This window comes from Ursus americanus, chromosome 9 (genome assembly GCF_024610735.1).
Source record: "Ursus americanus isolate L20-20 chromosome 9, mUrsAme1.1.p, whole genome shotgun sequence".
Taxonomy (NCBI): domain Eukaryota; kingdom Metazoa; phylum Chordata; class Mammalia; order Carnivora; family Ursidae; genus Ursus; species Ursus americanus.
This window is the reverse complement of record NC_142135.1, coordinates 26,857,649-26,929,737: the sequence shown is the minus strand read 5'-3', so window position 1 is coordinate 26,929,737 and position 72,089 is coordinate 26,857,649. Positions and strand designations below refer to the sequence as shown.

General features: G+C 33.9%; 1 pseudogene; it reads left to right on the top strand.

Annotated features, from left to right (window-relative positions):
* The first annotated feature begins 39,906 nt into the window (after positions 1-39,906).
* LOC123797964 (large ribosomal subunit protein eL27 pseudogene) lies at positions 39,907-51,001 on the top strand (annotated as a pseudogene).
* Positions 51,002-72,089: the final 21,088 nt, after the last annotated feature.

Sequence of the window (72,089 nt, the reverse complement as noted above, 5' to 3'; positions counted from 1 at the left end):
GGAAATACATAGCCATCCAAGCCTCACTCAAAAGAATAGAAAAATCTAAAATGCAGTTTTTATATTCTCACCTCAAGAAGCTGGAACAGCAACAGAGGGATAGGCCTAATCCACGCACGAGGAAGCAGTTGACAAAGATGAGAGCAGAAATCAATGAATTAGAAACCAGGAGTACAGTAGAGCAGATCAACAGAACTCGAAGCTGGTTCTTTGAGAGAATCAATAAAATTGACAGATCACTGGCAAGACTTATCCAAAAGAATAGAGAAAGGACCCAAATTAATAAAATTATGAATGAAAAAGGAGAGGTCACAACCAACACCAATGAAATTGGAAGGATTATTAGAAGCTTTTATCAACAGCTTTATGCCAATAAATTAAGCAATCTGGAAGAGATGGAGGCCTTCCTGGAAACCTATATAAACTACCAAGACTGAAAGAGGAAGAAATTAATTTTTTAAACAGGCCAATTAATTATGAAGAGATTGAGTCAGTGATAAACAACCTTCCAAATAACAAAACTCCAGGCCTGGATGGTTTTCCTGGGGAATTCTACCAAACATTCAAAGAAGAAATAATACCTATTCTCCTAAAGCTATTTCAAAAAATGGAAACAGAAGGAAAGCTACCAAACTCATTCTATGGGGCCAATATTACCTTGATCCCCAAACCAGGCAAAGACCCCATCAAAAAGGAGAATTACAGACCGATTTCCCTAATGAATATGGATGCCAAAATCCTCAACAAGATCCTGGCTAATAGAATCCAACAGTACATTAAAAGGATTATCCATCATGACCAAGTGGGATTCATCCCTGGGATGCAAGCGTGGTTCAACATTCACAAATCGATCAGCGTGATACATCATATCAACAAGAAAAGACTCAGGAACCATATGATCCTCTCAATTTATGTAGAAAAATCATTTGACAAAATACAGCATCCTTTCCTGATTAAAACACTTTAGAGTGTAGGGATAGAGGGTACATTCCTCAATCTCATAAAAACCATCTATGAAAAGCCTATAGCAAATATCATTCTCAATGGGGAAAAGCTGGAAGCCTTTCCCTTAAGATCAGGAACACGACAAGGATGCCCACTCTCGCCACTGTTATTCAACATAGTACTAGAAGTCCTTGCAACAGCAATCAGACAACAAAAAGGGATAAAAGGTATTCAAATCGGCAAAGAAGAAGTCAAAATGTCTCTCTTCGCAGATGACATGATACTCTATATGGAAAACCCAAAAGAAGCCACTCCCAAACTATAAAAAGTTATAGAGCAATTCAGTAATGTGGCGGGATACAAAATCAATACTCAGAAATCAGTTGCATTTCTATACATGAATAATGAGACTGGGAGAAAGAGAAGTTAGGGCATCCATCCCATTTAAAATAGCACCAAAAACCATACGTTACCTTGGAATTAACTTAACCAGAGACGTAAAGGACCTATATTCTAGAAACTATAAATCACTCTTGAAAGACATTGAGGAAGACACAAAAAGATGGAAAAATATTCCATGCTCATGGATTGGAAGAATTAACATAGTTAAAATGTCCATGCTACCCAGAGCAATCTACACTTTCAATGCTATCCCAATCAAAATACTGATGACATTTTTCAAAGAACTGGAACAAATAGTCTTTAAATTTGTATGGAACTAGAAAAGGCCCCGAATCGCCAAGGAACTGTTGAAAAGGAAAAACAAAGCTGGGGGCATCTCAATGCTGGATTTCGAGCTGTACTACAAAGCTATGATCACAAAGACAGCATGGTACTGGCACAAAAACAGACACATAGACCAATGGAACAGAATAGAGAACTGGACCCTCGGCTCTTTGGGCAACTAATCTTTGATAAAGCAGGAAAAAACATCCAGTGGAAAAAAGACAGTCTCTTCAATAAATGGTGCTGGGAAAATTGGGCAGCTACACGCAAAAGAATGAAACTTGACCACTCTCTCACACCATGCACGAAGATAAACTCCAGATGGATGAAAGACCTCGATGTGAGACAGGAATCCATCAAAATCCTAGAGAAGAACATAGGCAGCAACCTATACGACATGGGCCAAAGCAACCATTTTCATGACACGTCTCCAAAGGCAAGAGAAACAAAATATAAAATGAACTTGTGGGACTTCATCAAGATAAAAAGCTTCTGCACAGCCAAGGAAACAGTCAAAAAAACTAAGAGGCAGCCCACAGAATGGGAGAAGATATTTGTAAATGACACTACAGATAAAAGACGGTATCCAAGATCTACAAAGAACTTCTCAAACTCAATACACGAGAAACAAATAAACAAATCATAAAATGGGCAGAAGATATGAACAGACACTTTTCCAATAGAGACATACAAATGGCTAACAGACACATGAAAAAATGTTCAAAATCATTAGTCATCAGGGAAATTCAAATCAAAACCACACTGAGATACCACCTTACGCCAGTTAGAATGGCAATAATTGACAAGGCAAGAAACAACAATTGCTGGAGAGGATGTGGAGAAAGGGGATCCCTCCTACATTGTGGTGGGAATTCAATTTGGTACAGCCACTCTGGAAAACAGTGTGAATGTCCCTTAAAAAGTTAAAAATTGAGCTACCCTATGACCCAGCCATTGCACTACTGGGTATTTACCCCAAAGACACAGATGTAGTGAAGAGAAGGGCCATATGCACCCCAATGTTCATAGCAGCATTGTCCACAATAGCTAAATCATGGAAGGAACCGAGATGCCCTTCAACAGATGACTGGATTAAGAAGTTGTGGTCCATATATACAATGGAATATTACTCAGCTATCAGAAAGAACGAGTTCTCAACATTTGCCGCAACATGGACGGCACTGGAGGAGATAACGCTAAGTGAAATAAGTCAAGCATAGAAAGACAATTATCATATGGTTTCTCTCATCTATGGAACATGAGAACTAGGATGATCAGTAGGGGAAGAAAGGGATAAAGAAAGGGGGGGTAATCAGAAGGGGGGATGAAGCATGAGAGACTATGGACTCTGAGAAACAAACTGAGGGCTTCAGAGGGGAGGGGGGTGGGGGAAGGGGATAGACTGGTGATGGGTAGTAAGGAGGACACATATTGCATGGTGCACTAGGTGTTATATGCAACTAATGAATCATCGAACTTTACATGAGAAAGCAGGGATGTACTGTATGGTGACTAACAATATAATTAAAAAAACACATTAAAATAAAAAAATTAAAAAAAAAAAGATAAAGTTCTGCAATCCTGGATTTGTACAACAGTGTTTTTGTGTCCTGACAATTTTAACTATATAAAAATGTAAATGCCTGACTTTTTCTTCAAGCCAATAAAAATTCAATTTCTGAGAATGAGGACAATGATCAATTTGTCCTATTATATTAGCATGGATTGGACAACATGGGAATATCTGTGTCAATAAATATTTTGTGTAAGAGAAATGAAATCAGTATAATATAATTTTCACAAGTCATAAATTTTTCCCAATATGAAAACAAATATATCAACTTCAATTTTGCTTTGTTTTTTTACCCTAGGTTCTCTTTGGCAACGGGAAGCCATTACCCTACAACACAAACTACACAACTGGCAATCTTTCTTTTTAATTTTTCCCTGCCATGTCAGAAGTTCATAAATAAAATACTGTATTTCTTGAGGTAGGTAAATTCTTCACAAATAAGCATAACCAGGAGCCAAAATATAACACAATTTCTAAAGGAAATAAGCTGATTCTATATATCAGGAACTGATTTAATATTTTCTTAACTCATTTTGGAAACATTCTTTTGAAGAAGACAATAATGAAAAAATATTTGTTGTGGGTTACTGTCATAATACCTTTTGTGTTAGCATAGATTGGACTCACCTAAAACTGTTGGACTGCCAAAAATTTTCCAGCTTTACGTATGGGCTGAATTAATCTTGATGAGTGATATTAAGAAGGTAATATTACGTTGTTTGGTAACTACTTGCCTTATGCTTATTCCTTTTGAAAGATCAAATTTTTTTTGTCTCCAAATTTTAATCAATAAATATATAGAGAATGGTTATCTTAACAAGATTAAATAGATATACTTTACATAGAGCTTATATTTTAAAATAAGGGGCACTTGGGGGCTTAGTTGGTTAAGCATCGACTCTTGATTTTGGCTGAGGTCATTATTTCAGGGTCCTGAGATTAGCCCTACATCTGCTCCATGCTCAGCATGGAGTCTGTTTGAGATTCTCTCTCTCCCTCTGCCCCTCCCCCTACCACTTGCACACTCTCTCGAAAGAAAGAAAAAGAAAGAAAGAAAGAAAGAAAGAAAGAAAGAAAGAAAGAAAGAAAGAAAATTAATCCTTTCTCGAGCATAGCCTACTTGTTTAAGAATACCCCAATTTTTTCTGTGATATTTAATCAGATTTAGAATTGCCAACAGTTTAATAGTTACTTTCAGCAAGAGTTAAATCTCTAATGTGTATGTTTTATTATAATCCATTTTTTAAATTAAGGCTGTTATCCAATTAACTTCAGTTCATTAAGAGATTTTAAAATTTGTGTTTGTCTTTACCAAATAATAGCCCATGATTAAAACTTAGATATTATTCAGATGTGAAACTGAGTGAACAAGCATAAACACTGATAAATGAGTAGATTAAGTATCAAGTGAAGTGAAACCAATATTAATGAAAATGTAAGTCTTGCATTAATCATAAATAATACTATTATTATCATTTTATCTATTGTTTCTCGGTATATAAAAATAATTATTCTATCATTCTTGTTTAAGCCGTACTTAAAACTGCAGTGGGGAGAAATCATGTGGGTATTACTCCAAAGGAGTGTGGTAAGTGCTGTAACAGAGATGAGTTCCAAGGATTATAGGATAACATTGAGGTTTCAACTATAATAATTTCATGTTATATGACATTACATATAGAAAGGTGGCACAGAATAATGGTTAGCCTGGACCCTGGAGCCAGAATCCCTATATAAAGTCCTGTCTCTGACATGTACTAGATGTGTGACCTTGATCAAATTTCCTCTCTCTCTTGCCTCAGATTCCTCATCTGTAAAATAGAGTCAATACAGGTAACTGTTTCATTGAACTCTTAAAAGATAAAATGAAATACTATTAGTAATTATTTGGAACATTGTCCACAAAATAATTTTAAGTTGTATGCAAATGTTTGTTAGAAATATTCATACTATATTGGTCAAAAGAATCCCAAAGAACTCCATCCCTTCAGCTTTCTCCCAGAAAGATTGGAACTTTGCCTGCCCTCTTAATTAGAGAGTACCTGGCCACAGGACCATTCAACCTTGGTGTTTAAAATTAGATGCCTTTCCTGCAGCTTTTTCAGAGTAAGATTTGGATCCATCAAATGAGAAGTACCAGCTCAGTTTCATAGTTATAAATTGGGTGATAATATCTATTGCTTTTGACATAAAAGTTTAATCAATTTGCATTTATAAAGCATTTCATTTTTATTGACTCTCGCTTTTCAAACAACCCTGACAGAAGGTGTGATATTGTAATGATTATTTTGTGATGTAGAAAATAGAAAAGTAATAATCTCTAACCCATGACAACTGCAGAATAGAACAAAATAAACACTTCTTTATAGTAGATGTGGATATTTTTCACAAATGTATACTTTTTAGCAACCAGTTGCACATGAGAGGGAGGTGACTTAGAGTGTAGTTGGACAGAGTACATGTTCTACAATCAAAATGAAGGCAGATGATTTCATAACTAAACTATTACATAATGTATATATATAAACAAACATATTTGATACATATGTATATACATATACACATGTATATAATATACACATATATTGTATACACACATAATTCACATTAAAACTATAGTTGATTATTGAATATTTTGGAATTTCATCAAATATCTTGAACTTGTTAGTAAATGAAATATTTAATAATTTGCATGTTTGTCATTTGTGATGATCAAAGTTGATCACTATTATTTTATATAATATTACTTAGGTAGGTTTATTATATTTGTCCTACCTTCTTACTAAAATATGTCTTAACATTTGAGTAGCAATCATTTTAATGAACTTATTAATAATCATAATTTCATGGCAGATGACTGTAATTGTTTATTCCCTTTAATCTTGACAATACCTTCATATGTAATAGCAAAAATCAGAAATTTTTATTAATGAAGTCATTTGACATTTCTATAGTATTTTACTGGTAATATGATTCTATTTAGTCTTTTTAATGTGATAGCTACTTTGTAATTCACATTTTAGTCAGTAGTCTTAAAGTTAACACTCAAGTTTTTATATATTTACAGTACTTAGTTTGATTTAAGCAAATAGCTTACTTGAAGTTATCGGCATAAATAAATAGGTAAATAATTTTAAAATGATTAAAAATATTCTGGATTGCTCACTCTATGACACTAATTACATACTATCTTAAATTGGTCCCAATTATTTCTATGTGTGAATCTTTTTTCTCTAACTAGATATGATTCCCTAAAAGAAAGTAAGAAAGGTCATAGCTAATCTTTTATATCATCAAAAATTAGAATAGTTTAGTGGGCTCTAACAAATAAATCATCTTTTTTGTTCTATATCAAATGGCCTTTAACTTATTTTCCTGAATTCAGTCTCACAAAGTTCTTTTTTTTTTCATATTTAATTCAGTATGATTTTGATAAAATGTAAAAACTTTCATGTCATCCATCCATCAAAAATGTCTCTGCGGGTCTTATTTGCTTATAAGATAAAAAAAATCACAGAATGATACAAGCATTTGATGACCCAAAACTTTGACACCTCTACTGCCTTCTAGAATTGGTTATTCTGTGTAGAAGACTGTTTTCCTGACTCTTCAGTAAATTAGTAAATTGCTCCTTCACAGTATCTTCTGCCATTATTTTTCTGATATCAAAGAAGATGACAGTGTTTTTGTCATTATATAATCCAGTACCTCACTTTATAGCACTCACCATATGACACTATATTAGTATGTGTGTTAATATATGCACATGCCCATCACATATTTATAGAGAGGATATAAAGATATCTATCTATCTATGTATCTATGCATCTATATCTATGTATCTATCATCTATCTCTCATCTATTTATCAATCTATCATCTATCCACATCACACACACACACACACACATATGACAGAAATCATGAAATGGTGAGTGCTTCAAAACCAGATTTCTTCATTCACATTTTTAGCAATGGTCTCTGTCTTAATGAACGTTCATTTGTATTAATAGGGAATATGTTAACTTCAATTTTTGATGAGTTTGTGATTCCTTATGCTTTACATTAATCACTTTACAAATATTCATTGAGAGTATACATGTCAGGAACTAAACTGGGTGCAGAGATTTAAATGAGTCAAAGGCCTTTTGAGAAACTTGTAGACCACTGGAATACTAGTGTAAATTAAAAATAAAAATAGTACTACTAGTGTTAATTAAAAATTAAAATAGTACTACCAATAAATATATATAAATATACATGTACTCATATACATATAGATAAAAAGACAAATTTAATATAATTTAATGTTTCCTGTCTCTAAGGAATGTGTATTTCCCCCAATTCTCCACTGTTGATGCACATACTCATTTTTTGTCCTTTTACTTTCTATCAGTCTATCTTTCTGGATTTATTTATTTACATTTATTTAGCTCCATTTCAACACTGTTAATAGGGTTTCCTTCACCTACTAATCATCCTAGTGTTTTTCACTACCACTGACTTTACATTCTTGGTAGATGCGTGAAAGCCTAGTATCATTATCTATTTTCCCATTTTAAAATGATTAAACTTCAAAAAACGTGTATACCAGCAATTACAGATGTATGCTTTCCTGAAGCATTTTATCATTGATTACAGAAATACTTTATTTATCACTGTCATTCTGAAACATTCTTCCTGGTGACTAATCAATACATTCTTTCCTTCCCCCTGCTACGGAGTTGTGTGCTCTGGATCCTAGTCTTATCAATGGCCATGAGTACAAGTTGAATAAAATATTGAGGACAACCAGGAAGTGAACCTTCAGTTGCTTTTATACTCATCTCAAGAGCTGTCTCTAGCATCATATCCTTTTCTACCTCAGTGAAGAGTTGCAACTCTTACATTAACGCTTAATATTTAAAAAATGATTCATGCCCTTGTCTTTTTTTTTTTTTTGGCCTCCATTGATCTGTAATTATTAAACTGAACTAAAATAATCTCAAATCTTTCTTTTAAATAATTTAGTAAATTAAAATATGTTGACTTTTATTCAGAACTATCTTAAATTGAATCAGACTCTTCTTTATTAAGATGAATGTGGTTTTACTTATAGATTTCTACCAAAATCAGTGTGTATTCAGTGACAGAATATATGGGCAATAGAAGATAGAAAGGAACACTGTAGAAAAAAAAAAATCTTCCTTTGTAACTAATTTAGAGTTTGCCTAACTGATATTGCAGCCAGAATGCTTGCATGTGGAATAACCCAGTTCTGATTACCAAACTGTACAGAGGCAACCCAATGTACTTTTGTGGATTTTTCTTCTTCATTGTAGTGAGTCAACACCAGAAGTTTCTAAAAACAGACCATTTGTCAGCATCATAGCTCAGATTAATCTTAAGGTGATTTTGAAGACGTAAACACAAAAATTCTTCTAATTTATATGTTGGGTAATCATTCATGTGAGACTTCTCATGATTCAGATTGGGAGAGGAAATCCAAACTAGAAATGAAAACAATGTTTCTTTCCCAGTGATGAGTTCCAGAAACATGCTAGGTGCATAAAAGAGAAAATGTGAGTTTAGAGTTTCACATGTGGAACACAGTGCTTCTGTGACAATACTTATGACTTTTACAAGATTCTTTCACTACTGCACTTACTGAATTACTGCACATTCATTCACACCTTCTTGCCTTTCAATTATATACCTTTTCTTGAAAAACAGATTTAAATACATTCTAAGGAATAGTCTTATTTATAGTACATAAATTTACAGTACCTAAAATTTCCATGGCAGCTAAAATAATCTGGGGCATTTAGATCCATGGCATCATAATTTGTCAAATATGTCAAATATGTCAAATATATTTGTCTCCAAATATAATGGTCAAGAAATATTTTGTTCTAAAAGATAATCTCCAGTATTACTGGTGACAAGATATTTTAAAGAGACTACTAAGAAAATATTTATTCTCTTCACATATGCATCATGATCCCTTTTAAATTTATATCTAAATTAAGAATAACCTTTCCAACCAAAAGAATACTCTCTCTCACTCTCTCTCTCTCCCTCTTTCCCTCTGCAACTGTTACATGGTGAGAGGACAAATGGTTTTTTTGAAAACCCTCAGAAAACATAAGATAACTTTGTGCATAGTTCACTTGACTGTTTCCTTTCTCTCACCCCTTTGTACTCCACTTTATATTTGGAGACAGGAAGCTGGGACCCTGAAAACTATATTTCCCAGAAGCCCTTCCTAACCTCCAGTAGTTCTGACAGTGGGAGCTATTTGTTAGAGATGGGAAGGCATCAGGGAGTGCTCTTTATCTTCTGGTTTCGGTCAACATGGTATCAGTAACAGAAGGGAGCATCACAGAACCTCTTCCTAGATCCTGGCATCAACACTTTGAAGCTTCTTGGTGGTTCCTCCACCTCTATTGATCTGCTTTCTGTCCTTGATTTCACCATTTTGAGAATGTCATATAAAAGAAATATATAGTAGGAAGCTCTTTCAGACTCGCATCTTTCACTTATCCTAATGGATTTGAAATTCATCCATGCGGTTGCATCTATCAATAGTTTGTTCTTTTTTTGTGACTGAATTCTTTCCCATTGTATAGAGGTGAAACAGTTGTCTTTATTCACTCACTAATTGAAGGATATTTGTTTCCTCTTCTGGGAAAATTATGCATAAAGCTGCTCTAAATATTCACATATATATTTTTGTGTGAACATGCATTTTTCATTATCCTGTGGTAAATAGGAGCAGGATTGCTGGATCATATGGTTAATGTATTTTAAATTTAAAAAAGTGCCGTTTTCCAAAGTGGCTATTCCATTTTGCACTTCTACAAGCAATGTTAGAGGATTACAGTTGCTCCTTACCCTCACTGGAACATTATTTTTTTTATGTTCAGCATTAAAATAGTTTGTAATGACCTAATATCAGTTTGAAAAATACATATATAAATTGAAGAAAAAAATCATATCTTTATTTCATTCTTAAATGATGACAATTACTTATTAATGAGATGTGGTGTTTGTTGGGCACCACACAGCTTCTCAAAATTTGGAATCAGATCAGACACTGTCACTCATGCTTCCTGTTTCACACAGTAGATGTAGGCTTTGTTTAGACTTATACAAAGTATATTTTAGTACTATTTGTAGCAATGCATTGTTAAGGAGTTTTGGTTCCTCCAACATGCTCCTCATAGTGCTTGAAGCCAGGTATCTGTAGCCAGATACTTGGTACCAGAGGTGGTTTCTGCCTCTATTTCCCCTGGAGTATGCCTTGATCTCAAACATAAAAAGGCCGGTACTTCCATAATTCTATTATACCATGGTTTTTCTAGATTCTTTGGCAAAAAACATAGTGGATTACCTGGTGATTTTGAGATTAAAGACAAAAGAAGAAATGTTTAATTGACATACACAGGTTAAGTCAGGCTGTTTTTAAGAAACAACAAAACAATACTTTCCTTACATTATTAAGGAGCCCAGAGAACTTGCTATCTAAATAATAAGCCCAATGTTGTTTAGTTACACAAATAATTTAAAATCTAAAATTTATTTGAAAAATGGCAATTCACCTAGGACAGTCAGTCTTGTATATATTAATGTTTATTCAATTTATTCAAATATCTGTATGGCTATTTGAGTATTAATGTATCATATATATATATATATATATATATATATATATATATATATATATAGACTCATACATTATAAAATTGATCAATTTTAAAACTACTTCATTTTATGAGCACATAAAGTTAACATATTGAGTAAAGTTAGAAAATTAAAATGCATACCCATAAAACTTGGGTTCCAAACTATTTCATATCTCTTGAACGGTCACCATGGAAAAACTGTTGAGTCCTTATGTTCTGATGTCTAAACTTTTTCATATTATTTTCATGATGCTTAAATAAATGTTATATTAAAGTGCTTAGGAGAGTGTCCTGTCCATGGCGACTATCAGCAATTTGGCAAAGCAATATCCTACCAAATATTGTCAATGATTTTTCACTATCTACAAGAAAAATTCCAAATACTTTAGAAATAATTTAATAATTTTTCAAGTTCTGACCTCAATTTATCTTTTCAAGCTTCTTTCTGCAAATACACATCAAACTAAATTTTACCTATTCTCTAAATATTCACAGTATCTTTTGAAATTCTTGTACATTAGTCCCCCTTTATACACGGGGATATATTCCAAAACCCCCGGTGGATGACTGAAACTATAGATAGTACGTACCCCTGTAGGGGGTATAGTATATACTATGTTTTCTATAAGTACATGCATATGATAAAGTTTAATTTATAAATTAGGCACACTAAGAGATTAACAATAATAACTAATAAAAAAAGAAAAATTAAAATGATATACTGTAATAAAAGTTATGTGAATGTGGTCGCTTTCTCAAAATATCTTCCTGTACATACTACCCTTCTTTTTGTGATAGTGTGGAGATGATAAAATGCCTACATGATGTGGGGAGCTACTGTATTGATATGTTTTTTGCCTCTAATCTTTGCAAATTCAAATCTAAAAATCCTAGGCTACATGTCATTTTCTATAAAAGGTGAGTTCAAATATTGTTTCCTCATTTAGAAACCATTTCTTTATTTGGCTCATTACATCGTATCTTTTGTACAACCTATACAAAAGTCCATATCTTTTATACGTCTGTACTATTTTGGGCTTTGAAAACTATATTTTAGTTAAATCTTTAAACATGCCCCTTTTCAGTATACACGTATTTACTAAAATGGGCCAATAAATATTTGTATGTTTGAATAGATTAATCAATTGGCATATAAATGATCATAAGTCATGAATGTTCATCACTTATTTATGGCAACAATGTGTGCCTGGGAAGGAGATAACTCAAGTGACTTCTATTGGACTGGCATCAACCTGGCAGTGGGTAATTATTTTCCACTGTTCTATTAAAATATTAGTAAAAGGGAACAGAAAAGCTTAAGTCACATAAAATTAAAAAGTTGCCCAAGTAATTGATGATCCCTGAGAGGATTTATTTAAAAATAAAGAGCAAAGCTAATGGGTTAGGAAACTATTGAAGCTAAAATCGTGCATTAATCCTTGAAAAAAGGCAACCTTTCTCACAGAGCACCTCCCATGTAGGGCAGGGCAATTCTTCAGAAAAAGACAGTTATATGCTTTCAGGGGCCAATACTTATGACAGCTGAGGGATGGGTATATTGAGCTAAAAAAGGTTAGTGAACAATTCTTGGTGCTTTTCTGAATTCTTTTAAGAATTGACTATTGGGATTTTGATTGCAATTGCAGTGACTACACATTAATTTGAGTAGTATTGAAATATTTATGTTACAGGCATACTTTATTCATGTATGTTGTATTTAACTATTCTATAAACTTTTATATTTTCCCCATAAAAGTCTTGGACATCTTTTGTTAAATGTACTGATTTTTTCCCCCTTGGAACTACACTGATTTCACAGGACTGCATATATGAAAGGACTCTCAAGACCCCATTGAGCATATTTTTGTATAGATTTAATAAAGGTGAAAGACATGGGACAGTAGCAGAAAGAAAACGCAGGCACAGACCCAAGCCCCAGGAAATTTCCAGGTGAAGTTTCACACATTAAATTCTTCCTAAGTCCCACAAAATGTGCTTTGCCTATAGATTAGCAATCACCAAGAAGAATCTGGTTTTATAAGAATTTAGTGATGATTTACACTGGGTCCTTTTATGCTTCACTGGTCATGCAGCCATGCCAGACTGTGTAACCAATTACCACAGGTGTAAACTATCAAACTACAGGTCCCTAAGCTATGTAAGCAAGCTGGCCATGGGAACCAGGGAGTTTCAGAGTTTGAATAACACAAAGAAATTAGTATCTAGGTATTCTTGGCTTAGCTTGGCCACGAATCAGTACTGGACTTCCAAGTATTCCTGAATAAAAACTTGTCCCGGGGCGGCTGGGTGGCACAGCGGTTAAGCGTCTGCCTTCGGCTCAGGGTGTGATCCTGGAGTTATGGGATCGAGCCCCACATCAGGCTCCTCCGCTATGAGCCTGCTTCTTCCTCTCCCACTCCCCCTGCTTGTGTTCCCTCTCTTGCTGGCTGTCTCTATCTCTGTCAAATAAATAAATAAAATCTTAAAAAAAACCCCAAAAAACAAAAACCAAAAAAACTGTCCCAGTTCATCTATAAATTAACCTTGTCTTAAAAAAGGCAACCTTCCTGAGTTTTGTTCAATTTCTAAATCACTCAATATCATTCTCTTTCCTAGATCTTTTCCATTATTTATAATTTAAAAAACATACTAATTACATAGTTTAATATGGGTTAGGTATGACTTTTAGAAATACTTGAGTTTACCATATAATCCAGCACAAATTTATTCATAACCCTGCAAAACCTGACAACTCTTTTGTCTTCTTCCACTACAAAAGTTGAACTTTATAAAATGAATCGATAAATTGAATTGATGTAGGAAGTAACTAGATTTAGTTCTAATTATCTTCCATCAGAAGAATATCTTGTGAGGTTTTAAATGCAGCCTCCCAGGACATTTGATCATTGATATCAGCATTTCTGAAAATTTTGTTAAAATCAATCAAATTAATCATAGCAATTGTACAAGCATTATACCCAATAGAGATATATTGTGAGTTAGACTATGGTCATTACAAACTTGCTAAGTTAAAATTACAATTGTATTTTCTTGACCTTCTCAACAAAAGTGGTCTTGTTCATATAACAAATGTTATCTCTTAATTTATGTCAAGGGCTAAGCCTCAGTTAATTCTGAATTGTAAATCTCTTGTGGATGTAGCCAGATCTTGTATTTGTTTTACATTTCTTTTTTTTTAATAATTTTTATTTTGTTATATTAGTCACCATACAGTACATCCCCAGTTTTTGATGCAATGTTCCATGATTCATTATTTGCATATAACACCCAGTGCACCATGGAATTTTGGAGTAAAAATTATCACACAATTAGTAGCTTAAAACAATATAAACTTACTGTCTTAAAATTCTGTGGTTCAGAAGTCTGATACAAATCTCCCTGAGCTATCACTGAGTTGTTGGGAGGGCTGTATTCCTTTCTGGAAGCTCTATGTAACAGTCCTTTTCCTTGCTCATTTGATTTATTGGTAGAATTCAGCTCCTTGTGGTTGTAGGACTGAGATCTGTGGGGTTTTTTTGCTGGCTATTAGCTGATGGCCGATCCCATTTCTTGAGGCCGCCCATATCCCTTGGCTCCTTTTCCTCTCCTTCCAGCTTGAGAGCCAGCAGTGACAGGTTGTGTCCCTCTCTGGATTCATATTTCTCCTTTTTCTTCAGTCTTATCTCTCTCTGGTCCAGCCAGAAATAGTTTCTGCTTTTATAACTTATGTACTTAGATTGGTTCCACACAGATAATCCAGGATAGCATCCCCATCTCAAAGTCTGAACTCATATTCATATATGCCAAATACCTTTTTTTTTTTTTTCATGTAAGGTAACATAGTCACAGGTTCCAAGGATTGGGAACCACTATTCTCCCAAACAAACAATGTTTCACACTACAAAATTGTACTAGTAAGCGTTCCCAATAACCCGTATCTTTAAGTAATTTTTGCCTTCCTTCAATTAGTATAATTTGAGTCAATTTTAATAGATCACCAATTCCTTGTAACAGCACTATTGGATGCATTTGGGTTTTTTTTTTTTTTTTGTTGTTGTTGTTGTTATTGTTTATATATAGGACCTTGGCATTTAGAAAGCACCTGTGAAAATTACATTATACATTTATGAATTCCCTCCAGCTATGGGATCATTATTCACCCACAAGTTTATTATGCTTCCTCTGACAAATTCCCAGGTCATTGTCCTTAAGACGCCTTTGCTTGCTTCTGAGAAGCATGCTTAACAGACACCCTCAGATCAATGTGTGTTCTCTTTCCCGTATTTGTTTCCTAGTTTTCTTTCTTTCTTCCTTTCCCTTTCTTTCTTTCTTTCTTTCTTTCTTTCTTTCTTTCTTTCTTTCTTTCTTTCTTTCTTTCTTTCTTTCTTTCTTTCTTTCTTCTCTCTTTCTTTCTTTCTTTAAAGATTTTATTTATTTATGTGACTGAGAGACAGCCAGCGAGAGAGGGAACACAGCAGGGGAGTGGGAGAGGAAGAAGCAGGCTCCCAGCGGAGGAGCCCGATGTGGGACTCGATCCGGGAACGCCGGGATCACGCCCTGAGCCGAAGTCAGACGCTTAACGACTGCACTACCCAGGCACCCCTTTCTTTTTTTTTTTTTTTAATAACAGTCCCCCAAAGATGTCCATGTCCTCAATCCCACTGCTTAGGATTATGTTACATCATATGGCAAGGGGGCATTATGGTTACAGAAGGAACTAAGATTTCTTTATTTTTTAAGATTTTATTTATTTATTTGACACAGAGAGAGAGCAAGAGAGGGAGAGACAGCACAAGCAGGGGGAGCAGCAGAGGGAGAGGGAGAAATAGGCTCTCTGCCGAGCAGGGAGACCAGTGAGGGGCTCAATCCCAGGACCCTGGGATCATGACCTGAGCAGAAGGCAGACGCTTAACTGACTGAGCCACCCATGTGCACCTGTTTCCTAGTTTTCTGTCTAAATATCTGTTGAGTTTGTCTTATGCATTTTTCATGCTGTATTGAATATTATAGGGCCAAGGTACTCATCATTTTTTTTCCTTCCTCCCAAAATAACATATCTTCTAAGTGACCAGTACAGGCTAATAAGTAATATGGTTCTTCTTATTAAAAGGCAATTTCAGCTTGTTCTAAGAATCCTAGACCTATGTTAATTTCACCTATGGTTATTTTAGAGTGTTGATCAATGTCAGTTTAACGACCAATGATACTGTTGAACAACGTCCTTTGTTTGCATTCAGGAGACCACAGTTGTCACATTTTACTTTATAAAAGGGTATCTGCAATATATAACTAAGATTAAGATTATTTTTTTGCTCTCAACCTCCCGTAAGTTACAAATGTATACCAGACTTTCATTTTTGCGTTAATTAATTTGTTAACTTCCTTCCCATCAGCAATTACTTCTCCTTTCCATGTGTCAATAATTTTAATCCAGACCTTCCACCTAAGGACAAGACCATCAGGTTCAGCTGGAAGATTTACCCATTGACTCAACAGTAGTATGATACTGCCCAATACTATCACTTCATCCATTGGATAAATATAAGTTTATCCAATGGATGGTCATAACTGGATAAATATAATTGGATAAATATAAGTTTATATTATAATCATTCACTGGTCAGGAAAGAGGAACAGACACAGACACTGCTAACTCAGTTTATACAACTGAGAAAAAGAAACAGCCCATGCTATCATTCCTCAGAAATTCAATATACTATTGAGGATATAGTCATGGTGTCATGGTATCAACTGATCTTTTCTCTCTAAATCACGAATGCAATCTAAGTCCTTTTATCACAGGATCAGGCACAATACAAGAAAAAAAATAGACATAGGGAATAGAGTTATGAAAGTTTCTGTGTCATTCCCCACACTCTTTGCTCTACTTTCCCTACAATATCTCAACAATTTATCAAAAGATGATCACCTTTTACTACCACATGTATTGTTTTACCACACCTTCATTCAAGCATACAAACCAAGATATCCCTTCAATTTTTTATCACCACTCCCCTCCCTCAATTTAGTATGTGGAGTTTGCCCATTCCAATATTCAATCAAGGAACTACAAAAGTCACCACTTTGCAGTGGTAGGGTATATTAATCCATGGTAAATGATGCTTCTTAGCCCATTGGTGCAATATACCTGCCTCATAAATCGGTTTCTTGATCATATGTTATAAAAGGAGGAGATTCAATATAAAATGCTTTCTGTTCTAGATTTTTATTTGTGTTCAAGATGTTTGCTTCAGTTGCTGGATATACATGTACAAAACCAGAATGAGTATCTATCTCAGTTAAGGTCTACCCATAAACACATGGAAAATGGCTAATAGGCCCATGTAATCTACAAACAAGCTATGGGATAGCCCAGACTATCCTGGTAGACACCCATGGCTGCCTTTATTCTCTAATATTCTGGTCGACTATAGAAAAAAATATTAGTCACAATTTAAACTTCTGACAGAGATAATGGGGTATGGTTTTTTTTTTTTTTAATTATTATTATTATTTTTTTTATTTTGGTTCTTGGTTTTTGTTTTTTCCTGCTTGTTGTTGCATTGCTTAAATGCCTCCATGGTGATGGCTTCTCATTCCCTGTACCTAAGTGGACACCATCAAAGAACAAATAGGGACATCTTCTTGTTGACCTCAGTCATCTTAAGAATTTGGATGAATGGTCTTCTGACGTGCATGTGTATGTCCTAACTTTACTCATTCCTTCCTCCAATGTTCACAAAATTTTCCATAATATAGTGTCCCATGGTAGGATTTCCTTTATCTTCCAGTCATCTAAGATCCATTTCTCAGACAGTATTGGCAGTATATTGTGTATGGTCCAAAACCTACAAAAATCCATAATCTATCATGATTGTTATCTAGTTCCTATGGTGCCATGAGGACACATCCCTTATGTGTGCCAACTGAGAAGATTTGTGTTTTCTTCCTTCAGCTAAAGTGCAGTTATCGCCAAGCCACACTGTAGTTGTTTTCTGGACTAAGTGCTGGCTATCTACCTTTAAGCAAGCATCTGCAAACCCTGCTGCTGATTTGGCATCCTCCAGTAACTGATTCTATCTCTAAGCAAGATATATTTTCATTTGTTATGAAAATATTATTTATAAATACCCAAGATCCTAAGAATTCCCCCTTCCAGCCTACCTATCAGAATCTAGTATACCATGAACCTCTCTTTGTTTTTCTTTCATTTATTCATGTCTGTTCTCATCCTTTCCCCTTAAAAATTCCTTTCCCTTAAAATCATGGCTGTTCTTCTCTATCAAGTTGGGAACTAATTTAGGAAAGAGAATGGAGGCAGGATGGGACATTAGCACTGATGCCATCCTGTGGTCACTGGATGAGCTCCTACCTCAAATTTGGTTCAGATAACAATACTGATGAGACCACACATACACCTAGGAGATATTAAGTGTTTTATTACTTACACAATGAGGCATTCTAGGAAGAGCAGGGCATCCCTCCCCAGTTGGTCTGAAAATAGTATGAAAGAGCAAGAAAATGAGACTGACTTAGGTATTGTATTATCTTTAGGTGTTAGTGCCAGGCTGAGAGTTCCCATGTACAATCAGGGTCTTTGATGGTTTGAATTCTCTGGTGGCATCATAGGAGGGAGCACCCAGCCTTTTTTATGTGCTTGCTCAGATGTGGAACAGAAAGAAAGAGGAAGGGTTGAGACTTAAAAGCTGACAGAAGTCAACCTGTAAAAAACGGACTCTGACTCATTATAATGAGAAAACAAGGAGCTAGAAAATATATCAGGCTATTCCTTAGCTTTCTGATATTATTATATTTTTTTTCAGGGAAATAGAAGATTTCTGATTTTTAAACTGTACCAGAAAAGGAAAGATAACCTGGTTGTGGAAGTGTTGTAATGTTAATATGGAAAGTAGGGCTGTTGTGGGTTTCTCAGAGGAGAAAGGAAAAAACAAAACAAAACAAAAACAAAACATTTTCAGAAACTAATTTAAGCTGAGAATCATAAGTTCAGAGAAATTATACTTTTGCTGTTTTTTATAATAATTTTTATTATGTTGTGTTAGTCACCATACAGTATATCCTTAGTTTCTAATGTAGTGTTCCATGATTCATTATTTACTTTTGAAAGAAAAGTTATCATTACTTTAAATTGCTTGAGGCATGGACCACTGAAATAATAATATTTAATACACAGTTTTCTTGGGTCTTAAAATTTGATATCATAGAATACCAGCAACTAGGGTGACACATTTAAGTATTGCAGTTAAGTATATAGGAGGCAAAAATATTATGGAATTTCTAAAGTGTTTCATTATATTAAGTGTTAAATAATTGAGACACTGAGAAATGTGTGCCATATAGTTAATAAGCAGCTTGCTTATTTTTTTATAAGCTAAAATTTAATGGCACAATCTCTCCAAATTGTGAAAGGAAAAAGGACACAGAAATAATCTTAAATCATGTTCCAAATATAATGAGATATATGGAAATCCCATGAAAAGATAATGTTTTAATAAAACAACTTAATTCCCACCTTGAGGCAAAATAAATGAATAATGTGTAGATTTACATTTATTTATTTATTTACTTTTTAATATTTATTTTCTCCAACTTTATTAAGATATAATTGACATATAACATTAAGATGTGCAATGTAGTGATTTTATGTTTGCATATATTATAAATAATTACTGAATAAGATTACTTAACACATCCATCACCTCACATAGCTACAATTAGTTATAATTTTGTATGTGTGTGCAGTGAGAACTTTTAAAATCTATACTCAGTAACTTTCAAATATACAATAGCATTGTTAAGTATAGTAACCATGCTGTTCATTACTTCCCCAGAACTCATTCATCTTACAACTGGAAATCTGTATCCATTAACCACTTTCACCCATTTCTCCCACCCACTCTGTCCTCTGTCAACCACGAATATCTTCTCTGTTTTTTTGGGGGGGGTGGTTGGGTATTTTTTTAGATTTTATTTATTTGAGAGTGAGAGAGTTCACGTGAGAGCACGAGAGAAAGGGATGGGCAAAGGGAGAGGAAGAAGCAGACTTCTTCTCAGCAGGGAGCCAGCCACTGTCTGGATCCCAGGATTCTGGGATCACTACCTGAACCAAAGACAGACATTTAACTAACTGAGCCGCCCAGGTATCCCTGTTCTCTGTTTTTATGAGTTTGTTTTTTTAAGATCCACATAGAAGTAATAAGGGACTTATACAACTCAATAACAAAAAAATGAATAATTTAATTAAAAAAATGGGCAAATAACTTGAATAGATATTTTTCCAAAGAAGATATTCAAATGGCCAACAGGTATATGAAAAAGTGCTCAGCATCACTAATCATCAGGGAAGGGTAAATCAGAACCACAATGACATATCAACTCACACCTGTTAGAATGGCTATCAACAAAAAGACAAGAGATGATAAGCATTGAAAAGAATGTGGAAAAAGAGAAACCCTTGTGCAACACTGGTACAGCTACTATGGAAAACAGTATGCACTTTCCTCAAAAAATTAAAATAGAACTACCAAATGATCCAGGAATTTCTCTTCTGGGTATATATCCAAATGGAATGAAAACAGGATTTTGAGGACACCTACATCACCGTGTTCATTGCAGCATTATTGATAATAGCCAAACTGTAGAAACAACCTAAGTTTTCATCAACAGATGAATGGATAAATAAGATGTAGTATATGTATGTATATATGTACATACGTGTGTGTGTGTATATATATATATATATATATATATGAATATAATATATTAAGAAGACAGTATATGTATACATATATACCTGAATATATATATATATATATATATTATATTACATATATATTAAGAAGATGTAGGATATGTATATGTATACATATACACATGCATATATATCATATATATACACATATATATGAATATAATATATTCAGCCATGAGAAAGAATGAAACTGCCATTTGTGACAATATGGATGGATCCTGACGTCATTATGTTAAGTGAAATACATTCAGATTTAAATATTAGATTCAGATCTAATGGGTCTTAAACCAGCTTTTATGTTAAACTATTGTTGCTTTTCTGTACATGGCCTATGATAGAGCTATTTATTTCTCTTGAGTGATTTTCCCCATTTCCTAAACTAGTCAGATTATAAATTCTCTTCTGCTTTCTGAGGTGTGTGGTTAAAAGCTTTGAGACCATGCTTTATATTCCTATATTTATGCAGATTGGTTTACTTTCATTTTCCTCTTCTGCAAACCATGAAGATATGTTTTCTAAATGCATCTCAACATTAAAACTTCGGCTTTAAGACTTGATAAACTATGTTGTGGTCAATTACCCATATGCTATCATGGTATTAGTTTCTTCTTGCTCTGTCTTATTTCTGATTTCTAAAATGGGGGATTTTTTTCCTTTTTTAATGTTTGTTACATTTTCAGATTTTGTTATCTCTATCTCACATTTTGAAATCTTCCATGAGGACTCATTGGTACTTTTTCCCATAACTTATTTAAGCTGACTGATCATTTGAAGAGAAAAACAGGGAGGAAGGGATTGGGCAGAACTCCAATGTTACTATGAGAATGAACACATGATTTTAGGAACATTTATATTACTCATCTTCTTCCAAATAAATTCTATTCCTCATTCAAGACACTTTCCATAGCTTGTTCTATATACCTCCATGCCATTTACGACTTCCCTTACTAACATTATTTGTTGCACTTCCACACTAGATTGCAAGTTAGATAAGGACAGTTTTTCTATTTGTTTTAACACTGTATCCATACAGCCTACCACAATGTCTGGCAGCCAAGGAATACTTGATAAGCTGAAGGAAATAGCTCACCCTTAGCCCTGCTTCAAGAAATACATATAGGAGCATATACTGAATCTGGGAAAAATGAGAGTCCTGCTGAAGTTTCTATGTGCTGAACCAATTTCTTGACTATTTGTCAAGATTATTTGAATCTGTCATTGACAAATAACCAATAATTCTTGAGTATCCGGCAATTAATGTATGACCTCTATTTGATACAATTATGCTGTAGTAAAGAATAAGTGATAGTCACATAATCCTGATATTAGCCCTTCATGGGACTATATAACAAAATTATTTGTAGTAGGAAGGTTTCCTGATCTGATAACTTTTTTTTTTAAGCACTCAGCTCATTTCTGTGACTATGCAAACGTAATGTGGTATGATTGAGATTATTATTTTGAGATTAAGAACCCTCAACTGGGAATCACAAGACCTCTACCATGTCAGTGCAATGCATGTATACTGCTGGTTTACAGTCCTTTTCAAAGATAGGTAGCCACAATACTAGATGAAACGCATTGTCTCACAAATTTGATTTTCTAAGAGAAACCAAGGTCACTGTTACACTGTCAAGAGCAAAAAGTATTGTATAAATATTTTTGAAAGTATGAATAAAAAAGCATAGAAAAATATGGTTGTGGTTACAAAAATAAGCATAGTAGCTAGTAGTGACTGAATATATACAATTATAAGAACAGATATATCAAACTAATTAGTAGCATTGCCTAAAACATGCATCTGATCTGGTATTTTGTACGGAATTTTGTTACATTTGGTACAGCAAAACATTTAGATTAGCAATGGTTACTGCTAATTGAAACCCTTATATATTTAAAATCTTGTGCTGCAAATTTTTCTGGTAGATTATATTAATTAATGCTCAGATAATCTCCTGCAGGTAGTTACTGCTATTACTGCTTTAAGTGGAAAAAAATATGGCTCAGAATATCCAAGTAAAACAGATTGGAAGTGAAAGAATTAAAATCAAATCAAAGCCTAGTATGACTATACAGACTCTGGATCCTAGAATCATTCTGTAATATCACAGTAGTGTATTATAGGTAATATATTAGTTTTATAATGTATTTTGGTTGTAAGTCCCATTTGTGAATGGATCCCAAAACTGAAAATTTGTCAAAGCATATTAAAGATTACATGATGTCTTTGAAATTTATTTTGATAAAACATAATAAAGTATTGTCTCCACAAAGATTCTTTAAAATGAAATGATCAAGTATTTAATATAATTTAAATTAGATTATAAAACATAACAAACAAAGCAGTTACTTCAATGGGTATACCATAAAACACACAAGTGCATATGCATGCATATATAATTTACTAAAATAAATTTTAGTGTGATATTAACAGAAAGAGTATAATCCTATACTAATGTTAATTTTGTTTACCTTTTCAGAATATATTTTTACCATCTTCTGTCTTTCAATTTTATGAATAATTGAGAGCTGAATGAGTATGGGAAAATGTCATTCTATCTAGATCAATACTAATTTATAATTAAAATGCTGTATTTTTGTTACCACAACTTTGAAATGAGTGATTTTTTTTTTTTACTTTTATTAAACTACACAGGTTTTTAATGAAAATAAGTGCTGCTATAGTGTTAGGGGGAAATCTCTTATTTATTTAAATTCAAATTATTCCATTTTAGGATTTAAGTCAACTTGTTAACATTCATATAATATAGTAAAATTAAGTGAAATAAATATAAGACAGATTAAGTTAAAGTAAAATAATGTTAGCAAATGAAGTGGAACATGTATGGTGACACATAAGGAAGAAAGATTTATAAGAAAATTTGGATTCTCCTTTCATGAGGATAAGGGTTAATAAGTAGGCAGTACTTACTCTATGCTAGGCGCAAGTTTTTTATAACTTATATAAACTAGTATATTAAATCCTCAAAATAATCTCTGAGAAGGGAATTATTCCCATTCTATAAGTGAAGAGACTGAGACAAGATGAAGTTCATAACAAAGTTCACAAGCAAGTGGTGGAATCAGGCTCTGCCCAGGCAGTCTGGCTCCATAGACTCAGTTTGTAATGACTTCAATTTACCTTTCTTGCATTGTATTAGTTTTCCCCTTTATGAACAAGGGAAACATTTCACATAAACTCTACTCAATTCATCAACATGAAAAAGGTAAGCTGTTCCATGAAAGATTGCTTTTCATGATATAATATACTCATGTTCCTTTTGTTTGTTTTAGAGTAGTGTATTCGAAGCCCAGCAGAAGTCCCTGAGATAATTATACATGTTTATCAAGTAGGTTAAGGAGGTTCTGTACTCTACACTAGTTAGCAGGTGACCAGGGTATGCTATCTGTTCAAAATAAAATCTCCGAAAGGTTACTCTATCAAAATAATTGAGAAAATAGTTTCTAATATCTGCCATAGTTACACATAGGTCATGAACTTCTGGGCAGATAAAACAAGAAAATTTGATCAATGGAAATTGCAAAAATGGCAGAAGATGACACTAGAAATGTAGCAGTGTGAGAGCTTTTAAAGAATTTTAGAAAGGTAAAATATTTTGCAATTGTAGCAATTAAAATGTGTAACTTTAATTTTATTTCACATATGCTCTAGTGGTAATGAGCAAGCATTTATCTATTACTTTAGAAATTGGCCCATCAACTAATATTTTACTGAGAAATACTGAATGATGAATGAGTTCTTTTTTGACATTATATTGAATTAGTGAAATATGTAACTGTCATTTTATTTACACTCAGCTACTTTAGATTTTAGAATTAGTAAACAGAAAATGGAAACATTGAAAATACTTTCTATGCCATTTTATTTATATTTTAGACATGTTTTATGATATTTTAAAGTTACATGAAATAATAAATATTAAATAAGTTAATGAAAGGGTGATAAAAGCAGAATATCTATTTCACACATATAAAGACTACTTGTAAATTGAAAATGATTTTTACACTCACTAAGACGCCCTTTACACTGGTTTTCAATGTATTAAATTGTTAGCAAATAAATCCTTAGCATGTTTTACTGCTACTGGTTTAAATTTATCGCAATCCGATGAGTAGAGATTGACATTCTAGACACTCAAAGCCAAGCAATTTTTTTTTTTCATCTTACATTCGATAATACAGCACTTTTCATCAAGGTACATTGTGTTCAATTAATAAATCTGTTACTATTTGAATCATATAGAATTTTAATGGCAACTGACAGTTTGGATAATAATGATTTTGTTCAATAAATTAATTTCTAGGCATGACAAAAGGACATCACTGAAATATTACTCTGTCATTAACAATTGATTATGCAGTTGGCATTTCCAAATTTTATTTTTGTATGAATTTCATAAGCATGCCATTTTGTAAGCTAGTGACAAAAAACTATAGAAGCTATGCAAAACTATGTACAGCTATCAAGGGGAATATTCTAATTAACTGGAAATTATAGAAACATATTTAAACATTGTTTATTATAAAAGCATTAGTCACAAATATTGCACATATGAAATTTAGTGGCTTGCATGATTCTGCTTCCCTTAGAATTGGCTTAAATTTAAAATAGAAACTAAAATCCTAAAATCTAAATATCTTAACCAACTACATACTTAATTATAACCATATGAAAGATAATGGGGAAATAACATAAGTTTAAAAAAAAAGACATTTTTCAATGCAGATAAGAAGTAAATATACCACATAGATATTACAGAATTCAGAATTAGGAAAATAATGGGGTGGGGAAAATATTCAGTGAGCTTTTTTGTGCCATTTGAGGAAAATATCTGCTGGATCAAAAATGGCCAGTGAGTATGAAAACAGGTAATATAAACAAAAGGTGCAAGAAAAGAGTAATACAAAGTACATGATTCAAGGACGGCTGTTTCACTTTTTAAGAAAATAGGTCTGTGATGGACATAACCATATTTCGCTGGCAAGAAATCTAAACATTTCTGATGTGGTAAAAATTAGAACACAGTAAGGAAACTATGAAATAACCAGCACTTTGCTTTAGCCACTTTAGAGCTTGTTCAAATTGCTCATGTCAGTCACATCATGCTTACTCAGTTCCCCTCTACACATCCTCTGACAGTCAAAACTGTGAGCACACTATATTTTCTCACAGGTACGTGCTCTCTCACATTCATTGTATGTCTCCTCCCCTCCACAGTATTCTCTACTCCTGGCCTTCATGCTCTGTGCTCTGTCTCTGTGTATCTCATGTCTAGAGAAAACTGATATAAAAAAAAAAAAAATCAGTTTTACCATGAGTTTGCCAAGAGCTCCACAAACTGGTTGTCAATCAGCAACTACCGCTATTTTAGATCCAGCTGCCCCAGAGGACGTCTGGAGTAAAACAGGCTTCAGAGGTTTAAATCAGTTTACCCTGACTTCTTTTGAAGGATTATCACTGAACTGTCCTCCAAAGCTTTTTGCCCAGAAGCCATATTTTCCCTGAGCAATTCTGTGGTAAGTTCACACAAAACCAGTTCTAAAATGTTAAAGTGTATTCGACAAGCAAGATTTAAACTTTAAAGGATCTCTGAGTAAGCCAGTTTTCATTTACCTACTAGATTTTTGCTACTTGTGAAAATGTTTTACATCACGGTTCATGTGTAAGACTGTTCTTAGCAAATTGTAATAGCTTCAGTCAGAAAAAAAAAATCACATCCACTAAGAGGAACATTGAAAAATAATATTTTTATATTCATAGAAACTCCCGACAAGGATGAAGATTAAAAAAGTGTAGATCATGTAAAAATAGGGATGAATCTTGTAAGTATAACATGAAGCAAAAGTGACAACACCCAAAATACTATATGCAATAAGACTGTAGCAATATCAGTTTAAAAAGAGCAAACTCCACCATATTACTTAGAGACACATTCAACTATTAAACATAAAAACAATTCTCACAAGATAAGTTCAGTGGATAACTCTAGTAAGAGATGTCAATTTAAAACCCATAAATTTTAATAAAGATAGAGAATATTGAAATAAGTGAAATAGGTAAAGGGGAATAAGATTATATTTGTGATGAGCACTGAGTAATCTGTAGAATTGTTGAATCATTATATTGTACAACTGAAACTAATTACAATATAGTGTGTTAATTATACTTGAATTCAAAATAAAATTTTTAAAAAAGAAAAAATAAAGAATATTGATGTTTTTTAAATTTGTGATGAATACATTTTAAGATTCCTAACTTTTGAAACTCCTCTGATTTCACTATGCCTTTTAGACAAATCTAAATAGTGCAGTTTTCCCTATTTGAGAAATATACACTCCAGACATACCATAATCTAGAAATTTAAACCTACTATAATCTCCCTTCTTAGAGTCTGTGCCTTGTAGTTCTTTTAGATGTAATTCTCCATCATTCTAAGGAATCCTGTTTACAGGCAGATGAGGTATGGGAAAAGGGGAAGCTTTCTACAATCCTAGAAGTAGGTCTCAGGTTTTAGTAGGCCTGTGTCTCTGGTCTGTGAAATTCACAAGCATGTCTCAGCTTCCCCCCAACCTCTTGTTGAGAAAGGGCGCTAAAGTTGATTATTTCCCTACTTCTAGTGTTAAACTCTGACAAATAAATTTACTTTGACGGCAGGCAGAGAACAAAAAGTTCTGGACGTATTCCAAAATGAGTATTTTTCCATGGGCATATTCCACATGACTCAATTTTCCCCTCCTCCTGTTGGAACATGAGGGGAGTTTTTTAGGTCTTTATCCTGGGAAACTAGAGGAGCTTCTAGAGGCAAATCTCACTACAGTGACACCCATGGCTGTGTCCCCTGGAGTTTTTAACTCACACACAAAGCTCCCAACAGTTCATCAATTACTCCCATTTAAATATTTTTCCATTCCTGTTCCCACATCTTCTGCTCCTGGTAAGCTGTGATTCTCTGTATTTGCCTGTACCTCTAGTTGTAGGCAAGGGTATGATTTTGTCATGTAACCTCCATTCTCTGGAATATCTAAGCAGAGTTGTTGATTTTCAATTTGTTCAGCTTTTCTCTCTATGGAAGGATGGACATGATGTTTTTTTAAGCTCTTTGTATGTCCTAGCAGAAACAGGAAGTTCTGAACATATATATTTACATGAAATTCAGAATTTTAAAATGGTTTAGAGACTTTAATACACACACACACATATATTTAAAGATTTATTTATTTATTTATTTATGAGAGAGCAGGAGCAAAGTGGAGAGGGGCAGAGAGAGAATCATCAAGAAGACTCCCCACTGAGTGAGGAGCCCGAAGTAGCTGGATCTCACCACCCATGACATCATGACTTAAGCTGAAACAAAGCACCCGATGCTTAACCGACTGAGCCACCCAGGCGCCCCAAGAAATTAATATATTTAAAGAGTCAAAATCTATCAAATTTGCAACTGGAAGTAATTTCAATGGTAAACACCACGTCCCACAATATTATGATAGGGAAACATCTTACATTTGACTACATTTATTCAGTTCTTACGACATAAAGAATCCTGTTTAAAGCAATGAAATAATTTTTTTCATGTTCCTCAGCCTAAAATCTATTATCACAACAGCAGGTGTCATACAGCATCTTGTTTTGGATGTGATTCAGTGTAAATTCAGCTAATATGAACCTGGCAACTATTAGGAACTAAGCTAGTGCCTTACTTGCTTTTAGTCAAGAGCATTTACAAACCTTGAATATGAAAACATCATTTAAAAGTAAAAGAAAGTATGTACTTAAGTAAATTCATAAAAACATACCACTGCATAATAATATAGTGGTTTTTACTAGGAAAACCAAAAGAAATATATGAATGATATGATGGCCTTGGGAAAGGTGAAAGGGAAAGTGAGGCATGAAAAGTCATAAAGCTACCATTAAAGGGGAAGTGCAGGTAAAAGATGGCAAAGTCAGAGAAGCAAATAAACAACAAATGAAAAAAAAAAAACAGCATTAGAATAAAAGGAGCAGAGAAGCAACAGGATCACCTGGGGAAATTTTTATTTTGCCATTTGATGATCCAAGAATGTATAAGCTGACTCTTATCACCCTGCTAAAATGGCCATTCTTTATCTCCACCAATATCCGTAATTCCATTAATTTGAGATTTATTTTAGTTTATAATTTCACACCTTGGAATACTCTGGTTTAAATATGCTCATAGGACTCTCAAACCTCACGACTCAGAAGTTAGAAATGCTCTTTCCTTACACTAGACTATTTTGAGAAAATAAGAATTTTAATATTGGAAGCTGGTCATCATTTCAATTGTACATATGCATTAGTTCTGCAATGACCAAGAATTTTAAAGCACTACACATTCTATGGGCATACTGGATTTTGAAATAATCCCAAATGTTTTCAGGAAGTTTAATCATTGCAGTTAGAGGGAACTGTCTCAATGTTATCAGTTATAGTTACTCACTAGAGGCTGAGATATAAATAAAAGGCCACAGAATTATTTCAGATAATTGGTAAAATAAATTAATGCCACCATTTATTTCACATTCAAGAAATTATATTTGAGTAAAAATAAGAGAAAGTCACATTATTACAGAAATAATACATACATACTATACACAGTGGTAGGGTCAGCACTCCTTCCAAAAAGAATTTCTCTACACAACTTCACACAGAGGGTAGAGGACAACTATACATAGCAGAAGGTTTGTTAACAAAAGATATTCTAATTGATTGGAGCTCTTTTCTTTCCCCAACTCGTCTTTCCAGGTGGCTCTCAAAAACTGCTTAAAGTGTGTGGATTTGTAGACATTTATCTGAACTGTCATTATGTATGACATTTTTGAACATCAGTCTAAATTCTTATCATGTACTTACTAGTTAAGAGCCTGCTCAAAGTCTGAAGTCTCAAGGTTTTAATAATTAGGTAACAATTATTTATAATTAGCATATTCAATGTTAGTATCCAAATACTTTTATTAAAATAACTTTACAAGATCTTAGTTTGTAGTCCTTGAATTTCACAGAATTAATTAATTAATTAAATATTATTATTAGTTTTAAAGATTTTATTTATTTGATAGAAAGAAAGACAGCACAAGCAGGGGAAGCTGTAGGCAGAGGGAGAGGGAGAAGCAGGCTCCCTGCTGAGCAGACAGCCTGACTCAGGGCCCGATCCCACGACCCTGGGTGGGATGGTGGGATGGTGACCTGACCTGAAGACAGACGCTCAACTGACTGAGCCACCCAGACGCTCTGCCACCAAGACGCTCTGAATTTCAAAGAATTTAAAGCTTTTGCTCAATAAATATTTTCCACTGGTTAGTCCAACATTAACATAATCTTGACTGTCAGGATGGATATTGTTTTTCTTTACATCTCTCTTCTCCTTTTGTTCCACCACCAAACGTAAAGATACAGAAAAAGGTGTGGATGATTTTGTTGATAAGAGTCTGATTCATATGAAAATATGTTTAAATTGAACCTCTGATTACTACTTTAATAAGTCTAGTAAAGTTAATAACCTAAGTTGTCTGAACAATTCAGCTCTATGTAGTGTTTCCAGTTAATGAGTTTAGCTGAGTTTAAAATAATGTCTTAAATATTCTATTTTCATGGAGTCAGTGATACATATGAATTAACTTCATTGTATATTTTAACATACAGCTAATCTTCAACTTTTGGTATTTTTAATTTAACTTCTTTACTCATTCCCTATTAAATAACTAGTAATCATATTTCACTCTTCAAACCATTACACACTCATTTCTAAATTTCTTTTTTTTTTTTTTTAAGATTTTTTATTTATTTATTCGACAGAGACAGCCAGCGAGAGAGGGAACACAAGCAGGGGGAGTGGGAGAGGAAGAAGCAGGCTCATAGCAGAGGAGCCTGATGTGGGGCTTGATCCCACAACGCCGGGATCACGCCCTGAGCCGAAGGCAGACGCTTAACCGCTGTGCCACCCAGGCGCCCCTCATTTCTAAATTTCTAAAGCAAAGGCCACATGGGTAGTGACTAAGAAAGGCAGTAGCAGGACTTGCTTTTGGGAAGGTCAGATATACAAGATCCAAAGTCTTGAAAATTTGAAGTATTTATCAATAAAATGTAGCTATTAAAATGATTATAAAATCATGGAAAATTTATTTAGTTGTATTGGTTTGTATTGTTTTGAGAGACAAAGAATATATCAAACTTTGGCTTCCCTATTCAGGCTTTAGAGCATTATGAAATCCAAAAGATTTCCCTAAGAACTTTTATGTTCTAGGACATCAAAAATGTTGCATTATTTATACATGTGTATTATATGTATATATATGAAATACTGATGTATATGTAATTCAATGCATTTATAAGTGTACATACTTATAGGGTTCATTGAAAGCTGCATTATATACCTTGCAGTTATCATACATATAGTTTTTATTACTTTTGGCAGACATTTACTTTTGTTATAGATGCATATCTGAAAATATAATGGTAATATAAATAAATACACAATCATTGGCTTTTAATACTAATTTTCAGTAAATTTAAAGCAAGATCGATCTCTACTAATAATGAATGGTAATAACACTCATAAAATGTTATAAAACTATAACATAAAGGTATTAAACTCCCACTGATAAGATAGGAATATCGTCTTTCTGCATATATGCTAATAGTTCAAGTGGTGGAATTAAATTTACTGCAGACAAAAGTAAACATTAATTACATTTCTAAGAAAGCAAATGAAAAGTTATGTAAAAATTATCTGCAGTCCTAACTACTTGTACATTGATTCTAAGCTTTATTGAGATTTTCATGAAGTTCTACTAAAGTTACAGGAGATAATGCCACCAATATTAGCTTAACTACAACTTTTACCTCTAGTACAAAAATCCTTAATGTCATGCCTGAATCAACTCTAACATAATCCATTCTATTTTATAATCCTCATAATCAACAACCCCTACTACTATGTCACAGTTTCAGATATGACACTTAATCTATTTTGTGACAGAAAAATGAATTCAGCAAATGAATTACTGGCATTATTTTAAAAAGTTTACTGTAGCTTAAATAAAAGTTGAAATCTTAATAGAAATTAGTTTAATGTACATGCTTTAAAAGTGACAATAACTTTTTTATATCAGCCTTGAAATCTTCCATGTAGATAATTAAAGGGAAAAAAAGCAAGATATTTCCCACTTATGGGATATGTCAATTTAAGAGGCACCTTTGACAAAACTTCAGAAAAATCAAACAAAAAACTGTAGTGTGATAAATGTTCTTCAGTTCTTCAAACTACCATATAATGGCATATATTCAAGCTTGGAATACCATGTCATTTTTTAAACTATAGCAATACAAGTTGATATCCAGACTTCACCTTGAGATTAAAGATTCTTCTGAATTGCTTTTGTCATAAATAACTGTTTATAGCATCACACCAACTTATTGTTGCCTGAAATCCTATTCTTTATTTTAGTGCATTTTGTGGCTCTACTACTGCCAGTAAACATAGGGAAGCCTGTTTAGATTCTGTCTGCATGTTAATTTAAATATACAAACACATGCTCTGGTTTTATAAGTATCTTAAGTCAAGTGTTCTAATACATGCACAAATTCCCCGGTGGACCCTCCTTTCAGGAATAATTTAGCCAAATTCTGTATGTTAGCATAATGTACACCTTAGAGTAGTAGTTGCTAATTGTAATCGCTGGTGCTTGCTACCATGAACATATCACTCAAAGTCTGCTCTCATGCTGAGACCCTTTATCTAGGCAATTTACTTAAGAACTTTACATCCTTATGAACTTAAAGCAATTTATGAACTCAGGTTCCTTATTAATACAAAACAATCATATAAAAACAGTGAGAAGAAAATAAAGAGATATCTAGGGAAAATAATTAGTACTACAGAGACTTTAACCAAAAGAATTAGATTAGCTAAATGAAAATGCAAAAACATATTACAGAACCATATGTGCCTTATGATACCATAATTTTAAAGCAAGATCATACTATATGGGAAACCTTGGGTGTAATACTTGATAATTATCTGCTGTGTCACCTTGAGTATTAAGTCTGAGAATATGTTTCTTTATCTAGTGAAGAGATATAAATGCAACTTCTTTATAGTAATGAATTATTCTGTTGCAACATCAAATGTAAAACTTCAAGGTCATTCTGTATTTTAGGCAGTCTTTCTATCTCCTATATCCTGGCTAAATTTGCTGAATGTTAATTTGTACAGAAGAGCCAGTGTTAAACCACATTATTATTGATTGTGCAAGAGCAAAGTAATATGTCACTATCAGTTGCATAAATGACTCAGAAAGAAATAAATTAAAGGACAAAGATCAAAGTTACTGAGAGGAAAAAAACCCAAACAAACTGAAAAACTCCCCAGGAGGTTGTTAGTTGTCATTAGTAGAGAAAAAAAATCAACCAGTCTTTTTAAAAAAAGAATCTACAGGTATTTGCAGTTATACAGTAACCACCTGTAAACTGCAACTTGACTTGGGCTATCAAGCTGTGAAATACATTGCTGACAAGGTGACAAACCTTCTTTTGCCACATAAGGACACTTATAAGGATACTTACTTGTCCTTATACTCCAAAAAAAAGAGCAATGGTTATATAAATACTCCAATAAAAAGAGCATTGGTTATATAAATTGAAAATTTCAGCAAAGACACATATAAAATGTGGAGCATATATAGGAAAATTTCAGCTTCAAATCACCAAATATATTTTTACTTCAATAGTCATAAGTTAACTGGAGGTTTAAAAAAAAATAAAAATAAAATGTGTTTATTTGATGTGGATGGTAGCTACTCTGGAGTCATGGGAATTATGATGTTTGTGTTTGTCTCAGGCCCAGAATAAAAGACTCCTTAATGTTCCAGGTGTTATAGGCCCATTCTGAAGATGATTCAGTCTTGCTTTACAATTTAAAAGATTATGCATAGATTTTACAAAAATATTTTTTTTTTTTACTGGAGCATTGAGGAGGCCTGAAACTCATACCCCAAATAAGAAATTTGAGTTGAATGTTATTGTTGTCAATCATCTTGCTTATTGAGGCAATTGACCGTGTCATTTCACCCTGGAAAAAGAGTGTTCTGGGAGCTTGTGCATGGATGAGCTTTTCTTCATCTGTTTCTCCTAAGACAGATTAGTCTTTACTTTTGATATTCTGACAGAAAGAGAAAATTTACCAAAATAGGCCTGAAAAATCAACAAGAGTAATATCTTAGTTTTAAAAATTACTTTCTTTTTAAAAATAAAATTGGTTAAAAATCCTGTTTGATGTTTTGATGTCTGTCCTTTGGAATTCTGAAACTTTTACACATTGCCTTATAAAATAAATTTATTTAGGAAATAGGAAAAATAAAGAAATTCTTCCTAATTGGCTAAGAATCTCCAAAAGATTAACATATTAGCTAAAGTGGTTGTTCAACTCCATGAATGATGGGAAGTTCATTTATTTAACTATTATTTTCAATGTGACCAACTAGAGTCATAAGAAACTTGATTCACTTAATAATATGAATTGAGGTAAGTTAATGATTTAAATATGAAAAAAATAAACAAAAAATTTTAGGTTATAACCAGTCTCAGTGAAGGCAGGATATTCCAAGTATAAAAACAAAGTAATAACTAAAAAAAAGATCAGATGTAATGAGAAAATATTTTAAAATTCCATAGAGCATAAATGTAAACGCAATTAAAAGTCAGTATGAAAATTCACATGCTATATCTAAGGTACTTTCCAAATTAATTAATAAAAAAAATTAAGTACAGAAATAAAAGTACCTGAGCAGGTGATTTTGAAAAGTAAAGGTAAAATAATAATAAATAATTATCCATCCATCTACTCTTTTCTCAGTTTAGCAATCAATCCATCTACTCAGTATAGATCTACCGGGCCTCCAGTATGTTTCAGGCAATAATCATGGAAACACTTTTATTCTCATTTGTAATAAATGAAATGAAATTTCTATGATAAGGTAATAACATATTTTAAGACATTATTGTAGTAAAATGAATTACAATGAAACCTAATAGGTTGAGGCACTCAGCAGATTTCATAGAACGAAGAAGTGCACATAGCCATTTTCATAAAATGTTCATCGAAAGCAAAATTGGTACAAACTTTCTTCAGAGAAAGTCATCACATTTTACGACACTTTAAGGAGGCAGTAGTCGCCCTATTTATAGAAAGTGTATAAGTAGGTTTCCATGGCTCAACTTGTGCATATTGTCACTTTTTTCCCCAAAGCTGTTTATATTGTTTTAATACCTTGAATGAAGAGTGTTCGGCAAGAAACAATGCAGTTACCAGATTGAAACTATTTGAAATCCTTTTCTGACTGGCCATCACAAGATGCACCAGCTCAGTTGGAAAATGCTTCTTCCTAGTAGCTCCATCTCAAGTATGTGCAGACGTCTCAGAAGTTGAGATATAATTTGAGGTCAAATAATCTTGCTCTTCCTGGATTATTATCTTGGCTATCTAATTGGAAAAGTTTCCCCTTGATAATGCCATGATTACCCCCTTAAAACAAACACATGAATCAACCTGTTTTATGAAAAAAAGAGGCTAAAACATTATCCTTTGTTTTGTTTAGCTTAGTCAACATCTGAATACATTTACATTGAAATAAGTCCTTAAGCAGAAATTCTAATAAAGTCTATAGTTAGACTTCTGTTTATACCTCTATAATTGGCAAATTATTATTTTGTGTGTTTATGTTTAATTAATACCCATTTTCTTAATTATGTGTATTAGTATATGAAAATATTTGCAAAGACTGGTTTCCTGCTATGAAATTTTTTTTCCTTGTATTTTCAAAGATAGAGTTTACAAATCAATTCGAGGATATTAGTTTTCCCTAGCACAAACAATACTTATATTTTAAAGCTGATGAAAGTAAGTTACAAAGTAAAACGCATCTCATTTCAGATTTGTTTGTTCCAGGTAAAGAAACAAATTTGAGACCCTTTAAGCAAGAAAATGAGACTTCTAATGAGCAGCTTACTGAACTACATATAAGAAAGTATTGTATCAATAGACTGATTTTCCTGATACCAGATGCAAAAATATTACACCAGCGAGGTTCCATGATCGCAGTTACACCAATATGATTTGTGCTTTTATGTTTAACTGTCTTTAGTGAGCATCTTTGCCCCACGTCAATCCTCAAATACAGAAATAAATGTTTGTCAGATGAAAAAAAAAAAAAAAAGATAAGAAAGTATTGTAATCTCCCAAATGATGGAAATGAGGAATGGGAACATGTTCTTGAGTTCAGAAAGCCACTCTTTCCGTTTCTTTCTCTTGGGGTCTACTGTAAAAGTTCCCATCCCCCATTCATAGCTGATTTACTCATTTTTCAGCAGTTTGAACAGTTTGGTTATTGTGAGCATATGGTAAAAGGCAGTAGGCCACATTTAAATAACTACAATTAAAGAATACTCAGAAGAAACTAGAATCCCTCACTCATAATTTCAAATCACCAAAGCATGAATCACTAACCTTATTTTCAGCCGATGACCAATCATATCATAAATCATTGCCAGAGAGTGTGGCAGACTAAGTAATAGAAATATGGCAGTCTCTACCCAGTCCTGTGAGAGGGGGATTTTCAGACAAAAGTGATTATTTAAGCTGGCTATCCCCTACAGGGTTTTTTCTTCAGTATATGGTGTATGAACACAGTCAGAAAACAAACAAAGAAACAAACCTGGAAGTAGATGTAGCAAATGTTAACAGTATTTTATGAAGGATTTGTTTTCTCTTTCTTATACTTTCTTTTTATAATGATTTGAAATTATTAAGTATTGAGAAGATGGAGTACTAAAGGGTTCAATTTTTTTTTTAATACAAGACATTTTGGTTGAATTTTGGCTTTACTCTCATTACGTTATCTGTATTAAAAACATGGCATGAATTCTGAATGAGAAATGAGCTGAGAGGAGTAAGGGGTGGAAAATGGGAAAGAGAAACTATAACAAATTAGAAAAGCTAACTTGACACAGCCTGTTGAGTAGCTTAAATTTAGGTGATACGTATGCTCTACGTTGGCCATTTTAATCCCATTTTCAGTTTGAATAGTTTTGATTTTTAAATGCTGGGGGAATATCTATATTGTCTTCTAACCAAGGGTCCTGAAATGAGGAAGACAGGTGGCTAAATTAATAATTAAGTATGATTTGGAGCCCCCCCCCCCGGCTTCTTTCAAATTGAAGCATAGCACAACTTGTGGAGAGTAAAGGATAGAGTTTATACTCTACAATTTTTGTGATTTCATTTTCTCTCTCACACACTCATTCTTATCATACTGGTCTTTTCTTTTTTACCCCCCATTTAGAAGAGGGAAATCTCAGCAGAGTTAACAGCACTTGCACAAAAAAATAGTTGAAAAATGAAACTTTTTAAACTTTATTTTTAGAACACAAGCAAGCATTTCACTACTTCTTAAAAAGTTCCACATTAATGAAGTCAGCTGCTGACAGTGAGAATCAGTCTGTTTGGGGCCAATATTGATACATTTATAAATAAATCTACTTGGGTTATGAAGAGATTGGTACCCTCACATTATTCCTAGATTATTTACAAGTAATTTGTAAATAATGTATTTACAAATCAGTAAAAATATACATACTTATACATATACACACACACATTTTTATCTATTTTTGAGATTGCATATTATCCACTTCTTTCTATGCTGTATGAATAGATGACCACTGGTTGATTGTCATTGCTGAAATGTGCTAGGTATCTATGTGTCCCTTCTGTCTAGTGTCCATGAGAGCCATTGTTCCATTAACTAATACATTAATTGCCAAATCTACTGTTTTATCTTCATAATCTATTTGTACAATATTCAGATTGTTTTCAAATAAAGTTGAGTTTCTACTGCTACTGGTATAGAAGTAACACTAGAACTATTAGCACCTAAGTTTGATCTAGATAGCATAATTGCATGGGTAAGTTTGTGTCAAAAATCTCTAACAGATTAGTGTAAGCTATGAAATCATTTCTTCCTTCTGGCCTCTCGTTTCCTTCTTCTCTTTTTTCCTTTTACCGTTCCTTGCCTCTGTACCCTCTTTTTCTTTGGTGCAACCTGAACCAGTAAATTCTCTATGTATCAAAATGTAATAACTGCTTTCAAATCTAAATTGCCAGACCAATATTTTGAACATGAAAAAGATATATTGATCTATCTTTAGATTACCAGTCCATAAAATTAAACCTACGGAATTTTTCATTAATTTAAAAATATCATCCAAATGTTTAAAGCGTGTATATCAGAAAAATGAGATGTTGGGAGGCTAGCTAAAGGAACCAATGATTAATAAACAAATGCATTTGGTTTCAGTTTGAGGTGCAGTTTTAGTGCTCTGAAAGCTGTTACATTATTGTAATTTTATAATAAGATCATAACATTCCTACAGTAATGAAATTTCAGTTTTTTAAAATTCTAAAACCAAAATGAATATGCATAGACTGACACAAAGATTAATTCTAATTATTAATAATACAATGAATAATAAGAAATAATACCTTTAACTAAGATTACTGCGTATATTTTTTTCTCATAAATACAGTAATTTTAATAAGGTGAAGGAAATGACAGTGAAGAGTTAAAATAGAAAAGCAAATCAGAGTGGAGTATATATTTAAGTTGCATAGCAACCTACAAAAGCAACAAAAGGAGAAAGTAAATTCCCTGAAATCACAAGAGTTTTTAGAAGAAGAGATACAAAAGCATATATTTTTAGAAAGATTAAAAAGTCAAAATATCAAGATTTTAGAAAATAGAATATTCATACAAAAGTACAATGCATATTTAGTGGACAATGTATGATATATCTAGCAGTTATGTTTTGCTTTTTCATTAATTTGAATGTAAAGTATATTTGAAATTTCAGTTTCATAACAGAAAACATAAATACTTAAATATATTATACTAAGTATAACCAATAAAACAGGATGATAGTAGAGGGATAAGGAGATAATGCCAAATGTAAGGTTACTTTTACATAGCATGTTTTACTATTTCTATTTTATTCTCTTTTTTTTTTTTTTTTAAAGATTTTATTTATTTATTCGACAGAGATAGAGATAGCCAGCGAGAGAGGGAACACAAGCAGGGGGAGTGGGAGAGGAAGAAGCAGGCTCCTAGCGGAGGAGCCTGATGCGGAGCTCGATCCCATAACGCCAGGTTTACGCCCTGAGCCGAAGGCAGACGCATAACCGCTGTGCCACACAGGCGCCCCAATTTTACTCTCTTTTTCCATCCAATCTTTTAAGGGTATGGTATTCACTGGTATATGGACAAGTGAAGAGTTAGTATTAATAATAACCTTGGTGAAATATCTATGATGACATCATTTTTTATATTTGCAAAGGTGGTCATTAAACAGAGATATATGCTACAAGTTTTTAGCAATTCTAACTTGACAACATGTTTGGAAAGGGGCATATTACTTTTTAGAACCAGAATTAATAATCAGAAAGGTGAAAAAAAAGCTTTATTTTTTTCTAAAATGGCCCAATAATAACACAGATCTTAATAATAGGCACTGACTTTTATAATATGTAGGGGATATTATATTAAGGAAGTAAATGCTAATTTGTTGAGTTGTGTTGAAGACATAAAATGAGAATAAAATAATGGTATTTTATGTTAGACATCACTGAGGCAGGCAAAATTAGATTCAGAAATTCAATTTTTTGTAGTAGTAGTTATATAATGGAATAATAAGTAAACTCAATCTATTGCATCAAAGACTCAGAAGAAAACATTGGAATTAAAATGGCAACAAACATAAATTACTTTGAGATGATTTAGAAAGGAAAATCACAGTGCAATTCACTAGAAATTAAGGTTGAAATAAAATGATCTAAGCATCAAATTGAAATTAGACCTAAAATATTCTCCAGAGCTAATCTAGCAATGAGAAAGGTCATTCAAGATTCAGATAAAATAGAATATGAATCCATTTTAAAAAGAAGAAAATAATAATTAACAAATACTCAATACGATGAGTGTTACTGAACTTAAGATTTCTCCTTGAGATTCTCTCAAGGAGAAGGAGGAGATAAATTAGATTTTTCTAGGGAATTTGGATATACAGGGAGCGTGCAATTGACAGAGACAGGGTAGCTGTGGTTACCACAATGAATAGCAGAGATGAATAAGTAAGTAGACATGTCTAATGTTATTGGCAAATTAATCTTGGTCACCTTAAGGCTGAAGAGATGGACAGTCTCTAAAAGCCTCAGTGATCTGCGTAAGTAGAAAATCTTTAAGATTTTTAACAAAAGATCGTAGGAACTTTATTCCCAATTTAGGACTCAGAGTCTCTTTAATGAGAGAATGAGTTAATTTGAGAAATGAGTCTGGTATGATTGCTGAAATTTATATTCTAAGTTCTCCTCTTGTCTTTCCCAAATAACCATTTAGCAGTGTGACTATCCATTGGGGAACATAATCATATAGGAAACAAGAGAAATCATAATTTTATGGGATTGCTGGACATGGGCTCAGAATTTGAACTAATTCCTGAAAACTCAAATGTCATTGAGGTCCACCAGTTAAAAATTTTCACAAATCAGATTAATGGCGTTTTGGCTTAAATCTGCTTCTCAGTAGACACATTGGTGTTTATCTTCCTTGTGTCTATTTCTCCAGTTCTGGAATGCAGTTGGAACAGATATATTCAGTCTCAAGCATATCTATCTGCACATAGTTTCCTGATCCATAAAGTGAGGATTATTATGATATGAAAAACCAAGTACAAGACCCTCAAATTGTCTCTACAGATCATAACAGAAGTATTGCCCCATTTCTGGAGAGATTAAAGAGTATAGTCCTATCATAAATAATTTTCAAGAATGGCAAGTCTTATCAAATTTTGAAGTCTTGTTGTTTTAAACTTAACGTATATATCTAGGAGCAATTTGAATACATTTTTATGCAGTGTGGAGTATGCACCAATGTTTACTTTTTGCATATAGGTACCCAGTTTTTCCAACAGAATATGTTAAAAATACTATTCTTTCTCTACTGAATGCCTTCGATCCTTTTTAAAAGTCAATTTATCAAAATCAAAATAAGGCTATTTCTGAAGTATCCATTTTATTAGATTGATTGATTTTAAAGAACGGTTTTAGATTAACACAAAAATTAAGAAGGTAGTAGAGTTCACATATACTGTCCTACTCAGTATATGTGAGAGAGAGAGGGAAAGGTAGGGAGGGAGAGAGAGAGAGGGAGAGAGGGAGAGAGGGAGAGAGAGAGAGAGAGAGAGAGAGAGAGAGAGAGAGAAAGTGCATGCAACTGGGGCCAGGGAGAGAGACAGACTCCATGCTTAGTGCAGAGCCTGACTCAGGCCTTGATGTAAGGACCCTGAGATCATGACCTGAGCAGAAATCAAGAGTTGGACCCTTAATGGACTGAGCCGCCCAGGTGCTCCTGGTATATGGAATTTCTTAAAATTAATGAACCAATAATTGATACATTATTATTGACTCAAATCCATTGTTCCGTGTAATTTTCTTGGTTTTACCTAAAGTCTTTTTCTATCCCAAGATCTCATCTAGGAAATCAGATTACCTTGAGGCATCATGTCTCCATAGACTCCTCTTGCTTCACAGACATTTCTTGTTTTTGATGATCTTTACAGTCTTGAGCAATAAATACTGGCCTAGTATTGGAACACTTGGGTGCCTCAGTTGGTTAAGCCTCTGCCTTTGGCTCAGGTCATGATCCCAGGGTCCTGGGATTGAGTCCCTCATCGCATTGGGCTCTTTGCTCAGCAGGAAGCCTGCTTCTCCCTCTGCCTGCTCTGCCTGCTCTGCCTGCCGCTTCCCCTGCTTGTGCTTTCTCTCTCTCTGACAAATAAATAAATAAAATCTTATAAAAAAATACTGGCCAAGTATTTTGCAAGATGTGCCTATATTTTTATTTATATGGCATTTTTTTTTCTTTTTTTCATGATTAGATTGGGTTATAGATTTTTGGGAGAAAAATGACAGAGATGAAGTGAGATTTTCAACTCATTACATCAAGGGTACATACCATCAACATGATTTACATTGTAGATATTGATCTAGATCACCTGGCTGAAGTAGTTTGTCAGGCTTCTACACCATAAAGTTAGGCTTTGATCACTTTTTCACACTGTACTTGTGAGAAAGAAATCAGTAAGCACAACCAAGATTTAGAGTGGGTGTTTATAATCCCCACTTTAAGGGCAGAGTATCTACATAAATGATTTGGAATTCTTCTGCATCAGAGATTTGTCTCTTCTCTACCATTAATTTGTTTATTCAGTTATGTATGTACATTGGTATCAGCTCAGGGATATTGATGTTATGCCTTTATTTTGGTGGTCAAATTGTCCCAGCTTTGGCCATTGGGAACTCTTTCAGTTGGCATCTGTGTTCCTTTGTTACAGAACAATCAATGCATTTTTTAGAGATCAATGTATTTTTAAGTATCTTTATCATGGAGGGTATGATCCTGTCCCATTTAACATGACCATTCGTTACATTTTTTAATTTTGACAACTATATTTTATTTGTTTTATAATTTCTCTTTTTTTTCAATTATTGCCTTTTTCATGACATTGTGTGATTTCTTTGAAGTCTTATTTTTTTTTTTTTTTTGGTTCTATTTTTCATCTTTTAAAAAAACATGATACTTTATCAACAAGAGCCAAATTATAGAAAGAACCCAGATGTCCATTGACTGATGAGTGGATAAAGAAGTAATATATATATATAATGGAATATTATTCAGCTTTAAAAAATGAAATCTTGCCAAGCAATGACATGGATGGAACTAGAGAGTATTATGCTAAGTGAAATAAGTCAGTCAGAGAAAGACGAATACCATATGACTTCACTCATATGTGGAATTTAAGAAACAAAACAAATGAACATAGGGGAATACAAAGAGAGAGAGCCAGATCAAGAAACAGACTCTTCACTATAGAAAACAAACTGATGGTTACTGGAGGGGCAGTGGGTGGGGGTATAGGTTAAATGGATGATGGGTATTAAAGAGGGCACTTGTTGAGATGAGCACTGGGTGTTGTACGTAAGTGATGAACCGCTAGATTCTATACCTGAAACTAGTATGAACCGTATATTAACTAGCTGGAATATAAATACAAACTTGGAGAAAAAAAAAGAATATGCTAGTATTTTATTCATTTTAAATTGTCTAATGGATGTTAATTCTTTGGTTTTTTCTTCCTGCCTTTTTATGGGTTCATTTCTTGATCTTGTTTTAAATATTTCAAGATAAGCTCATCATCATCTTATTGATTTTATAGTTTGTCTTTCAGTTGTAGGCATGTTTCTACAACTCGCTTCCTACAGAGTTCAAGAAACTTTGCTTACATTTTGCTTGCTTCCTACAGAGTTCAAGAAACTTCACAAGTCCTTAGTTGGTTTCTGTAGTAATTCTTTGACTGTGTATTCCAGCACTAAGTGTATGTTGTAACTCTGATTATAAAATTCATATGTTTCAGATTTAAGGCTTCAATTTCTCTCAAAGGAGTAAGTTTTTAAAGCTCAAAGTCACAGGTGGATGACAAACACCATTGCCAATATTCTAGCTAAAGGTGGGTTAAAGATGTTGGTTGATTTACTAATTTCTTTTTAAGTTGAGGAGCCGCACTTCCTATTTGAGGAATGTCACTCCTATTTCCCTTAGGTGAAGACATAAAGTCATTCAGTGGTCTCAGTCAATCAGATTCCATGGTTTACAGTACTCTGGGCTCTTCTTAGGATGTCAGTTTGCTCTTTTTCTTCTGTAGTTTTGAGCTCCTTCTTTATTTCTAGCACTTGTTATTTCACTTTATTTTTAACTGTAAGACAGAGTCTGGTTGCAGTTTTGATGTTTGACTACTGATATATTTCAAGCCCAAGACTTCTTTGTACATTTCTTGTCCCACACCTTAGCAAGCCCATTTACAAGTCTACAGGCTCCTTCCTTTGGTTCTGGTAGGAAGTTCAAACCACACAAAATCCAGGACAATGAGTGGGGACTCTAAACCTGAAATTACCCTCAAATCACTCCAAGCCATTTGTTCCTGTTTGCTCTATTTTTTTTTTAAGATTTTATCTATTTATTTGACAGAGAGAGAGCAGAAGGAGGGGGAGCAGCAGAGAGAGAGGAGACGCAGACTCTTGATCCCAAGACCCTGGGATCATGACCTGAGCCAAAGGCAGATGCTTAACCTACTGAGCCACCTAGGTGTCCCTCCTCTTTGCTCTATTAAGTGGTTTTTGTAGTTTAGTGTAAGTCTGCCTTGCTTTCCCAAGAAAACCTTATAATGTGAGTAATAAATGTCTTAATACCTCTTGGTACTTGGGTAGCATCATCTATCTCAATATTTGAACTGAATTCTGGATTGTGGGTTGATCCTGCCTTCCATTGGACAGCCACAAGACATTAATCCAGGTGTAGCTTAGGAGCAATTTTTGTATTAATTTATATTGTGGCAGGGGCCCAAAGGTCATACCACCATTTTGTTGGACATCGATGTACAACTATTTTCAATTTCAGTCGTTAGTTTTAGAAGGTAAAACAAACAATGAAATATATTGCATTTCATCCATTATATTGACAAAAGAACAAAAAGATAATATGGCATATAATTAACATTGCAAAATGAGCACTCTCCTACATAGCTGATGGGATGATAAATTAGTATCTTCCTGGAGCCAATTTGTTAATATTTAAGAGAAGACTTTATAATGAGAAACACAGAAAATGTAGGGGGGAAATGTCCACAACTGGACAAGGGGAAGGAAGTCACTAAGCCCTCAAATATTTTTAAACTCTTTAACTCTGAAAATAAACTTAAAAAAATGATAAAATAAAAAATGATAAAATCAAAGGAACACTTTGCTAAAATGTATGTCATAATTGAATCTAATATTGTATAATTTAAAACATTTTAAACCTTACTCCACCTCCAAACACACACATGCACAAACACACACACACAAAAGACAGGTGGTGGAGAAGAGAGAGAGAAGTGAATTCATCAGTTTTTTTTTTTTTTTTTAAAGAGGCAGTACTAGGGGCGCCTGGGTGGCACAGCGGTTAAGCGTCTGCCTTAGGCTCAGGGCGTGATCCCAGCGTTATGGGATCGAGTCCCACATCAGGCTCCTCCGATATGAGCCTGCTTCTTCCTCTCCCACTCCCCCTGCTTGTGTTCCCTCTCTCGCTGGCTGTCTCTATCTCTGCCAAATAAATAAATAAAAAAAAATAAAATCTTTAAAAAAAAAAGAGGCAGTACTAAAAGAATATACATAAGTGTAAAGAAATAGCCTCAACATCAGTTTGTTTTTTATTTTGTACTTCAGACTTAGGATTATAATTTAAAAGCTAATCAAGGAAATAAATGTATACTAAGTCCCTGTGACAATTCTACCCAAAAGCAGCCAAATAATTTTATTCAGTCCACTATTATTTCACACACCGAAGGTAGTGATATAAGATTTTCTTCATTAATTTCAAGGTTTTGTGAAGAAATAGAATTGCATATTCTTAGTTTAAATAAGTTGTGTTGTTAGCCAGCTTCTCTGGAAAATAGGCTTTGCTATAGAGATTTGTATGCAAGAAGTTTATAGTTTTCAGGAAAAACAACTATGAGAGTTAAAAACAAAAACAAAAACAAAAACAGGACTGAGCAGAGGGATGATTAGAACTGCACGCCATTGTGGTAAAGACCAGTCAATCCCACTAGAGCAAAGATGACTCTTTAGGGTTGTCATGAATGGAGGGAAAAGGACTGAGCCTTCTAACAGTTCCTTACCCTCAACCCACCTTACCACGCCTGTTTTGGACAGTCATTGGACATGGACTACGTTTCCAGAAGGACACATAGTCTTGGTGAGATGGCTCTCTAAAACTTAGTGCAATTTCTTCAGAGAGACTCAGCTGAGAGACTATACCCCCAGCAGCTGGAGGGATGACTGCTTTAGTCCTGAAGGTAGTGCAGGATTTTTAAGCCACTTGGGTTCTTCGTGATACTTTAAGTTTGATATGTTGGAGTTAGAGGTATTTGGACTCATTTCAAGTTCAGTGTAAAAGCACTCAAAGCTTTATCAGGCTTATAGTACTCCTTGGACCTCAGCTAATCCTTATTGGGGGAGAAAGGAGGAGATAAAACAATTTTACAGCTGTGTAGGCTTTAAAATGCCTTAAAAGTAATGAGAACAATGTGCGAAGCTCCCCACAATAAAGCCTTTTGCCAATTGAGTTCATATCTTGAGATTGCCGAGAAAAGATGCCTGACAGTGTATGGGAATGGTTTCTTTAGACAAAGGTCACATCAGAAGCAATGCATTTGTCATATGTGTATTAGTGACAGATCTATATCTCGAACATAGAGACCCAAAATATTATATTTTGAAGTGGGAAGATCGTGAGTGAAATCTGTTAACAGAGTAGAGAAATGACCTCTTCGATGCTCCATAAAGAAAACTGGTCACATACTTGTTTTGCAATAATAAATATATCTAATATGTTTGCTGCAATGTCAGATACTTAAAAATAATGAACAAAATGATAATTTTGCTTCTAAAGAATGTTTTTGTGGGAAATTAAGTTTTATAAACAAGGGCTTTCTTTGCTTATTCTCCTTTTAAAATATAGTATGTAGTTGAGACAGAGACATTTTCAGGATAGCAAGATCATGTGTTCATACAATGAAATTAATGATTTAATTTCTGCTGCATTCTTTGACAATAAAATTTTTGTATTTTAATGTGTGGGCTGATTCACATGAACCTTCCAATGAAAAATATAAAATATATTATTGTTATTTCACACTACCCACTACAGAGAAACTCTAAGACTTCATTTTTCATTTTATTTCATTATCTTCTACTCAGAAATATCCAGTGACCTATGTTTGGAAATAGTTTTTGGAAAATATATGCATCAGGATTTGGAACATTAGGAAGTTCATGTAACATCAGTCCACCTTAGTCACCAGTATGTAGAAAAAAACAAATTGCATCCTGTCACGGCTGCCTAATATTTTGGTAGAGATGGGATCATCAGGCTAAGGAGAAGTGTTTTGTGCCTATATAAAACAATGTAGGGAGGCAAAACAATAATCACAAGGTGTTCATATAAAATGAATAAATGTGAATGTATTTAATGAAGTAGTGTAAATTTAGTTCATTCGGAATACAAGAGCACTTTTTTTTTCTTCTTCAAATTTTTATTTAAATTCTATTTAGTTAACATATAGTGTGATATTGTTTTTGGTATTGGAACAGCACTTTTTTATTTTACTTTTTAAAAGATTTATTTATTTTTGAGACAGAGAGAGAGTGTAGGAGGAGGAGCAGAGAAGAGGGAGAGGGAGAGAATCCAAGCAGAGTCCACACTTAGCGTAGAGCCCAATGTGGGACTCAATTTCACAACCCTGAGATCATGACCTGAGCCCAAACCACGAGTCAGATGCTTAAATGACTGCCCCAGAATAACACTTTAAAAAAGTTAAAATAAGAATTAGTTTCTCCTCTCACAAGTAAAGGAGACATAAAGAAAAGAAACAGAATTTAAAAAATATAGTTAAAACATCTACAATACACATGTTTTAAATCTTGTTTCTGATCCTGTATTAATAATTTAACATTTAAAATACTTTTATTTAAATTCAAAATTTAAAAGTAAATAATAGCTAAATCGTGGAAGGAGCCGGGATGCCCTTCAACAGATGACTGGATTAAGAAGATGTGGTCCATATATGCAATGGAATATTACTCAGCTATCAGAAAGAACGATTTCTCAACTTTTGCTGCAACATGGACGGCACTGGAGGAGATAATGCTAAGTGAAATAAGCCAAGCAGAGAAAGACAATTATCATATGGTTTCTCTCATCTATGGAACATAAGAACTAGGAAGATTGGTAGGAGAAGAAAGGGATAAAGAAAGGGGGGGTAATCAGAAGGGGGAAGGAAGCATGAGAGATTATGGACTCTGAGGAACAAACTGAGGGCTTCAGAGGGGAGGGGATGGGGGAATGGGATAGGCTGGTGATGGGTAGTAAGGAGGGCACGTATTGCATGGTGCACTGGGTGTTATACGCAACTAATGAATCATGGAACTTTACATCAAAAACCAGGGATGTACTATATGGTGACTAACATAATATAATAAAAAAATATTATTATAAAAATAAATAAATAAAAGTAAATAAAGAAAAAAAAAGAATTAGAGTAATTTTAAAGTGCATCACCTTTAAAATTCAAGTCCCTGTTTTAAGAAAAGATAGCATTACTACATATTAGAAGCTATTACATACAAGAATGAATACATTAGAAATAATCTTTGCAGTTCATGGTCATATATGAAACATTTAATTACAAGCTGATTTAATAAGGCTTCACCGAAAAATTATCATCTTCCATGTGCCAGACTCTGTGCTGTTAGAACAAAAAAACATAATCTCCACCAATGTGTTTTTGCCTATATGCATACCATATTAATTTATGTTAGTTAATGTATACAAGCATACACCACCACACACACACACACACACACACACACACACACACACACACACACACACTTAGTTTTTTAATGTACCAGAAGTCAAATACACTTACCTTAAGTGAAATATCAGAAGGCAGAGTGAGTTCAGCTTTGGCAGATTTAAAATGTACTCCAACCATATGCAAGATTGCTTTATGTAACACAAAACATATTATTTGTTTCCTGAATTCCCCTTAATCTCACCTACCATTGGATCCTTTGACCATTGCCCATTTTAGATTATGGTACTGATTGTCTTAATCTCCTATTAAATATTCCTATATGTTTCTTTGACATTACTGCTCCAATCTTCTTGTGTAGAACTGCTATTTTTCATTACCTGCCATCCCTTCATCCCTGTGGCTGAAAGTCACAATGGCATGCCCTTCACAGGCTACAGGAATAAGATATGTGACTCAAACTTGTGGCAGTAAATCACAATATTCTCACTTTCGCAGATTGTAGGGCTAAGTTCATGTCAATTAAGTAGACCACTTATCCTCTTGGTCATACCACTGGGCTCAGGACTGGCCATATCAATGAAGTACATCCAATGAAAAAATATGAATGTGTTTGATGTATAGTCACTGATAAAGATAAGATATTTTATGCTGCTGATTCATTAAACCATTGGAATGTTTCTTGGTGTTGCAAACAGGTGTCATTTTTCCCAGGTATTGAGAACCTCTTATAGAATAAAGACAACAAACAGGCAAACAAATCTACAGAAAAGATAAGGGAAAAAGCACTGATCCTTCTTATGAACAACTGGATCTAAGCATGAAGCTAGTTATGTTTATATGGTCCAATAAAGCCACACTCCCTTTTATTCTTAAGACAGTTTGAGTCAGTTTCAATCTCTTCTAATGAGAAAGTGATTCCGAATGAATAAACTCTTAATATCTAGAGAACACTTCAGCAGTAGGAAATAGGCTAATCAAAAATAAGGCAGGGAGTGATAATATTTAGAAAATTATTTCTACAAGGCAAGAGACAACAATTGTTGGAGAGGATGTGGAGAAAGGGGATCCCTCCTACATTGTTGGTGGGAATGCAAGTTGGTACAGCCACTCTGGAAAACAGTGTGGAGGTCCCTTAAAAAAGTTAAAAATTGAGCTACCCTATGATCCAGCCATTGCACTACTGGGTGTTTACCCCAAAGATACAGACGTAGTGAAGAGAAGGGCCATATGCAGCCCAATGTTCATAGCAGCAATGTCCACAATAGCTAAATCGTGGAAGGAGCCGAGATGCCCTTCACCAGATGACTGGATTAAGAAGTTGTGGTCCATATATACAATGGAATATTACTCAGCTATCAGAAAAGAACGAGTTCTCAACATTTGCTACAACATGGACGGCACTGGAGGAGATAATGCTAAGTGAAATAAGTCAAGCAGAGAAAGACAACTATCATATGATTTCTCTCATCTATGGAACATAAGAACTAAGATGATCGGTAGGGGAAGAAAGGGATAAAGAAAGGGGGGGTAATCAGAAGGGGGAATGAAACATGAGAGACTATGGACTATGAGAAACAAACTGAAGGCCTCAGAGGGGAGGGGGGTGGGGGAATGGGATAGGCTGGTGATGGGTAGTAAGGAGGGCACATATTGCATGGTGCACTGGGTGTTATACACAACTAATGAATCATCGAGCCTTACATTGGAAACCGGGGATGTACTGTATGGTGACTAACATAATATAATAAAAAATCATTAAAATAAAAAAAAAGAAAATTATTTCTATGATATTTGTAGGACTTCATGATCAAAATGTATTCACATGATCAGTATCCAATAAGGTGATAATTTACAGGAGTGAGATGATACGTTTGAGTAGAAACAGTCCAGTCTATACTAAATAACATTCACAAACCTTGTAAAATGTAAATCAGATTATACTATTTCTCTTCTCAAAATACTCTACCATAAAGTAAAACTAAAGACTTTCTAGGCTTTATCCATCCTTCTTATCTGCTTTATTATATCCTTGAAATCATAAGCTGCACCTACCTTCTTTCTTACTCTGCTCCAGACACATTAGCCTCCTTACTATCCCTGTAACTCATCAGAAAACAAACAAACAAACAAACAAACAAACAAACAAACAAGAAAACATGCCTAGGGCCTTTATCCCTTCTCTTCTTTTCTTTCTAGAGTGCTCTTCCTATGGATATTGACATGACTGACCTTTTAATCATATTTGAGAATTCTACTAAAATGGCAATTTTTTAGTCTTTCTTGACCATTCAAATTAAGTATCATATATTCACATTTTCTAAGGTTCCCTACTTTGTCCCCCCAGCACCTGTCACTATATAATGTTTTATTTAAATCAATATTCATATTGTTTATTGTTTGTCTTCCCATAGAAGTATATATTATAAGGCTCGGGTGGTTGGTGTCAAAAGAGCAAGTTTGTGAGACCTGGGACGGTGGTGCTGGTCCTGGCAAGAAGCTACTTCCGAGGCAAAAGTGGTCCTTGTGAAGAACATTGATGACTGCCACTGCAACCAAACCTACAGTCATGCTCTGGTGGCTGGAATTGACCGGTATCCCAGCAGAGTGGCAGCTGCCATGGGCAAGAAGAGGTCAAATATCAAATCTTTTGTGAAAGTTTGTAACTACAATCACCTCATGCCCACAAGGTACCTTGTGGATATCCTCTTGGACAAACTTGTCAGCCTCGATGTTTTCAGAAACCCCGCTCTTAAATACAAGGCCTGACGAGGGGCTGAAGTCAGTTCAAGATGGACAAGACCAGCAAGAACAAATGGTTCTTCCAGAAGCTGTGGTTTTGGCTGTTTTTGTTCCAGACATTATAAATAAATAATAAATAAATAAATAAATAAATAAATAAATAAATAAATATTATATAACTGCTGTCACGTGGGCTATTTTTTTCCTTTGCTTGTTTTTTGAATAATTTGTATCCTCAGGGCCTCGACTAGTGGTTTAGAAAATAAGTGCTCAATAAACATTTGCAAAATAATGAATGAAAATGAGATTTAAAGTCACAGAGAGAGAGAGAGAATCTTAAGTAGGCTCCAGCCCAGCAGGAGCCTGAGCCTGACAGAGGGCTCCATCTCAGGACTCTGAAATCATGACCTGAGCCAAAATCAAGAGTCAGACGCCTAACCAACAGAACCACTCAGGCACTCCTTGAATGTTTGTCATTTAAGTAAATTGTTTTGGTTATTAGATTCTTTGCATTTCTCCATACATTTTAGACTCTTTAGAATTCTTGCCATGAAATTGCTCAGATCAAGTTTACCTTATGATCTAATCTAGACTCCAGTAGCTTAGTTTATATCATTTATTCATTTAACCACTCGTCCCAAACATTAAGTACCTACTATGCAGAAGGCACTGTATCGTATGATAGTGTTCTTGAGCAAACAAGGAAGGTATATCTCTTTACATTATAGTAGGGCATGTATAATTAAAAAAAAATCAAACAAGTTTACAGGGAGTAAACAGAGGAATGATAGAGCCCATAACTTTCAAAAACATTTAAAGGAGGTATTAAGATTTCTCTTTGAGGATGAGATATTTGAGCTGTAATATGGACTCATAATAATGGCACCACTATTTCTAGGGGAAAAAAAAGTTAAAGATTTACCATTGCCTCACGGTTTATGAAGTCATAACAAATCTTTTGGGATTTACTACTTGTTGAATCTGTGAAAATAAATAAAAGCAATCTCACTTAAAGTGGAGTGGGGAAGCCCTGAGAGAGAGATCTTACATATTACCACTTGCCTTAAGAAGCATACCTTGCATTTCCCAGTAGGAAGAAGCTTGCTTTGCATACCCCAGGAGGAGGAAGAATTTCTCCTTGCTCAAGCAACAGTCCAGTCAATGAGAACTCAGTGAAACAACCCCTTCCAGTTTCCTCCTTTCCCCTATAAAAGCAAGTTCCTCTCCTTTTGTTCTCTGGATTTGCCTATGGTTCACCACAGTTTGCTTATCCAAATTACAAATTCTCTGCTATTCCAAAATGAACTCATTTTGCTGGTAAAATAACTGGCTTTTTTCTTTTTTAAGATCAACAAATCAAAATCACAAAGTGATATATTGTTTTAGGGTTGACACATTTTTATGAAATATCCTGTTAATTTTATAAAGTGACTTGAGGACTATATAAGTAAACTATGCATGACATTGTCACTGTGATTTGTCTATTCTACAGTTTATGTTAATGATACTAAAAAAAAAATTCCCTGTTGTTTCCTGGTGAAGTATACACAAGTCATTTTAAATCAATAGACTCTATTCCATGAATTTAAAAGGACATAAAACTTAAGGTGGCTCATGATTATTTGTCATATAATCCTTATATTGTAAACTTAAGGAAAAACTTAAATAACAATTAAGATACAGGAGAAAGTTAGTGAAGGTTATTAATTTAAATTTTCAACAAAGTTAAAATTATCAGTTTGTACTGTTTCTGTAAACAAGCGGCAAAATAAAAATATAGGGTGATTGCTAATCATAGAAGTAAATACTTAAGGTATTCATTAAAATTAAAGAGCTGCTATTATCATCGCCATCCTAATAATAATGATAGTGACAATAATAAATATAAATTTCAATCATTCTAAAAAGGACTTTTTAAATGTGAAAAAATATCAAGAGCACTATTGTGCTGTAAGCCTCCTGGTTTATTTGCATCTGCTTTCAATCTCTTCTCGATGCATATATATATATATATATATTTGCATACAATGCATATATATATACATGCAAGCACACATATAATCTTATATCAGATTTTTAATGAAAATATAATTCTTCATAACTAATATTAGATTTATCTCTTCCATAACAAGTATGATTTTTTTCTACTTAATTTACAATCAGTTTTTGGCTTCTCTTCATTATTCTGCACCGCAGGAAGTTGATATTAAAAAATTGCATCTCTGGGTCCCATTTCCCCCTAGTGTCTGGTTGAATTAGCAACGGATTCGATAGCAGAAGACTGGATGACAGGGGCGGGGAAGATATAAGGATATTTCTTCACTTTGAGCTTTGGTGATGGACTTGCTGTGACTCCTCTTTCATGGTTCCAGCTACCCTTGGATCCAGAGACACCATTTTCCTATTATTCCTTTTATCCTTTCGGCCTGGGGAAGGAAATGGCTTCTGGCTCTAGCTAGTCTTTGGTTTACTAAATATCTTTTGTTTGTTCCCTAAACCCTTTCCACAACTCTGTTAATAATATCTTCTTTAAATTATCTTTAGATATTTAACTAATAATAATTTAATTAGATAATTTAATTAAATATTTAATAATAACTTAACTAGATAAATTAACTCCAGGTGAATACATCTTTATGATTCTGGTAGACCCTGACTAATATAACACATTTGGAAAAAAGCTCAATAGTATTTCATGTAATAAAATTGACACTACTAAGTTTAAATGAACAGTTTTGATTTCCATAATGTGTTAGATGTGGGAGCCAGTTTCATTCATTCTACAAATATAAAGTACATGCCTATGATGTTCTAGTCTCTGATGATACCTAGATGAATAAAATATAGTTTCTTTACTCAGGAGAGAACAGACTATTGTGAAAAGTTTCCCTCTAGACTATTAAATACTTGAGATAAACAAATTCAGTAATAGGAAAAAAAATTTTACCATCATTGTAGTATGATCAAGATAATTTATCCAAGTATGACAGCAATTCACAGTAAACTTCCTGGAGGAGCTGAAATAATTCTAATTTAATATTTTGAGGAAAGATCTGGATTTGGCTCATGTGTCTGTACTCCTTAAATAAGCTAGGCTTTTAGTTTTAATTTCAATCTTTGTCTAGGGGAGATGTCATTGAAAAATGATATGTAGATTCAAATAATGAGAGACTCAAAGTAACATTGTTTATGCAAAGCTGTTCCCTCCATTTTTATTTGCATGAGATTTTGAAAAGATTGCCAAGGCCAAGTCATACCAGAATAGATGGGATATTATAAGACATTATAATGATATTATCACAGAATATTTAATTGTATAGGAAAATAACCATGATATAAAATTAATTGTTTTAAATGTCCAAAAACAGCCTTTAGATATATACCTTTCATACATACAAAGGATGGATCAGTAAGAAGGTTAACTGATAGCAAGCAATACCTTATTTCCATCCCAACACAAACCAAGATATTTCACACAAGAGGAAAACATGTGGACCTTCAAATAAAATTTAAAAAATGTAAAGAAGCCATGGAAAATGAAAGAATGTTTGTTAAATGAAGAGAACTTTGCATCCAGACTGAAGAAGGGTTGGATGCTTCAATTGGCGGGGGAGGGGAGGTAGTTTATAGAAAAGTGTTTGACTCCCTACTAACATCTTAAAAAGGACAAATAGCAGCACCAGTCCAGGAACATAAGATTTGCCAGGGTTCCAACACAGCAATGCTAGGATGGGATGAGAAGCAGGTGAAACTATGCAGGCAGATCTGCCACCAGTGAGTGTTTCTTGCTAACTGCTCTGTTGACTACACTCTCAGAGACAGACAATTACAGTTTTAGGAGAACGTCAGTGCCCAGAGTAGCTATACACACAAGTCAGGCACATCTGGTGAGAAAGTATCAAATAGTGATGAGGGAAAAGGGACGAGGTGGCTTTTGCCCTGTCACGTTCCAAATCTTTTTTTTTACCCTTGGGCTTTCTTTATCCTCCTACTTTATACGACAGATACCTCACCACAAAAAAGACAAAGGCATGGTGAAACTCAATTCTGGTTTTTGGATTTCTGTTTTTCCATCTTACCAGCTGGTAACTAAAGTTATCAGAAAAAAAACAAGTTCATGTACAAAAACAAGCATACAACATCAAAAATAAGCTAAACATCAAAGATTCTGCACATGTGAGTCATCAAAATCCTTAGTGTTAACTTGTACTTTTCCCCTGCTATTAAAAATGAGATGAAAACCTCAAAAAATTAAATAATATGTTAGAGTCTATTTTAGATTTCTAAAGTTGTTTCCTGTAACTTTTGTTATCTTCATATTTATTTTGTCTAAATGAATTTTCAACTTAGCATTAAAAAGTAGTTACCTCAAAAATATTTATCACAATGCTCATATATGCAGAAATACCTAAAAGTGTTAAAAATATGTGCATCCTATTTGCTTCCATTACTTTTACACAATTAGGGAAAGAGGAACAAAGTAAGAATGTTAGCTGAGCTAACACAAAACACTATTCCATAATTTCTCAAACTGTACCAACATGATTACTTCTAATCCTACATTTTTGAGTGGTAAGCAAACTTTAGGGGCTCAGAGCATTCTTTTTATACATTTAATCCTTCATTAATAAGTTTTCCAGCAGTACCTGCCCCACAACCGTGTGAAGTGCTTGTTTTGCATTTCTCTTTGCCTGAGAGTCTCCTCAGCAGTGTTTCAGAACTGACAGTTTTGCTTGTGGTGATAAGAGCTTGAGGCCTCAGTGGCATGCTGAGTACTCCAGGGTTTCCAAAAAAACAAACCAAGACCCCACACCTCTAAAATCAGAAGGACAGCGAGACTCTGACAAACGGTAAGTACTGCTGTGAGGTAAAAAAGAATAAAGCAGGTAAATTAATCATAATCTATCCTTACCTTTGTAAAAGATTCAGGTTCAGCTGTTTTGCATTACAGTTAGCCCTTCCATTAATTTCTGGTTTTCCTTTAATTCCCTGTGACAGTCTGTAAGGAGAAATGTTGTTTATTAATGAGACCTAAATATGTGTAAAACTTTTATAAAACTGTTTTTAAAGCAGGTTTCTAAATTCCTTGCAATAATATGCCCAACCAATCTGTTTAGGGATAGTTAAATTAGGATGGTGAAGACTAATGAACGATTAAATGGGCCAGCCATTATCTGCCCCAGCAGCTTGTAGATACAAGTAATCATGAAGAACTATTTTTTTTTTTTTTTTGGAAAAAAAAAAATCAGGACTTTTTTAATGTGAGATTTTCTGTAAAGCCAGGAGAAGAAATTTTTTTTTTTTCCTCCCACAATGATTAAGTACACTCTAGTTTTCTCAAGCCTCTCGACCTGTGTTTAGAGATAGGGTTTCATAATAGGATTAACCAGGATATCAGAGCCTCTTTCCTATAACCTCAGATATAAGAACTGCAGTCTCTCAAAATAATCCTTCTAAATATTTCTGGGGCATCTTACATGTAATCATGAGCATGGCTTCACCTGCAGTCATTGATTGCTGCTCCAAAAGGCACGAGTTAAGGACAACTTTATCCAATAAACATCTCATCTGCTAAACCACAAACCTCTGAGGTTCCAAGATGCCAAAGCTATTTTCTTCCATTTATTTTTGTATTTATTATTTATTTATTTATCAAATTAAGATCAAATTCTTATTTTCTTTTTGGTTATTAAAATAAAAGGATGATATGAACCTCCCTATACATTATTTGTGAGATATTTCTCTATAGTTTCTGTTCTTTTTTTTCTTCTATGCTCCCAGTCTGCAGAATTTCAGGAATTTCTATATCACATATGTAAAGGGGATTTTATATTTAAAACTTAAGAAACATTAGCAGCAAACCCATAATTAAGAATACCAGAAAAGTTTAAGCCATTACAAAGGTTTAAAAATGTTCTATGTATGAATTCTTATTTGAAATATTTTGCTCCTTTTGATTTCACAGTTGATATCTATTTAGTCATAGGTCAAACCCAGAGTCTTTCATTAAGTCTGTGTCTCTTCATTGTTGGTCTACTTATTTTTATTTTTTCCTTCCATGAATACATTTCACAAGGGCCTCAAGCATGAGTCCAGTGGAGTGGAACAAAAGCTACAGTCTGGACAACAAATATCATAATGAACTCAGCATCTTCTCTCCCTTCTGTCAATCAAAAATTTTTTCAGATTCACAATATACCTGGATTTCAGTAAATTTCTTAGCCCTGGATATAAATGATATTTGGTGATCTGTCCCTTTAGTTTGCCAGGCATATCCAAACCTCACTGTCTGCTTACATCTGAACTGTGAATATGCTGCTAGCCAATTTCACCTTTAATTTCAAAGATCAATCGTGTTAGTATATTCCTCTAGAAAACAATGACTAAAATGTCTGTGTGAAACTGGCAGCCTTAAACCAATGATCTGATCCTGCATTCCAACTAAATGTTATTAAAATATGCAATGCAGAAGAGGAGAAATCATGAAAGAATTTATTGGTTTACTCACATTGGACTCGTGATTACATTTTTGAGATACTAGGGAAATATGTACAAGATATTTTAATCAATATAACCTGAGCCATCAACTCTCATAGGATGTGGTTTTCACATCCTGAATAAGTATCAGTGTGTTTTGCTCAATCATACCCCTTTTCTGCATTCGTTAGGAACATTACACACATCAAATCAATCTAAAATGAAAGGCAGGGTCATATTTTAAAAGAAAACCCATCACAAAATGGCAATGTAAGATGTTTGGGTGTATGTGGACATGTTCTTATTTTAGGATATATGGATTTACATAATAATTGCTTTTGTTCTTTTTATTTTATATTTTAAAAGATTTATTTATTTATTTTAGAGAGAGTGAGAGAGAGAGAGCACATGAGTGGGGGAGGGTGGGCAGTGAGGGGCAGAAGGAGAGGGAGAGAGAGACTCAAGCCGACTCCCTTCTAAGGTGGAGCCTGACAAGGGGCTTGATCTCATAACCCTGAGATCATGACCTAAGCTGAAACCAAGAGTCAGATGCTCAACTGACAGTGCCACCCAGGCGCCTCTTTTATCCTTTTTAGTACCATCTGCTGGAGCCATGCTTTTGTGGTGGGCTGTCTTGCTTATTGTATCATTTTCCTATAGCAGGTTAGCTGAAGAGGTAAATGAGGATAACTATCTCAAGTAGTTTATAAAAAACATAATGATATTACACACAGTAATTTTCTTAACCTTCCTATGTTTTTTTTATGAAATGATTGAAACAATGTGCAGAGGCTTGACACCCAATTTCTTAAAGCTTCCATAATTCAATAAATTTTCTTACAACTACTAGCAACATTGACATATGAGTTTTTGAAAGAATAAATTACTTGTCCAAAGTGGTATCAAGAATGAGTCATTTTGAAAATCTGACTTAGAGAACAAAAGTTACAGCCTTCTGATAATGACCCACAGCAATTTGCACAGACACAAGTCAGCTGAAAATCAGGATTTACATTAATTTCTTCAGTTACTTAATGAGCTTTGTAACAGAATCAACTATTAGATTTTTTTTTCATAATGGTGACAATACATAATAACCCAGATAGATTGTCTTCTGTTCCTGCACTGTGGTTCACTGCTTCATCAATGTAGAACCACCTTCAAGGCATGCACATTACCATCACTGACTGAGAAAGAATGAGTAATCAAGCTGATCACACAAGGTCTGGAATTTCACACCAAAAATACACAAAAAATGTATAAAGAGAATCATTTATTGAAAACTTAAGAAGTATCAGCAACAAACGTTTATCTGTAATCAATCAAGTACTCAAAATGTTTAAACTGTTACAATGACATGCCTTTTGTTTGAAAAGCACAGTAATGTTTTTCTCCTCGACTTGGGGGAGGGGAGACATATTTTCAAACCCGTGATAGGCAACAATCAACCTATAAGAGCATTCTAAATTTCTCCTTAGCCTGGACTACTATAGAAAGAAGCATGAAGACTATCGCTCCAGCTTCTGCTTTTCTAATCAAGGCTGATTTTTTTTTTTTCCTGTTGTCTTTTCTGAACCTAATATTGCTCAATATTTGATATTATTTGGGAAATTCTAAGGCCTCCCATTTGGCTTGTCCAGTTAAACTCTGGAGAAGGTTGTACTTGCCCAACATTTACATATAGGCTGGTATTGGTAAGACCACCCACACATGCATCACATCTATTCCACTTACATATTCAAGTAAAGGTGATAACAAAACTGAATATCCTTTACATTGTTATTTCCTATCTGCAAATTTCCCAAGGCTTTGCCTAACTCCCAAGCTTTACTTTCAGCCCTCCATGCTGCCTAGGGATATTATAGTACACTGTGAAATGACATTCCATAACCTTGTAAATTTTGTTCATTATTCCTAGGACCTTCAACTTTCACCATAGCATGTAGCGTCAGACATCCCACTACTGGTGGTTGGACAAACATGTGTAGTAACTTTGTTTTCAACTCCTTACTGCCTGAAAACAGTCTTAGTAGCCTGTGTCAGGATGTTTTGTATCTCTTTCCCATTGGCTTGATTGGATTTATATTCACCTAACCTGGGACAAAGGAAGGGAATTTGACAGGGTACCTGAGGAGAGGTTGCTGCTGGCACTGAAGCAGGCTTCCTTTGTCCCAGCCAGTGATAATGTAATAACACACTAGTTAACTTTTCATAGGGATCCTACAAATTTACTTATTCTTGTTTTAATAGCCACTTAGATGATTGTACCTGATTCCCTGTTTCTTTACTTTTCTTTCTCTATTTTCATTCCTCTGGCTTTTTGCTTTCTTCAGGAGAGTCTGGAATTTTATTCAGTAAAACCTGTGCTACAGTAAATCTGTCATGGCATTTCATTGACCCTCCTGCTCAATAGGAGAACTGTATGTGGAGCACTTGATGGAAGGCATGTCTTAATCCCAATATCTACCATAGCTTGGGTCTGAGGCATATTTTATGAAGAAACTGGTTTCTGGGATGCTGTTGCCATTGATATTTCTACTGGTTCTGTGGAGGTATTCCACCTCACAACCTGTGAGAGTAGTTCAAGTTTCCTTTCTTTACAGAGAATTTTCTCTCTCCAATCCTCACTAAATAGGCATGGCTATTACCCTATTGGTAGCTGAAAAACACCCGCTGCTACAGAATGTTGTGGACTAACATCCATAGTAGACATTCCTTTTCATTCTTCAGTGTCCAGACATAAATTAATTGCCTTAAGTCAACTGATCTGGGAATACAGGAAAGTAGGAATTCCCCAGGCATCTTTACCAAAAGATTTTTCAGCAGAATGACTGACCTCTTTTATACTACAGCCTCTGCTTTCCAGAATTTTCTGCCCATAACATTTGTCCCTGAGTGATTCATTTAAGAACCAGCAATTAAAGAGGAGAACATCAGGATGAAGCACAATGTCTTCCCATGTCTACAACATGCCTTTTGGTTCATAATTTGGATCTATTTTAATTTAAAACACCTGAAAAGAGCCACTCGGTTAATGAGCTGTGTTATTTCCCTCCTCCAAGAGGTTTCAGTTTCACGAGGGAAGTTTTAAGGAGTAATCAAATAATTGTATCAGCTGATTGCCTCCTCATTTTGCTTTAGATCATTTCAGCCATTTTCTAGTAGAGAAATCCATGTTATTCATATTCCATTGGTAAGATACACCACTGATTATTTGTTATAGAGCATTTTGTCAGTAAAACTGTGGGCAAAACCACAGATTAAAAAAAAAAAAAGCAGCCACTTAAATCATCACCTTCTCAGAACCTCACAGCCTCTCCTCTACTACCTTATTCTTTAAAACCTAAAACCTCTAAGTGGCAATATAGCTATGATTGCGCATTTGAGCTGGTCACCCACTGATACCAATAAAATATCATATCATATTTACTTAGTGTTATAGAAAGATAGAAGGCACAAGATATATTAAATATGACATCATTATCTTAATATCTTAATATGTTGGGAGCCCAGATATTATCCATTAAAACAAAACAAAAGTCCTTTATCTACATAAGACACTAAGATAGCTGCAGATGTGTATTGATCACCTTGACACAGAAATTCCCCATTCTCAATGTCCTGACAATCTTTTATATTATGCTATCATACAGGGCAATTGTCTGTAAGTTAACGCTCATCCTTCTCAACAGCGGTACGGTGATTATTTCCAACCCCTTCACTCCCATAGTGGAAGATTTAAGCTCTTTAATTTTCAAGGGAAGAATAATGTGGGGGGACAGAGCCTGGGTACATTCCAAAGCAGGTCCATGTCAGCCCAAGCATGATGTAAATTCTTCACTGTCCAGCTCTTTCTTTTATTGTTATTATTTTTTCTCAATAGCTAATGGTAGTTAAAATAGTACTGTATGACATCAAGTTGATTGTATAAATCAAATGTGAAATTGTGAGAAAACAGCTAGAAGGTAACCATTCATATGATATGAATATGTTATATGTCTTGTTTAAAATTTTCATTAAGTTTTAACAAATATTAAAATAAGCTTAATATCTTAAAATAAATACTCAATAAGCCAAGGATCTTTTGACTTTAGTTTAAGAATCACCATTCAAGGGGCATCTGGCTGGCTCAGTTGGAAGAACCTGGGACTCTTGACCTCAGGGCTGTGAGTTCAAGCCCTATGTTGGGTGTAGAGATTACTTAAAAATAAAATTATAAAATAAAAGAATCACTATTCAATAAGAAACAATCTGAAGCAAATTCTACTCTATTTTTACCTCGATTGCTCTCTCTGTATAATTAAGGAGAAGGGAATATACAGTATAAAAATAATTAGGATTCATTACTAACATTTCATTACATTAGAGATTATCTCTATTTCATCTTTTCATGTTAATCAAATAAGCAATAGTCAATCACTTCTCATTTCTATACTGCTTGCATTATGTCACTTTGTTTTTATTATATATACATATATGAGTATGTGTGTGGGTATACTATGAGCAGAAGGTTGGTTTTGCAATTCTATGGGTATGAGTATAGTCCCAGGTGAATAAGATAAACAACATTTGATTGGAATTTAATTAATAACAACTACTGAAATTATAATAGAATTTTTGTGACTTTAAATTAAAAAGAAAAAAAAAAGAAAAAGTCCCTCTTAAAACTAGTTGAAAATGTTTTGACATAAGTTAATAGAATCAATGTGCTTAACTTTAAAAAATTCTTGTTTTACATAATTATAATTCTGTTCATCATTCCAGAATAGCATAGAAATTTTGTTGAAATTAAAGTGATAATTGTGTATTTTAGAGAGTTGTCAATTTCTGTCTAGAAAAATGATATTAGAGGTACAATTAAGTGAAATAACCAAGAAAACTTATATTTTACTGAGATATGGTGGCAGGAGGAACCTTTTAGATACAATTTAAGAAGGTATGTAGTTTTATATTATACTTGCAGGGAAGACCAGATATTGGGTTCAATGACTTTTCTTAGGAAATAGTCTAAGTCCAAGAGACAAACACACATAAAAACACAGAAGTACCTCCATCAACACAACCATACACACACACACACACACACACTAATTGATAATAAGATCAATCTACTTGCTAGGGACTCCCCCAAGTGAACAAATGTGATGGTATTTAGAGATGGAACTTTTGGGAGGCAAGTTTAAATAAGTTCATGAGGGTGGGGCTCTCATGATGAGATCAGTCACCTTATAAGAAGAGATATCAGACCTTCTCATCCTATGTGAGGACACTGCAAGAAAACAGCAGTCTACAGAACAGGAAGAGTCTCACCAGAAACTAAACTTTTCAGCACCTTGATCGTGGTCTTCCCAGCCTCCAGAACTGTGAGAAATGAATTTCTGTTGTTTAGATCACCTAGTTTATGGTATTTTGTTATGGCAGCCCAAGCTGACTAAGATACTACCCAATTACCCTCTCTTGATAATATAGCCTAGGATTACCTATCATATGAGCTAAGAAAGGAAATTAGTTTTTCACATATAATAGTCTAGTTGAAACATCATTATTGGGTTATTTCTAATCCAAGGTTGTCCTCCAAAAACATATTTTTGGATATTTATGTGTATGTTTGGTCTGGTTTTTCAAATGCTTTCTCTTTGAATCCTCTGTTTATATTGATAATACCACATTAAGTGAGTGAAATGGTATTACCAAATCATTGTTGAAGAAACATAGACACATAGTTTAAGGGATTCACTTATTGCTAAACAATCATGTAAAATGACTTTCAATCAAGATATCTGACTTTAGTCCTATCTACTATTTTATTATTATGTTAAATATTTTTGGAAATAATGGTCCAAATTATTCCATTTCTAATTTAAGACTAAACATGAAATGTCTTCAGTTACAATAACTAATCATTAAAATAATATGCTAATAAATTAGCTTGGGATACCTTTATTTAGTACCCTTATTGTTATGGTCTGAATGTGTCCCTCCAAAAGTCGTAACTCCCAAACATAATGGTATTAGGAGGTGGGACTTCCTACTTTTTGGGAAGTGATTAAGTAATGGGTGTAGAGCCCTCATTAAGGGAACCAGTTTCTTATAAAAGGAGTTTAAGAAAGATTCTTAGCCTCTTCCTCCATGGGAGGATATAATGGGAAGTCTGCAACTCAGAAGAGAGCTCTCACTCAACCATGTCAGTCCTATGATTATGAGAAATAAATTTCTGTTTTTAATAAGTTACCCAGCCTGTGGTATTTTCTTATAGTAGCTCAAACTAAAACATGAATTTGGTACTGAGAGTGGGTGCTGCTAAAAATGTAGAAGGAGCTTTGGAACTGGGTAATGGGCAGGGTCTGGAAAAGTTTCATGGTGCATGCTAGAAAACACTTACATTGCCAGTGAATGGACTATTAAGGATGATTTTCATGGAGGCTCAAAAGGAGAAGATAAGACCTTTAGAGAAAGCCTCAATCTTCTTAGACGATGAATAAGTGGTCATAAATAGAAAGTTGGTAAAAATATAAATGGCGAAGGTCATTCTGATGAGATCTCAGATGGAAACGAGGAACATGTTATTGGAAACTGAAGGAAAGGTGATCTTTGTTGTAAAGTGGCAAAGAGCTTGGCTGAATTGTTTGTATCCTAGTGTTTTGCGGAAGGCTGAAATTGTGAACAATAAAATTGGATATTTAGCTAAAGGAATTACTTAGCAAAGTGTTGAAAAACCAGCTTGGCTTCTCTTGAATGCTTATAGTAAAATACGTTAAGAGAGAAATGACTTAAAGACAAAACGGGTAATCAGAAAGGAAACAGAATTTAAATGTTTGGAAAGGTCTTAGCCTACCCAGATTGAAGAAATAATGAGTTGGACTAAGAAGCCAAACATACATCCTTCCCATGGACACATGTACACACACACCAAACATTTGTATTATTCCTACTCATCTTTCAAATGTTCCAATTTTGATGAAGACTTCTCTGACTCAAAGATTTTTTTCTCTTTTCTGTTTCATAATTTTCTATACTATATTATAGTACACTTCTTATCACAGTTTAATTTGAAGTTGATGAAATATCTCTTGCTACCATTAGCTTTTGAATCAGTTTTATTCAAATTTATAAATCAGTACCTACCTCCTATATCCTCAAGAAATATAACAAAAGGTATGTCTGTGTGTTTTTTATACAAATACATATATATGTATTTGAGTATATTAGATTAATGTTGTAACAAATGTTATTTTATTGAGATGCTAAAATCCATATATATTAGTAAATTTATGTTATATCCTCAGGTATTACAATTAATTACTCATGGAGTTGTATTTGTCCATATCAATAAAAACATTTGAATATTTTTGTAAGATTGAAATATTCTCTTGGAAAGAAAATAATGTAAGTGTAAAAAATGGCTATACCAGAAAATAACAGATTAATAACTATTAAAGTGATCTACCTCAAAACATTTTAGAAAAGGTAGGAAAGTAAACATTTAATAATGATATAATGAAGTGATTAATAAATATCTTTAAATTATAAAATACAAGTCATCTCTCAACACCAATATCATATACAAAGCTCTTCTAAGACATATGAGTCAGTGTATTAGATTCAGTGTTTTTGTTGTTTTTTAAATTTTTCATTTAAATTCAATTTAGTTAATATATAATGTATTATTAATTTCAGGGGTAGAATTTAGTGATTCATTAGTTGCGTATAACTTCCAGTGCTCATTACATCAAGTGTCCTCCTTAATGCCCGTCACCTGATTAGACCATCATCCAATTACTCCATCCCCCCACCAACCTCCCCTCCGGCAGCCCTCAGTTAGTTTCCTATAGTTAAAAGTCTCTTATGATTTGTCTCCCTCTCTTTCCCTTCCCCTATGTTCATCTTTTTTGTTTCTTAAATTCCACGTATGAGTGAAATCATATGGTATTTGTCTTTCTCTTACTCACTTATTTTGCTTAGCTTAATGCCCGCTAGTTCCATCCACATTATTGCAAATGGCAAGATTTCATTCTTTTTGATGGCCGGGTAACATTTCAGTGTGTGTGTGTGTGTGTGTGTGTGTGTGTGTGTGTGTGTGTGTACCACTTCTTCTTTATCCATTCATCTGTCGATGGACATCTAGGCTCTTTCCATATTTTGGCTATTGTGAACTTGCTGCTATAAATGTCGGGGTGCATATGGCCCTTAGAATCACTATGTTTGTATCCTTTGGATAAATACCTAGTAGTGCAATTGCTGGGTGGTGGGACAGTTCTATTTTAAACTTTTTCAGGAACTTCCATACTATTTTCCAGATTGGCTGTACCAGTTTGCATTCCCACAAATAGTGTAAGAGGGTTCCCCCTTCTCTGCATCCTCGCCAACATCTGTTGTAATATATCTCCTCTGATCTCACATAATTATGCATTTAGTTTCTTCTAATGATGTTTTAGAGCAAACACATGTCCCTACTACGTGCTTTCTATGATTGGAAAAGTAGAAAGACTCTTAAAAGGAAAGAGGCCCCACACAATTTTAGAGATGGAGGATGACATTTCACATGGCAGAAATTTATGGTATTTCTCAAGAAAAGTAAGAAATGAAAATGGAAACTGTTGGCTTTGCTTACATAAGAGTGCTCATTGCTTTCTTCATGGTATATTTAATTTTATCTCATATGCTAATTCTTAAGATTTCATATCTAGGTTTCCAATAAAATCAGAACAATGTTTAGTTTGATGTGTAAAATGTTAGTACTCAGCTTGAAAGCATGGGACTAGAAAGACATACGAGATTCTGGCGAAAAGAAAACACAAAACTAAGCAAAAAGATCAAACTACTCCTTTGTCCTTAATGTAGGGCAAAAAGACTCAGCATGGCACAAATTTTTGCTTTAAAGAATTACTTTATTGAAAGATATGTTATGGGATACCTGGATGGCTCAGTTGGTTAAGCATCTACCTTGGCTCAGATCATGATCTCAGGGTCCTGGGACGGAGCCCCACATTGAGCTCCTTGCTCAGTGGGGAGCCTGCTTCTCCCTCTGCCTGCTGCTCCCCCTGCTTGTGCTCTCTCTCACTGATAAATAAATAAATAAATAAATAAATAAATAAATAAATAAATAAAATCTTTTTTTTAATTTATTTTTTTATTTTTTAAAAGATTTTATTTATTTATTTATTTGACAGAGAGACAGCAAGAGAGGGAACACAAGCAGGGGGAGCGGAAGAGGAAGAAGCAGGCTCCCAGTGGAGGAGCCCAATGTGGGGCTCGATCCCAGAACACCGAGATCACACCCTGAGCCGAAGGCAGATGCTTAACAACTGAGCCACCCAGGCGCCCCATAAAATCTTTTTTAAAAAAGAGAAAGATATGTTATGACAAGGCCAATAACTTCTGACATACTTCAGTTGTAGTTACCATACTCATTTAGGTCTTAAAGTTACAAAAATCTAGGTATTTGGTTTTTTGAGCTTTGTATTCTGAATTTTAAATAAGGATAGATAATTTCCTTCAGCAATTCAGCAATCATAGAATCTACTGCTTTCTTCCTGAGAGACCTTGTATTAATAGTAACTGTAAAAGTCCTCTTTTTCTTCCCAGATTTATGTTAAGCATTATTTTTATTCTTCACCTAAGTACAGTGGTTAGTTAGATGCTCCTCCTATTTGATCTACTTTTATAATCCTATAGCTCCTTTTGCCTATCTTTATTATGAAAAATTTCACACTGGGCTTTCCTGAATTCTTTGCTTGTATCAAACACTCCACGGTAACATTTTTAAAAGACAAGGCTGGGCCTTACATTTTTGTTCTTCACTGGTTCAGAGCCAAGTGCTTGAAACATGGCAGGTGTTTGATATTGCTTGCTAACTTAGATATATAAATGAATAGTAGGTGCTTTAGATAATGCTTTCTGTGATTGTTCTTTCTCCGTTTCTGCTGTAGGGTTATTTTTAAAGATTTTCTTTGATCCTAAGTAATATGTGTCTAACTTCAAATTAACAATTTGCTTTTCTATATGGAAAATTATTTTCTTTTCATCAATTTCTAATTAAGTACACCTAAACTCTTTTTAAAGTAATCATTTGCTTTATTTCTAATTATTAAATAAAGTTTTTTTAACTTGAAGTATAGTTGACATACAATGCTATATTATTTTCAGGTGTACAATATAGTGATTCAGCAATTCTATACATTACTCAATGCTTACTATAATAAGTGTAGTCACTATCTGTCACCATACAATGTTATTATAGTATTATTGACTATATTCCTTATGATGTACTTTTCATCTTCTTCAAGTACACTTGAAATTTTTTTTAATAATTTTTATTTTATTAGTCACCATACAGTACATCCCCAGTTTTTGATGCAATGTTCCATGATTCATTATTTGTGTGTAACACCCAGTGCACCATGCAATATGTGCCCTCCTTCATACCCATCACCAGCCTAACCCAATCCCCTCTGAAGCCCTCAGTTTGTTTCCCAGAGTCCCAGAGTCCACAGTCTCTCATGGTTCATTCCCCCTTCTGTTTACCCCTCCTTCATTCTTCCCTTCCTTCTCCTACTGATCTTCCTGCTATTTCTTATGTTCCTTGAATGAGTGGAACCATATGATAATTGTCTTTCTCTGCTTGACTTATTTTACTTAGCATAATCTCCTCCAGTCCCGTCCATCTTGCTGCAAATGTTGCGTAATCATTCTTTCTGATGGCTGAGGATTATTCCATTGTATATATGGACCACATCTTCTTAATCCAGTTATCTGTTGAAGGGCATCTCGGCTCCTTCCACAAATTAGCTATTGTGGACAATGCTGCTATGAAATATTCCATGCTCATGGATCAGAAGAATAAACATAGTTAAAATGTCTATGCTACCCAGAGCAATCTACACTTTCAATGCCATCCCAATAAAAATACCAATGGCATTTTTCAAAGAACTGGAACAGACAGCCCTTAAATTTGTGTGGAACCAGAAAAGGCCCCGAATTGCCAAGGAATTGTTGAAAAGGAAAAACAAAGCTGGGCGCATCACGCTGCCAGATTTCAAGCTATACTACAAAGCTGTGATCACAAAGACAGCATGGTACTGGCACAAAAACAGACACATAGACCAATGGACCAGAACAGAGAAATGGACCAGAAATGGACCCTCAGCTCTTTGGGCAACTAATCTTTGACAAAGCAGGAAAAAACATCCAATGGAAAAAAGACAATCTCTTCAATAAATGGGTGCTGGCAAAATTGGACAGCTATATGCAAAAGAATGAAACTAGTACACTTGAAATCTTAAAGCCATATTTACCTTATCTCAAATATTATCATTTTTTTAAACAAACACTCTTAAACTGCCTATCAGATGTATGTTTCTAATGTTCAGAACTGACCTAAACAATTATACATTTATGCCCTTCTTATTCTAATATTCTTTCAGCTGTTCTCTTTAAGAACTAGGCTCACCTGCTATTTAATATTTCTAATTAAATCATATCATTTTTCTTTGTATAGATAATATATAAGACCCCTAAGTTAAGATGGCAAACTGAGCAAGTACAACATATTCTAATCCTAAATCACATTACATGGACAAAAACATATATTTTAAGAATAAATTTGAGAATTCAAATAACTATATTGGCATTGAGAGTAATTTTGAAGAATCCCTGAAAGATAGAAGAGATTATGTTAAAGACTGGGAGAAAAAAAGGTCCAAAACGAATGGAGAAGACTTCCAAAGAGTCTTTTGGAGAAAGCAATATGAGCAGTATAGGAAACTTGCAAGACCAGAATTAACTAGTATAGAATCCATTCGTATTATTCATTTGAGGTGTTGTGGTTAAATCTGCAAAAATATCCTGAAGGGCAAAACTCTGCAGTCAGAAAAGTCATTATGATCACATAGACTCTGCAACCTCTATACATTCTCTATCTATACTAACTTGTTTCGGTAGTGATACTGCTTACTGCCATGAAAGCCAGAAGCTCTGGTATCAAAGAAGCAGGGTGGCATCCCTAAAAAGATAAAGTACTGGTAAACCCAACTCACAACACATACCATCTTTTCTGCATAATTATTAGAAAGGTGCTATGATCAGTGGATGAATTATCCATAATAAGGAAACAAGGAACTCAATTACTTATGTGTACAGATAAGCTTTCATCACCATTGATAAAATGAATACCAACACAGGGAGAAAAAATTAAAAAGAAATAAATAAAATTCTAATATCTAAACAAAGATAACAGGTCACAGAGGAGACCTAAATTAAGTGCAGCTAATAGTATAAGAAGGATAAAAATTGCTTTATTTCTATCAAATATGAGCTGGCTTATTATCAGTGCAAAGTAGAGACAGAGATCTAGAAAGATAAAATATGATAACTGAAATCCCAAAGTCAGTAGATTTCCTAAAGCCTGAATGGAGATAGCAAAATAATGACCTGGTGAGCAGAAAATAGAATGAATGGAATTTTTAGGATAAAATTCATATATAAAACAAGAGGGAAAAAAAGAGATTTGGGAGACAGTAGCAGTTGTAACAATACCTGACAAATGAGAACTGTAACTACAGAAGAAAGACAATGGATGAGGGGAAGGAAAAGTCATGAGCTGTTAAAGAAATACTAGAAAAACTATCATCTGAAATAAATTAATCAAAGTTTTATGAACCAAAGTACAAGAAAGTTGTTTGCAAAAAATTATTAAAATGAAAAAATGAGAGATATCCCATGTTCATGGATTCATAAATTTAATATTATTAAGATGTAAATTCTTGCTAAATTGATTAATGGACACAACACAACCCTGCTTAAAATCTCAGCAAGCTGTTTTGTACATATTGACACAATAATTGTAAAGTTTATATGGAAACATAAAAGAGATAGAATAGCCAACACAATAGGGGTAAGGAAAGCAAATTTGTAGTAGGACCACTCAATTTCAAGACTTACTATAAATCTACTATAATCAAGACAGTATGGTATTGGCAGAAAAACAGACACAAAGATCAATGGAACAGAATAGAGATCCAATAAACAGAACTACATGAATTTGATCAATTGATTTTTGACAAAGGCCCAATGGCAAATCAATGGTGAAAGGATAGTCTTTCCAACGAATGTTGCTGGGACAACTGTACATCCATATGTTTAAAAGAAAAAGAACCTAGACAGAGATCTTACATCTTTAAAAAAACTAACTCGAGATGGATCATAGGCCTTCATGTAAAATGTAAAACTACAGAGTATTTAGAAGAAAACACAGGAGACTTAGGTGACCTTGGGTCTGTTGATGAGTTTTTAGATATGTCACTAAAGCATATCAACGGAAAAAAAATTGACCTTATTAGAATCCAAACTTTTTGTTCTCTAAAAGATATATCTAGGAATATTAAAAGAAAACATGATTTAAAAAATTATACAAATTGTGCAAGGCCTAAGGATAATTGGTGGAACAAGAATTGTTCCAGTTTGCCTGATTCCAAAGTCTTTGTATTCTAACTTTATTGTAATAACATATTTAAACAGTATGTCAAAATTACTTTTTGGAAATCTGCTCCACAAAGTATTCATGCACTTTGATTCATTTTAGACTTATATTCATTTTAGACTTATATTCATTTTAGACTTATATTTCAGTGAAGGAAAAAAAATCCTGATATTTTAGAAACAAATGGATTTTACAGAGTTAATTAGAAGCCTATAAAATAACCTGAAGAACTAGAACAGTTAAAGTCAGGGGATTTGGGTTACATCCTGTGGCTAAATGTAGCTACCAAATGACAGAAAGCCACTGTTCCACACAAAGGCTAGGCATCTGCAAAAATTCTCTGGAAGTTTATAGTCAAAGTTACCCCACAGTCCTACTGCACATTGCATTATCATCATAACTGCTCCAGATGAAGACAGGTCTATGCCTCATTTCTGCATTTCAAATCTCAAAAGCATTGGCAAGATATAAATTTCTTCTGGAGTTTTGACAGTAATGTCTATTTGCTACTTGATTTTTATTTGTACTCTCCAAATAGTTCTGGTTACCATGGTCAACCTGAGAAAAAATACTACTTGCTTCAAATCCAGTGCCCTCTCTCTATCAATATATGCACTATGGCTTAAACTCCACAAAATCTCGTAAAGTCTAAGAGACCTCAGATAATGATGAATACTATAATTGGACTGGGTCAGGAGACTGTCAAAGAGGATAAAGCCTAAGCTAAGACAGTTTTGCCTTCTAAGGTCAGTGTGGTCACTAGCACTGAAGTGGTGACCTTGACCAAACTTATGCAGGCAGTAAGTAATGTAGGTCAGGAATCAACTTTGAATTGGCCTGACTCTGAAACATCTGTTCCATATTCCTCAAGGAAAATATATGCATTGAAATCCTCAAAGTGCTGTATTGTGAACTGGAGAGATTACAATATCTCAAATAATCAAGAAGCAATAGCAAGGAAAAGAATAAATATGGCTACTTGCATGTCCAGGATTGAATGGCAAGTTTCCAAGTAGTCTAATATGTTTATTAGATCATATTTCAAATGAACCTTTCTTCCTCAATTTTTCAAATTGTGCACAGAAAAACATTTTGATATAAAGCCTGATCACGCCTCATCAAATTCCATTATGTATTTAATTAAGATATAAATTAGACAGC